The sequence below is a fragment of the Macrotis lagotis genome, chromosome 3 (genome assembly GCF_037893015.1).
Source record: "Macrotis lagotis isolate mMagLag1 chromosome 3, bilby.v1.9.chrom.fasta, whole genome shotgun sequence".
Classification (NCBI taxonomy): domain Eukaryota; kingdom Metazoa; phylum Chordata; class Mammalia; order Peramelemorphia; family Peramelidae; genus Macrotis; species Macrotis lagotis.
Genome location: NC_133660.1, coordinates 297,777,457 through 297,849,545, shown reverse-complemented (window position 1 = coordinate 297,849,545; position 72,089 = coordinate 297,777,457). Strand labels below are relative to the sequence as shown.

General features: G+C 34.5%; 3 protein-coding genes across 3 annotated transcripts; all 3 read right to left on the bottom strand.

The window, feature by feature from the left end:
• Positions 1-6,168: 6,168 nt before the first annotated feature.
• LOC141519569 (olfactory receptor 10AG1-like) lies at positions 6,169-7,098 on the bottom strand. The gene has a single exon (XM_074231775.1). It carries the CDS (start codon positions 7,096-7,098, stop codon positions 6,169-6,171), a length of 930 nt encoding a protein of 309 aa, XP_074087876.1.
• A 34,913-nt stretch (positions 7,099-42,011) lies between these two features.
• Positions 42,012-45,098, bottom strand: LOC141516887 (olfactory receptor 10AG1-like). The gene is made up of 2 exons (XM_074227845.1): positions 45,072-45,098; positions 42,012-42,941 (listed from the first exon to the last, which is right to left on the bottom strand). The coding sequence occupies exons 1-2, from the start codon at positions 45,096-45,098 to the stop codon at positions 42,012-42,014; spliced, it is 957 nt and encodes a 318-aa protein (XP_074083946.1).
• A 5,852-nt stretch (positions 45,099-50,950) lies between these two features.
• Positions 50,951-51,877, bottom strand: LOC141516886 (olfactory receptor 10AG1-like). The gene has a single exon (XM_074227844.1). The coding sequence runs from the start codon at positions 51,872-51,874 to the stop codon at positions 50,951-50,953; it is 924 nt and encodes a 307-aa protein (XP_074083945.1). The 5' UTR covers positions 51,875-51,877.
• Between the last annotated feature and the right edge of the window lie 20,212 nt (positions 51,878-72,089).

Here is a 72,089-nt window from a genome sequence, read left to right as displayed (position 1 = left end):
AGAGGGCAAGATAGAAATGGAGAGAATCCACTGATCCTCCCGAGAAAGAGATCCCAAAAAACCAACCCCCAGGAATGCTATAGCCAAGTTCCAGAACTCCCAAGTCAAAAAGAAAATATTACAAGCAGCCAGAAGGACACAGTTCAAATATTGTGGAGCTGCAGTCAGGATCACACAGGGCGTAGCAGCAGCTACAGTGGAAGCTAGTAGGGCTTGGAATACAATATACCGGAAGGCAAGAGAGCTTAGAATGCAGCCAAGAATGAACTACCCAGCAAGGCTGAATGTCCTCTTCCAGTGAAAAAGATGGACTTTCAATGAACCAGGGGAATTTCAAAGGTTCCTTTTGGAATGGCCAGAGCTGAACAGAAGGTTTGATCTTCAGATACAGGACTCAGGTGAAGCATGGAGATTGGAGGAGAGGGGGGAAATATGAGGGACTTAATGAGGCTGAACTGCATGTATAGAAAAATGATACTGATAATATTCGTATGAACCATCTCAGCTAATAGAGCAAGTAGAGGAAGCTTTTATAGTTGAAGCACAGGAGAAAGCTGAATTCGAAGATAAAATATGGTGTAAAAATGGAGTCAATAGGAAAAAAGGGAAATGGAATGGGAGAAAGAAAAAGGAGAGAGGGAATAGTCCAAGATATTTCACATAATAAGATTTTTTTTATTACAATGAGCTATTGTAATGATATGGAAGGGAGGAGGCAAGGGGGAATGAGGGAACCTTTGCTCTCATCACAGGTGGCTAGGGGAGGAAACAGCAAATATACTCAATGAGGTATAGACAACTGGAGTAAGAAGGAGCGGGGGGCGACAGTGGGAAGGGGTGGGGATGTGAATAAAGGAGGAGAGGATGGACCATGGGGGGAGAGTGGTCAGATATAACACATTTTCTTTTTTACTTCTTGCAAGGGGCTGGTATTAGAAGCCCTGTCCAGGACCCTAGGGCCAGGTGGATTCTGGGCCTAAGGGGTGGTATGGGGGCTCAGGGCTTCTTGGCCCCAGGAACAGGGATCTGTCTGCTGCGCCACTCAGCGACCCTACAGCAGAGTCAGAGTGAAAGGAGAGAGAAAATATAATACATAGTAGTGGAGAAATAAGAAAGGAGGGAGTTGTGATCAGCAATGGCAACATTGGAAAAATATGGAAGTAACTTTTGTGATGGACTTATCATAAAGAATGTGATTCACCCATGACAGACTTGATGGTATTGGAACAAAGACTGAAACACAGTTTTTGTTATTATTTGGGGGAGGGTGCAGGGCAAGTGGGGCTAGGTGGCCTGCCTGGGGCCACATAGCAGGGTGATCTTTGGGTGTCTGGGGCCGGATTCAGACCCAGGTGCTCCTGTTTCAAGGGCTAATGCTCTGTCTGCCACCCAGCCACCCCTACTATCATTACTATTTTATTTTATTTTGGGTCTTTTTTTTTCCTTCTTTTTGGTTTTTGCAGGACAGTGGGGATCGGGTGGCTTGCATGTCACATGGCTGTGTGATTATTGGGTTTACGAGGCTGGATATGGACTCGGGTGCTCGTGGCTTCAGGGCTGCTGCTTCGTTCATTGTGCCACCTGGCCATGCCTACAATTATTACTATTATTTTTTTTTAATTTTAATTTTTTTTCTCTCCCCTTTACTTTTTCACCCAAGCAAGTATATCTATATTCATGGGTGGGGGGGAGTGTTTTGTTTACTTGTAAACTAGTATATTTTATTAATGTAAAAAAAACCATTTGTACAAAATGAGAATAAAAAAAATTAAAAAAAAATCTCATCAGTAGGCTGGAAAATATGACATATTCTTCCAAAGAGATTGACAGCAGAGAATTCCCACTTCCTTTCCTTCTCTTCATTCCCCAAAATGTCCTCAGAAAGGGTTGAAGAAAGGTCACTCTCTTAATTCCCTTGTCCTTTCTAGGACTTTTGGCAAAGGAAGCTGAAATTCTGAATGCCTCAGTTTTCTGAGGCCATTGCAGAGATTGTATCGAATTCCTAACATAGAGAAAGCAAGGAGGGGATAAAGAGGGATCAAAGAGGTTGTTGGTATTCCTTCTCTGTGCTCCCAAATAAGCCCAGAAGAACACCAGCAACAAATAGGCCCCTCTCCACTCAGTTCTTGGGATGGGTCATTTACAATTTTCTATAAATTATTTTACTTATCTGCAAAAATAAAAAAGTCATCTGTGGAAAAATCAAATAAAATACTAAAAATTGAAAAAATTAATTTGTCTTTATATTGAGGTCCAAGGTACATCTGGTTCAGGGACTTGTAAGTCCCCCAAATCATTGGGTCTGTTGTTGCCAAGGCAATCACATGAGGGAAACAAAATTCAATAAATCCAGGAGTTTTTTAAGCACAAATATAGCTGGCTAATTTTTTAAGGAAATGACCTGGACAGAAAAAAGTTTCCCCACCTCTGTTCTATGCATACTATAATTCAAAATATGTACTTTCCTTAAAAAAGAAAAATACAGAAAACAAAAAGCAAACAAAGAAACAAAAGTCAAACATAACTAACAAGTAGAAATCAACTTGACGGAAACACTGTTGACACAAATTTCTATTCATCAAGTTTTAACTATGGACAACAATCCTGTCCATAGGCTAGCCTTGCCTTAATATTTCCTTTCCTAGTGTAGACTCTTTAAGTAAAACAAAGATGCCAAGGAAATGCATAGATAAGTAGATCTCAGAGAGAGGGGCCCCCCAAATGTCCTGTAATATGAAACATGAAGTTTGTCCCTTACAACTGAAATCAGAAGAAAATGAGTCCCATGAAGGTGGAACCAAAATGGCAGAAAATAGCTAGCAAGTGGTCAAAGGTCTGTTTACTATCACTCAGAAATACCATTATTCATTCCTCTAAATGTATTCTCAAGTGATAGAACTAACAATAAGAGATTGGAGAATTCTCCAATTTAAGATATACTGGAAGAACTTCAGGAAACAATTGTCTTGCTTGAATTTAGGAAGAAAACATATCAGTTCAGGTGGGGATGAGGAAGCTAACAAGAGAGTTTTAGGCACATCAAAGTTCAGCAACTGAAGTCCTTCTGATTTGAATCTGCAATCCAGTTGTATAGTCAACCAATAGTGAGGGTCCTAGCCCTAATGCAAAATACATAAATTGAACCCCAACACACCAGAGCAACTGGTGTAACTAGGCCAACAACCCCCCAGCCCAGGGAGAAAATTGGTGGTATCTGAGACCCCAGCATGGATACTCAATAAAGAGGCTCCTGTTCCCCAACACAAGAGATTTGGGACAGTGTTTCTCTGCCCTAGGAGAAGAGCTCAACTTCAAAAAACCATGAAATAGGATAGAAATTGAATAATAAAACAATTTTAAAAACCATGAATATAGGAAGCTACTAAGGAGACAAGGAAGATCAAAACACTCAGAAGAGAATACTGGAAAAAGGATGTATATGTGAAGTCTCAGAAGGCGATGTGAATTGATCTAAAGCCTAAAATGTTCTCTTTGAAGAACTCTAAAAGGATTTAAAAATTAATTAGAAAATTTGAAAAAATAATGAGAGATATGAAAAAGGGACTCAACAGCTTGATGAAAGAAACAACAAAATTGAATGAAAAAAACAAATCCTTAAAAAAGTGCAATTCATCAAATGGAGAAAAAAATCCACTGAAGAAAACAACTCCTTTTAAAATAAAATGAAAAAGGAGATACAAAAGGTAGCTGAAGAAAATAATTCCTTTAAATTATAATTGGGAAAGTAGAAACTACTGATTTGATGAGAAATCAAGAATCAGTTGAGCAAAATTTGAAAAATGGAAAAACCGAAGAAAATGTAAAAGATCTCATTGTAATAACTAAGATGGAAAATAGATGAGGAAGAAATAATTTAAGAATTATTGGATTGGGGCGGTTAGGTGGCGCAGTGGATGAAGCACTGGCCCTGGAGTCAGAAGTCCCTGGGTTCAAATCCGGGCTCAGACACTTAATAATTACCTAGCTGTGTGGCCTTGGGCAAGCCACTTAACCCCATTTGTCTTGCAAAAAAAAACCACCTAAAAATAATGAATTATTGGACTAGAGGCAGATATGTGATGTAGTGGATAGAGCACCACTCCTCAGTATGAATGACTTGAGTTCAAATTCAGTCTCAGAAACTTAATATGTAGCTGTGTGACCTGAGGCAAGTCACTTAACTCCATTGCCTTACTAAAAAACAAAAAACAAAACAAATAGTATTGACTTTAGAAATGGTTCAAAAAAATAAAGAAAAGAAAAGAAAAAAAGAGTCCGTGCATCTTTGAAGAAATTAATGAGGAACATTCCTTTGATATTTTACAGCCCAGAAAGCAAAATAATTTATAAAGAATCTGCCAGATCCTAAAAGAGATTTGAAAATGAAAGCTCCAAAGGATATTGTAGTCAAATCCCAGAACTATCAGGTCAAGGTGAAAATACTTCAGATATCTTCAGGTAAGCTAGAATGAAATAATTGAAATAGCAAGAAATCTCAATCAGGACTATAAAGGAATTATAAACTTCAGCATTAACGGATCAGAGGTGCTGGAATATGATATTCCAGAGGGCAAAGGAGCTTGTAGTACAACCAAGAATTGACTACCCAGCAAAAATAAGCACAGTCTTTTAGGGGAAAAGATTTACAATCCAAAAAATAGGTAACTTTCAAATTTTCCTGATTAAAAGATCAGAACTGAACAGAAAATTTGATCTTCAAATACAAGCCTCAAGAGATACATTAAAAAGATAAGCAGGAAAGAAAAAATAACACCATTCAATGTGATTAACTACTTCTATCTCTACATTGGAAGATGATACTCATAACTTTTGGGTATTGTATCTCTATTAGAATGAAAATACTTAGACTGAGAGTATAGTGCAAGTTAATTTTGATGTGATGATATTAAAAAAAGTAGAGCAGATAAATTAGGAAAAGAGGGAAAGGGAAAACAGAAAAGGGTTAATTAAATCACATAAAGTGGTGCAAATTACCTATTGTGTTAGAGTAAAAGAAGGAAGAGGAGGAGAATAACGAGTCTTACTCTCATTGGATTTAACTCAAAGAGGGAATAATATATATTTTCAGTTGTTACCCTAAAGGGAATTAGCAGGGGAAAGAAAAAAAAGGAAGGAGAGACTCAGAAGACAGATTGATAATGATGTTGATCAGAATTTTAAAAAGTGATGAGGGAAAGGGTTAAAGGAGAGAGAAAAGTACAAACTAGATCTAATGCTTAATTGAATTACTGGTTATTCTTTGAATCTATTCTAGACATTAAAAATTAAAATTCATTTAGACTTTATATAGCTTTTGACATCCTTTCTAATTTAGATTTTCAAGTATCATTATCTTCTTCATTTCCTTCTTCTTCTTGTACCACTTCCTTTATCTTCCTTTCTTCTTAATAAAATGGCCAAAAATCACTTCAACTGTTATCTTGAAGGAAAGCTATTTGCTTTGCTAATTAATTCCTTTTATTTGTACAGATTGGAATTCATAACTATTTTTTAACTCAAGCATTTTACAATTTTCCATAGATAATGAAGAGATAAACACTTCTAGATTTCTTATGTTTTCTGAAGTTTTAAAAACAAAAAAAATTTCAAGAAGAAATTTATAATAGATTCTTCTGATGAGTGAAAGATTAAAAGAATGAATCAATCATCAACTGAAAAAATCTGCATTTAAATTTCAAATCTGAAACCTTCATTATTGTGATTATGGAGAAATCATGGCTATACAAATATTTTGTAGGAGCAACTCCTCAAGATGAATCCTTTTTTTGACAATTATTTGTGTCTTTATTAGTTTAAAAATGATGCAATTAATTTTCTGAGGTAATTAGAATTTAAAATAATAAAATAATTTCTCAGGATTTAATAAGTACCAGAAGCATTCTTTTAATAAAGGTTTTGTTGTAGGTCGGCTTTCAGTTCACCGCACAATATTGCCTTTAGAATAACAGAGCAGAAGATTTTTAACATTTACTGACATATAAAGACTGAAAACATAATTCTTATGAAGCTACATTGTGTAAAATGTCATTGAGATTATTTTTACAAAGGAGCGATGATGATTCCAGAGATTTAGGGAGTGAAATAGTGAAAAAAATATTCCATAGTAATTATGTATGTGCAGTGAGATAAAGTAAACAAGTAAGTTCACTATACACATTTTGGTAATAATTTTCTCATTGCCATAATAAAATCCTTATTTCTTAGGCTATATATAAGAGGGTTAAACACTGGAGTCACAATGGTGTAGAAAAGAGACAACACTATTTCAGTTGCTGATGACTGACTGGATTTAGGCATTAAATAAGAAATACAAGCAGAGACAAAGTATAAAGAGACAACCATAAGGTGGGAGGAACAAGTGAAAAAGGCTTTGTATCTCCCATTCGCTGATGGCAACTTCAGAATGGTGGCAATGATTTTTGCATAGGATCCAAATATAAAAATACAAGGAAACATTGCAAATAGTCCAGCATCAATGTAAATACTGAAAACTTCTGCAGAAATGTCTCCACAGGCCAGTTTCAATAATGGTGGAATATCACAGAAGACATGCTCAAGCTTGTTGGAACCACAGAATGACAAAGAGAATATCTGATATGTGAGTCCTATCAGAATAGGGATCCCAATGGTCCAGGAGCCAATAACCAGCCAAACACACATCTTGTGATTCATGATAAGGGAGTAATAGAGTGGTTTACAAATTGCCACATAACGGTCATATGCCATCACTGTCAAAAGGAAGCATTCAGTGACTCCCAGTATAAGAATGAAGAAAAGCTGTGTAGCACAACCTAGAAAAGAAATAATTCTTTTTTGTGTCCAAAGGTCAGTTAAAATTCTGGGAAGAGTGACTGATGTGTAACAAATCTCCAAGAAGGAGAAGTTTCCAAGAAAAAAATACATGGGGGTTTGGAGACTTGGTTCTACCTTAGTTATTACTATAATGAGACCATTTCCCATCAAGATACTTAGGTAAATTATCAAGAAAATCAAAAAGAGAAACTCTTGAAGGTTTGGAAGATCAGAAAACCCAAGGAGAAAGAATTCTTTTGCAAATGTAATATTTACTTCTGTCATTTTTTTCTATTTGGGATAGATTTCACTATAGTTTGAACTCAGCTACTTCCTCAGTAAAATAAAAAAAAATAGATTGTTATTTTTTAAATGTCAACTTCATAGATTAATTTTCTAAGTTTCCTTTGATGTAACAATTGAATAGTCATGGAGAGTAAAGTTAATAGATCATTGAAACTAGAGTCAGAAAAAAGTAAATTAAAATTAGTCTCAAACACTTATTAACTGGGGGATCATGAACTATTGACTTAAAGGTTCTTGACTCTGTTTCCTCATCTGTAAAATATGCATAATAATAATATATTCCTTCCAGAATTTTAGTTAAGATAATATAAGAATACATTTGTAAAGTTCTATTGTAAAACTTCAGAAGTGGGTGACTGATTCTTGTTTTACTTCGTTTAATCTTAATTTCTTTTCCTGTGAACCATAAATTATATTGCATATAAAATTGGACATTGTGATAAAAAAAAATGCTCTGAAGAGTGTTAAAAATATGGTGACAATAAATCAGTTATAAATTAAAGAAATTTATTCAATTTACTGAAAGGTCAAATATGGAAGTTAAAACTCGGGTATTTTATCAACATAAAGAAATGACAGGACTAATTAGAAAATATCCTGATGCTGAGAAATATTAAAGGCAAAAGAAAAAGGGAATGGCAAGCAGTGAGATGAATAGAGAATATAATGGAAGGAACAAGGAAGAGACTTTTGGGAAATAGAGCTGTAAAACGTGCGATAGTCCATAGTATCACAAAAAACTCATTGTGGCTTCTCATGCATACTTTTCCTTCAATTCCAGAGTTAATCTCAGCTATTTTGATTTAAGGGGGATTTTCCAACTTTGGATATAAAATACTAAATAGGATGTAAAATCCTAACTATTAAATGACACGGTGTTAGGTGGATTGTTGATCTACAGGTCTTTGTTTCAGAGAGGACCAATCAAAACAGAAAATGGTGTCTTGAGGTATGTGTGTTTGAATTTTATTTAATGAGTTTCACAAAGTCATCAGTCTCATTCAAGTCTTGTGGCAAGAAAAAAAAATCAAGATGACTGGTAATGTCCTAGAATGATCTCTAAGTTTAACTTTTGTGCTGCTACTCAATATTGAAGTGTTCAAGGTCAAGTAAGAGGGTCAGGAGAAAGGCATTGTTTGAATCTATGTTCATGGATTCTCATGATAAGAGGACTACCATAATACTGCCAACTATTTATCCTATAAGAAAAGATTTATCTCTGGAAGTAATAAAGAAATTCAGTGTTAGTGAATATAGTCAGAGACTATATTTATAGATTTAGTCTGTCAGTACTAACTTTGTTTTTGTCTTATGTACTAAGATTTTTTCCAACCCTGCAATTGTCTTTATTTGAATTACCCATTCAACAAGTATTAATTCCTACTACAAAATAGTCACTGCTCTAGTTTGTAAAGATACAAGGAAAGCAATAATATTTTGACTAAGCTCAAAGAGTTCAGATTCTATCTAGAGGTAGCAAGCACATATAAAATGTTTTTTCATGTGCAAAACATGTACACAAATTATATACAGAAAATATGTACAAAAACTATATACATGATGTATAACATGCATACACATGCAATGCTGATGACAAAAGTTAGCTGCAGAGACATCAATGAATGTGTTCACGTAGGAATTGTTGCTTCAGGGAAGGAAAAATCTTGAAAATGGCGAATGCATTCAATCCATGGAGAGCGGGTCACGCAGAAAATCAGAGATGAGATATAAAGAATCATTAGTGATGAACAGCAAAGAGATTGATCTGATTGGGGGGGAAATAGTTGGAATCATAGGGAGAAGTATTTCAATAATCAAAAGTAATTTTCTAAATCCAATATAAAATTGAAATTTATTGCTAAAGCATAGATTTGATCAGATCTATATTTTAGAAAAATCTTTTAAACTGCTATATGGAGGTGACATTTTATTAAAAAAATGATGAGCAAAAGATAACTGCAAGACTATTGCAATAATCCAGGTGATGGGGGTGAGACTGTGAACTAGAGTGGTGGCTATGTAAATTGAGAGAAAAGTGGATGAATGCAAGAGATGTGGATATCAGAATCAGATTTAAAACAATTGAATATGTATTGAAAGAGTTCATGAGGAGGGAAAGAGTTCGCACGTCACCATTTGCCATAGGTTCTATAAGTGGAAATTAGGGCCACTATAAGAATCAATGAATTGCTTCTCTCCATGTCAAATTGTTATCCTCTTTGTGATTTGCTGCACTGTTTCTTGCTACGAATTTTCATTTCCATTGAAAAATGGCTCGTTTCTATTTGGGAAATCCTCAGGGGGAAGCACAGTATAGTAGGAAAAAACACTGAAGTTGAATTTGGGGGGGCAAGAAGCTCTTCTCTAATCTACTATGGTAAACTTGGCCAACTTAAACTCTATGATTGTCACTCTCCCCATATGTAACCATATGGGGATTGAACAATGATTCAACTAAAAATCGCATTTCTGACCATTCATGTGTTCTTTAAATTTTTGAGCCTATATAAAAAATAGATGAAGTTAAGTTAGACTGCAAGGATTTGTATGACATGCAAAAGACAATGGAACTTGCTCATATTCTGACAGATAAAAACATTTTTTGAGGAAAGATTAGAATCTAAATCTTCAGGATAACATATTCAGATCTCTATACATTCTTCCAAATTCCCTCTTCATTGTTTACTATATTTCTAATTCAATCAGTTCAAGCAGCCGACAGGCAACCAGGTTGAAATCTTTTGAAGGGCACCATTAAATCTACTGGATAGTTTCCTTTTTTAGTTTGGTTGTTTGACTTTGGTTTATTTGTTTTCTGTCTGAATGGCTAAAGAGAATAAGAAATCAAAGTCCAATGGCCTCCTATATTCACTTTGTAGACTGTGTTATGTAGTTGCTTAAACAAAGGAAAGTATACAAATGAACAACATATAAGGAAAATTCAATGTATAAAGAACCTTGTGCCAAATTCACTTAAAATGACAAATTAGGGGCTGCTAGGTGGTTCAGTGGATAGAGCATCGGCCCTGGAATCAGAAGTACCCAAGTTCAAACCTGGCCTCAGACACTTAATAACTACCTAGGTGTGTGACTTTTGGTAAGGCACTTAACCTTATTTGCCCTACTACTACTACTACTACTACTACTACTACTACTACTACTACTAATAATAATAATAATAATACTGAAAAATTGCCAGAGTCTTGAATATTTTTTATATTTTTGATGAATATATAAGAGTTCCACTTGGTCACTATGAAGTTACATAAATGCACTGTACTGGATGAAACTCTAAAATCAACCTTAAGTGAGTTAAGGATTTAATTTCCTCTACCAGGAATCTGTAAGGAGAAAGAAAGCTATGTATTTTTCCTCTGGCAAGCAGAGGATCTACTGTATTTTATTTCTGAAATGGCATCTTTATTAAGAGCTTGCTAAATCATATTTGCATTGCTTTTTTGGATCTAATTATTGCATAGGACTTTGCTAAATGTGAACATTAGCTTAAACATCTCTTAAATATCCTAGAAACCTTTCCCAGTCATATTATCTGGTCTGTTCTATGTTCAGCCCTGAAAACTATAAGGGACCACTAAGATGCTCTTGTTTTTCCATAGTTCAGAAGACAGTTCTCACGGTTTTATTAATTTTATTAACTCTAAAAGCTAATCTAAGTCACAAAAAAAACTAAAAATCTCAACAGAGAGAAATAGAAAGCATGACAGTTAATTGTATGCTTACCTTGCTCAGCTGGAATGAAATAATAATCTGCAGTTTCTTTCATTGAGGAACATTGTTTAAAGATTCATATGCATGCATAAATTATATATGCATACATTTATGTATCACTAGTATTAATATATATATATACAAACATATATGTACTGTTAATTCATATGTGGATAAATGTGCATTGTTAATCCACACATTTATTAATACACATGCATATGTGATTCCTAATATATGCAGACCTACTAATTAGAATAACATCACTCTCTCTAGCCAAGAAATAAAGGATTCTTCAAAAAATTGTCCACTGAGTACAAACTCTTTTGAGCTTATTAAGTGAAAATCATCCCTGCCCTACTATATTCTTTGGGGACAGTTCCTCTCCCATGTTACCATCTTTTCTTTTTTTTAAATAAGAGATTATGTCTTCTCTTTCCAAGTTAAGAACTACAAATATTGTAAATGAGAAAATGCAATGTATCAGAGAGTTTCCTGGGATTAGAGTCAGGAGACCATGGTTGTAATATTGACTCTACTGCTGACTAACTATTGCAAATCATTACTCAATATGAGAAGCAGGCATAAAATGGGAATTTAATTACCTGCACTCCTCAAATTCTGGAGTCGATATAAGGCAAGAGTTCTATAAAATAACAGCTGTAGCAGCAGTAATGTTGATATATATCGATTCTATATATTTAATATACTACTTTGCATTATATATATATATACATAATGGGAATTATTTGTATTTAATTACAAATGATTATAATAGTAAAAAGATATTTGTTGAGCCACTTGAATAACAATCTGGAGTATACTTTATTCCTTTTTTTTCAAAGAGGATCTCTTTGTTCAAAATATAATATGGCAACTAGGATTGTACCTTTTTCCTGTTCTCATTGCTGGGGTATTTGTATTCAGGTTGAAACAGTTTCAAGACCATTTTACAGGAATTTGAATCTTTATTCTGCTAGTGATAAGCTTTGCCTGTTAGACAAGGCACTTCTTTTCTTTTTGTCCTTAACTTACACGTAAATTTTCAAATCTCTATGTGCTCCAAATGATGGACTTGTATGATGATCACCTCAGAATTTGATAAAGAAAAGCTAGGTATACTTGGTGAAAGAATTTTGAGACTGTATGAGGCAATTATATTTAAACGGAAATATGTTGTAAGTATATTTTTATTCTAGATTTATTCAAGGACTCCACATCACTAAATTAAAAAAAATAAATTACACAAGGAAATGACTTCTTGGACACTAAAGATTAAAAAATTATAGTTCTCAATTAAAACCAAATAGTCCTGAATATAATTCTTATTACATTATGATTTGAAAAGAATACATTTATTATTACTGCCTCTTACATTTTATTTTGAGATTTCTATGACATAATTCATAGTTTTTTATCTGTTAAGAAAAAGATATATTCCTTTCTATCCCCATTCAATTTTTTTTTGTCCAGGGGTCTGTCATATCTAAGTATTATAATATTCCATTTTCCTCCTTAATGTTTTTTTCTTTTTAATTTTTTGGTTGGATTTATTGAGTTCTAGTGGAGGCAGTTAAGGTCTCCCCAGCATTATATTTTTACTCTGTTTCTTCCAATAACTCATTTACCTTCTGTAAGAATCTAAATGTTATTCCACTTGATGCCTATATATACATATATATATATATATATATATATATATATATGTATTTATGTTGATATTGCTTCATTATCTATGGTACCTTTTAGCAATATGTAGTTACTTTTCCTATCTCTTTTAATTAGACCTATTTTTGCTTTAGCCTTGTTTGATCTCAGGATTGCTATCCCTGATTGTTTTAAAAACCCCAATTGCAGCATAACTAATTCTATTTCAGGTGAAACCTTGTTACTTATAAACAACATATTGGAAGATTCTGGTTAATGAATTTTTATAACCAGCATATTGTCAGGTTCTGGTTTTTGATCCACTCTGCTATCCATTCCTTTTCATGAGGGATTTCATCCCATTCATACTCACAGTTTAGATTCCTAGCTATTTATTTCCATTCATCCTATTCTTCCTGCTTGACCTGTTTCTCCTTTCACTCTTTTCCTCACCACCAGTGTTTTACCTCCCTTGACCTCTCCTCACTTTCTTCAGTCTCTATCTTCCTTTTTTCCATTCAATCTCCTCCCCTTCTACTTCCTAGTATAGTGAGATAGATTTCAATATCCGACTCTGTATATACACATACACACATATATATATACATATATATATGCGTATGTATATATAAAATTCTCTCTGAAACAATACCAATGAGAGTAAGGTTCAAGTAATACTCATTCCCAATTTTACTATCTTCCACTCTGATTATAAAATGTCTGTTGGGAGAGGAACTCAGACAAACACCAATGTGGTGAATAAGCTGGTTCGTTTATTGTTCACAGGATACATTCTTTTATACTCTTCATTTACATAATCACTTACATAAGAATTTTCGCAAGCACTTTTATCACATGCATACCATACATTTCCTTGTGTTTGTCTTAAGTAAATATTTTGAGAACAAAACAGTGCAGAATGTACTTCCTTATCTAAGCTGTAGAGTACATCTTGTTTGTTAAGGCATGTAGCTATTTTTGCGGCTATCCTCCATAACCCTTGGCCTGAAACACACAAGACATCATATCTCCCCCTTTTCTTTTAAAGGCCTGGGAGAACATGTTTTCTAGAGATCTGACAGCACAAAAGGTTGCATGGTTTGAACAACAAAAACGTAACAAGCATTAAGCCAATTACAATTATAGGTTTTATAAGTACTAAAAGCTAAGCAGGTAATCCTAAAGATTTTAACCAATCCTTAAAGAAATCTTCATGTACTGTTATTTTATCCAGGTTTTCTTGTAATCTTTTCATTTTAGCATAGATTGAGACACTATTATCTGAAATATTGAAGCAACATAGGCCTTCAAAATCCTCACAACCATGATTATGTAATAAAATCAAGAAATCAATTGCGGCTCTATTTTGTAGTGTAGCCTTGCGAATGTTCTGTACATCCGCAATTATATCCATTAAAGCCATGGATGTAATGTTGGCCTGAGTTTTTGCACATGTGAGTTTTTTCATGGTATTATAATTAATGGCTGCCATCACCCCTGGTGTGAAAAAGGAGCTGGCTATTGCTTCCGATACTGATAGAAAATCAACATTATCATTACAGTCGGAAGCCAGAGAAATGCTCCTTGTTTTCCTAGGATTTTTGGAGAAATTAAGGTATGGTGTGGACACTAGTGCTAATGGCCTAGATAACAAGGTCCTCCTATAGGACGCCATGGGATAGAGCTGTATGCCTTGTCTTCACATATCAAGAATACTCCAGGGGGTAATGATTTCGCTCCCTCAGTTTGTATTTCAAGCAGCCCCCCTTCTGATGTTTTTGATAAATTCCAATATTGAAAATGCCCTGATATATTAGTGTATTGTTCCCACTGTGGGGAAGTCCAAGACACGTTTTTAAAATACTCTATACCTCCAAATATTAAAGCTCCTGTAGCATTATGAAGTTGTAGGGTGCTTACAAGACTACAGTTTGGGAGATGAGTGATATTCTCTTTTATTCCAGGGGGGACGCTCCACAAGAGATTTATTTCCTGTGGTTCCTGTGTAGTTGGTATATTTAAGGCCTCTACTATAGCTCTTAATCTACAACTATTCTTCAGGGATGGCCAGGTATAATTTTGCTGCTTATCGCACATGCATACACAGGAATTGTACTGCTGAGAGCTTTTACATGTTTCATTTAATGGTCCATAATACCCTTCCAGTCTTTGTTTACTGTTCCCTGGGTCCATGGGGATCCCTATGAAGCATGTTTTGAAGGGATCACCAGCTGATTTCAGGGAGATACACATATGTTGCTGTCCTGTAGCCTTAGCCAGTGTGAGCCACATATTTTCTTGTTGTTGTAGATGCTTTGGAATCAGATGAGTCACAAGAGCCATGGTGGGGCAAAGTGCAAGCACCAGCAGAAGTATCATTCTTCAGGTGAGGTTTTACCCACTTTGTAGGAAGCCACTGTGGTTTTGATGAACCTGAAACAACACAAGCATACCCTTGTCCCCAGGTTAGTAATCGATAGAAATTGCCCCACTGGCCAATCTTAGGGTCAAAAATGGAGACAGAAATGTCAACATCGGCAAAGTGTGCCGCATTTTTTGAGAAATGAAAGTAGAGGGGCTTGTTATCTGAGATGGAGTCCCTAGGGTTAAGCCAGTTTAATACATATATTGCTTTGCTCACTATGTTATGTGGTGATCCCCCATTCCCCCCTTTTCTTTTAAGAACAAGGCTAAGTATTTCTTAACATCCTGATGAGCCCTCTCAATGTCTGTCCCATGGAATTATAAGGGGTGCCTAACTTGTGCTCAATACCCCACAATTGGAAAAAATGAAATGTCCTCTTTGAGGTATAACCCGGGGCATTATCAATTTTGATACTCTGGGGAATGCCCAGGGCTGCAAAGGCTTGTAACCAGTGCTGGATAGAGTGCTTAGAGTTAATAGATGGTGCAGCTGTGGCCCATATCACCTTTGAGCAGGTGTCAAATGTCACATGTATGTGCTTCAGTCTTCCGGAAAGGTGGGAAATCAGTAACATCGGTCTGCCATATTTGGCGGGGCTCCAGTCCTCGCAAATTGGTTCCATCCTTTTGCAGGGGGGCAGTTTTACTGCAGTCAGGGCAAGAGGCAACAATCATTCTCGTCTGCATCAGGGGCAGGTCAAAGGTTTTGGCCAAGACCTTGGCTGATTGATGGAAAAAGGAATGTGAGGCAAGGGCCTGCTGATGTAAGGACTGCACAGTGGCAACAGCCGTCATAGGTTGGCCCACAGTGCGGTCAATGATATTGTTCCCTTCAGTAAATGGTCCAGGAAGGCAGGTATGGCTCCAGATGTGTGTACACCAATAAGGGTGGTTTCTGTGGTGCAAAAGTCCTTGGATTGTAAAGAGAGCTGAGGAGACCGAAGACCTTATTTGTTCCTTGAGCAGAGCATAAGGTAAGTGGGTTAGGATGCCAACAACATAGGAGGAGTCACAGACTATATTCAATGGCTGAGTGGAGAATGATTCAAATACTTGTACCACAGCCAATAGTTCCAAAAGCTGGGCAGACCCATTACCTGTATAAGTCTTAATTACCCAGTCGTGTCCTTTTTTGTAAGTGTATCCATAAGTCTGTGTCCTATGACTTGCGTCAGTGAATACAGTCACGGCTTTCTTAATGGGGTGGTCTTGAAACAGCTTTCTATTTTGGAGAGGGAGAGTAGTAGAGAAGAGAGGGTTAGCGGGGTAATGAGGAGAGACGGGCAGGTCATGCATGGCTATGGGGAAGATGGGATGTTTCAGCATAATCTCCTGTAGGAACTCTTTGTTCATGCTTTTGATATGCAAATGCATATCTATTGCCACCAGGACATGCACAAGGTGGCGGGTTTTCAAGACCAAAAGTCCCAGAAAATCAAACAAAGGTGTTGTGGTTCGGCATGGGGTAGTGGGAAAAACTCACTCCAAAATAGCGAGCGACTCCTCCTTTTGCTGTCCAATTATTATAGCCAAGGCCTCCTGTTTATGATAAACATACAGGTGGATAGGGAAGGTTCATCATAGCAATCAAGGAAAACAGAGGAGAATTGTTTCTCTATCAGGCCCAAGGCTTCCCTAGCTTCCAGGGATAGGTCACATGGTCCCATGATAGTCTTTTTACCTTGGAGCAAATTATATAGGGGTTGTAACATTTCAGTGGTTATGCCAGCAAAGATTCTCAACCACCGTATGTCACCCAAGAGGTGTTGCAAGTCATTGACAGTCTTGACATTGCTCCTAATAGAGAGCTTTTGTGGATAAATCCACTCCTCCATGACTTGTACTCCTAAATAATTCCATGGGGGTGTGTTCTGGATCTTTTCTGGGGAGATGATGAGTCCATAAGATGTCAGGGTTTCTTCAAGGTCTTGAAAAGTGGCCCCGGGCAGGGGTTGTGGGGTGCAGATCAGGATATCATCCATGTAATGATAGACTATGGCCTCCTGGTGTGTCTGTTTCCATGTCTGCAATGCAAGGTCCAGGAACCATTGACAGATTGTAGGAGAATTTTTCATTCCTTGTTGGAGCACGACCCACTCATATCATTGCATAGGTGCCCCACGATTTATGGTGGGAATAGAGAAGGCAAAGTGTTTGCAATCTTCCTCAGCTAGGGGAATTGTGAAAAAGCAGTCCTTCAAGTCAATCATGGTTAGTGCCCAGCATCATGGCAGCGTGGACAGGTTGGGCATGCCTGGTTGTAATGCCCCCATGGGCTCCATCACATTATTCACTGCTCTTAAATCCTGTAAGAGTCTCCATTTACCAGATTTCTTTAGGATGCAGAACACCGGAGTGTTCCAAGGGCTAGTAGAGGGGCATATGTGCCCCCGCTCTCAGTTGTTCCTGAACCAATTGTTATAAGGCTTCCAGCTGCTCTTTGGGAAGCGGCCACCGCTTGACCCATACAGGAGTCTCAGTCTTCCAAGTTAATTTCAGTGTGGGTCAGGAGCCAGAGATAGCAGAGGCTGCTAGAGGAAAGGGGGTGATGTAGCAAGATACGCACCCCACTGCACCAGGGTGTCCCTCCCTAGTAACCAGAGAGAGAGGTTGATAACACATACGGGCAAACAAGAGCAACATGTCCTTCCCCATCGCACCTCAATCAAATCTATAGACTGGCGGGTGGCTTGTGGGGAGGTTGTTCCTCCTATTCCTTGCACCTCAGCCACCAGGTGGGTAGGCCAATGAGATGGCCACGTATGGTCAGGTATGATGGTAGCATCAGACCCGGTGTCTAACAAGCCTGTGGATGTTATTGAGGTACCATCCTTCCCTATGAAGTTTACTTGTTGGGTAGGTTGGGCTATGGTCATTTTTTTTCTGCAAAGGCCACAGTAAGCAATGTAGTGGAGCCAAAACTGCCCGTCCTCTTGCTCTCCCTGGGGATGGTATGCAGGGGATGAAAGGAATCAATTGAGCAATCTTAGTCCCCAATTTGATGGAGACAGGGGGGGAGCAAAGACATGTAGGATTATCAAGATTTCCCCAGTATAATCAGCATCAATGCAACCAGATAGTACAAAAATTCCCATTTTTGATGCAGAAGATTGCTCTATCAATAATGCTGCAAGTCCATTACCTAAGGGACCTCTCACCCCCGTAGGTATCAACTGCACCACGGAGGAGTTTATGATGATGTCCTTGGCCACTGCCAGGTCGATTCCAGCTGATCCTCTTGTGGCCCAGCGGAGGTCTGTGAGACAGCCATCGCCCGTGGGTATGTGTTGCCCACGCCCACAGTTTTGCAGGGCTGGTCGTTTCCCTCCTGATTGAGGGGGCTGCCATCTTTATGGAACTTTGATCCACACATAGACATTTTGTGTCCAAACTTTCCACACTTGTTGCATGTGCCAGCGAACATTCCTGGACCATCACTATCTCGCGTTCCTTGTTTTTTGGGGCAGTTCCTTTGCAGATGTGCCTTTTGATTGCAGTTATAGCAGGCTCCATCATTTTGTCTATTCCCCCTTTCTTGTTGTAAAGCCACGGCGAGGGCAGCGCCATGTACTTTCGCTTTTTCTTCTTCCCAAAGAAGTCTCTCCCTTGAGCAGGCTTCTATCATCTAGACCAGCTTTGCAGAAGGTCCCAGAGGAGGGATAAATTTATTACAGTTTGCATTGGCATTTTGTACTGAAAGTTCCCTAATTATCAAAGCTTTCATTTCAGGGGGAACGTTAGGGGCAAGATCAACAGCTTCCTTTAGCAGGTCTACAAATTGCATGAATGGCTCATCTTATTTTTGAAGTACATTTGTATAAGGCAAAGAGAGGGAACCTAATTGTGGGAGTGTGGGAAAAACGCTCAGAGCACATTTTTGTGATTGTTGTAAGATTCTTTCATGTAGACGAGCCTGCATTTGAGGGTTAGCGAAGGCCCTCGTCCCATAAACATATTGAGGGTGGCTGTCTGCAAGGGGTCTCCATGTGGCAACTGTAAATTCTCAACTTGTTTCATTTCTAATCATTCCTGCCATTTTGCAAGAAATAACATATTCTGTTGGTATTAAAATGAGCTCCATCAAGGTTTTAGTGTCTGTCAGCACAAATTGTGAGTGAGTGAGGAGGGCAGAAACCTGGTTCTGTACAAGCTTGTTTTTTGATCCATACTGCAGTACAGATTTCTGTATACCAGTCACAAGCCTCCAGTCCAGAGGTTCCCATTGCCTCTGATTGCCATTCCTCACTATTACTGGATAGAACATCGGGGCAATAGACAGATCCCCTGTTAAGGTGGCGTTTTCCAATACAGCACGCCGTTGTTTGGAAAAATCATAGGAGGAATCCTTTTGAGGGGGTGGTTTCTCCTTTTCCCAAAACCATCCTTCCATCTTGTCTTGTGTGTTTCTTAATTCTTCCTTCCTATAATAGTCTAAGCCTTTACTCTCAGCCTCTGATGCTAGTCCCATTATCCTTTTTTCTTCTGTGGTCCACCTACCAAAAATACCATATTTTGATTCTAACCAGTTCTTCGTTTCTTCCATAGAAATAGTCCCTGATCTAATACCTTCCCAAGATAGCATCTTATCATTCAGGAAATAGGGATCCTGCTCAACATCTGCCACAGACTTGTAGTCTATCGGTCTCTTATGCACATTTCCCTCTGCACTTTGTTCAACCTTCTTCTTTCCTTCCAGTGCCTCAAGTCCATTTTTAACTGCCTTGGTACCCTTATCATATGCCTCCCTCCTTTCTTTCTTGGAGGAGTGCTCATCAATATGCTGCAATTCTTCTAAGATATCAGCATGTGGGTTTGTGATAGCTACCTCCTCCTCATCAGAAGGCAAAGGAATGGAGGCGGGATCTATTTCCATAAGTGTATCTAAGGCAGGAGCACTAAGTGCTGCACAAGGAGTCTTTTCCCCATAAGGGGGAGGAAGCGGGAGAGGATTAAGTCTTTTTCTGCCATAGGAGGCATATCATCTGAACTTCCTCCAATAGCTGTTCTTTCAGCATCAGTCACAGCGGAGCAGGCCCACAAAGATTCAATGTCATTATAGGGGGAATCAAGTCCTTTATCATGATGATGGGGATCAGGGGATCATCTATGGGTTTCTTATATCCCTCAAAGACTGATGACACGGCAGCCGTGACCTGAGCTTCCCCGTGGACTCTTTGCACAATTTTGCACAATGTGCCATATGGTTCTGCCAATCTTTGGGCTTCCTTGTTCCTTGTTTGGACTGATTCCCATAAGTTTTTTCCTAGCTCATCCCATTTTTCCAAGGAAAAGAGTTCTTCAGTCTTAGTAATTATGTCCCTGTCTCTTCCCCAATGGAGCACCCAGGAAATTTCTGACCTTTTGACAGGCAGTTCATATTTTTTTGATAAACCCTCTAGGGTATCGAGCACGATGTGCTCTGAGGCTGATGCAGCCATTCGCATCATGCTTCCTGACTCACCTGTCAGGGATCGCACAGAGACTCCACACCACCTCGATCCAGGATGCCTTCTCCCTCTAGACTTACATCATCACGTTGGGGTCACCAGATGTTGGGTCTGTTGGGAGAGGAACTCAGACAAACACCAATGTGGTGAATAAGCTGGTTCGTTTATTGTTCACATGTTACATTCTTTTATACTCTTCATTTACGTAATCACTTACATAAGAATTTTCACAAGCACTTTATCACATGCATACCATACATTTCCTTGCGTTTGTCTTAAGTAAATATTTTGAGAAAAAAACAGTGCAGAATTTACTTCCTTATCTAAGGTCTGGAGTACATCTTGTTTGCTCAGACATGTAGCTACTTCTTTATCTGAGCTCTGGAGTACATCCTGTTTGTTAAGGCATGTAGCTATTTTTGCTCCAATCCTCCCTAACCTTTGGCCTGAAGCACACAAGACACCACAAATGTCTTTTATACCTCATTTGACAAAATATATTCCATTCTATCTCTTCCTTCTTTCTAAATTTTCTATGTAATTTCCTTGTATTGCCTTTACACCTGTACTCTTTGCTTACTGGCCCAGGGCTTTGCTGAAGCACATGGAAGTCCGGTCACTGGAGGATGCCTGCCTGATAGTACTGGTGGTTCTTGGAGCTGGAATCTGCTAGTTCCCTTGGCTACGCTAAGGTGTGGGAAGAGTCTGGATGTTGGCATTTGTCTGCTTAACCACAGTGGAGCTCTGGATGTCTCCTGATTTGCCAAGGTGGGACGACTTGCTGCTGATTTGCTATCTCTCCTTTTCCTGACAGACCTTTCCTACAGTTCCTCCAATTTTCCTGGGCTAAAAGCTTGTTTCTCCCTGTCCTCCCTTTCCTCTTGAGGCTTCTATTACAGAATTTGCTCTGGGACTCTATTTTATGACTGTCTAGAAGTAAATATCGGAGAATTGAAGTAACTTATTACATTCTCTGACATTTTGCCTCTTAAAAAGTGGAATCACATTCACGTTATTGATGGTTATTACTGACATTTTGAAAATCTAATGATTTACCCAGTAAATAATGTCACTTTATGAATCAACTACACCCATTTTTATCATGCCAGGGACATCTAAGTCATGCAGTTATTAGAGTCTTGAGTCTAGAGTAAGCAAAACTTGTAGGGCAGCAGTGACAGGTGGGAAATCTTTTTTCCAGATTACTGAAAAACCATGGCATAAGTGTTTCTTTGTCGACTGTGCCCCAGTCCCAAGGACTTTGAATCCACAAGACTATAATCTTGAGTAAGAGGCACCTACACCAATTTGGAGGTATTGATGTCATTGTCATTCCTATTTAATCTCACATTTTGAGGGAAATTGCATTGGGAATTTAATGTTGGCTTTTTTGTTTTTTACTTTTGATGTTTGTAATCCCATCCTAGTATCTCTGGATCCACAGTTGCCCTTCAAGAACCTGGCTCACCCTCCCTGTGGTATTTCTGAAGACTATATTTTGTGTAAAAGTGATTACAATAAGTGATGACTGTTCTTGTGAAAAGAAGTGCCATTATCATGAATCACCAGACAAAAACAGATTAGATATTTCATTGGAACTTGCCTGACACAATGCAACCCCTCAGACTTGAGACAATTTGCCTCAAATTCAATCTCAAGTTTTCCTGAATTTAAAGAACTATAAAAAATCAGTATAAAATATAATGAGGGAATATATAATGTGGTAAGATTGTATTGAACTTTACACTGAGAAAACTCAGCAGATATTAAGTTGAAAAATAGGTTTACCAGCAACTGTAAAAATAAATGCTACCTCATTTCATTTGGTTTGAATGTGGGCATGCACACATATACACACACACATACAGAAAGACATACATATGTTTCTGCCTCTTTATGCCTCTTTCCAAAAGTCAATTGTTCTTTTTTACCACTTGCAAAACATGAGTTACTTAGATCTTCTATGTGCGTGATCTATGTGAGCAATAGCTCAAAATGTTCAATGTTCCCCATTCTCTGACTCAGAACTCCTCTGGTACTGAGTAAAGAGTACTGGACAGATAATTGATCAGTATAATCCTTAATCTTGCCCTTGCCCTAAAAGAATTGTTATCTTGTGAAAAGTAGCAGTTTTCAAGGGACAGTTAGGTGGTTTATAAATACAATGGAATATTATTGTTCTATAAAAGCTGATGAGCAGGCAGATTTCAGAAAAAAAGCTGTAAAGTTTTACATGAACTGTTGCTAAATGCAGTAAGGGGAATCACAACAATGTACACAGCATTGTGAAATAATTACTTAAGATAGAATTAATTCTTCTCAGCAATACAAAGTGTTTTGATGGAAAAATACCGCCTATATTAACAGAAAGAACTATGGAGTACGAATGCAGATTAAAGCATACTATTTTTCACTTTTAAAATTCATCTTTTTTGTATTTTTTTTCTTTCTCAGAGTTTTCCCCTTTTATTTTTCCTTCTTTTACAGTATAACATTGGAAATTACAGTAGCACTATGGAAATATTCATGAAATTTAATAATCTTATTCTATGTACATAAATCATTTAATCTTTCTCCCATTCATCATCTTCCCTGGGCTTCCCAAGATAATTACTTTAAATTTTCATTTTATATATTTTAAGTAGCTACATGAAGTCAATTCTATTTTTGCTCATTTTTAAATAACATCTCTGAATGTGATTACACTATTACACATCATTTATCTCAACAATGGGTATTGAATGATGGTAATAGTCTAATAATAATTAATCCAATAAAGAATGTGACATTTGTGATATTTCTTATACCATCTAATAAAAGATGAGTAGAAAGTTTGAAAACAGGAAAAAATTAAGGTGAGGTAAATTGAGTTCTCACAATTTTTGACCACAAAGATCTGAAGGTGCTGGAAAATTTTCTTCTCTTACATACATGATTTTAAAGTTATATTAAAGCTGTATAAAAGTTCAAAATGTTTAAAATGCTCTTAATTAAAAAAAACTTTTTGCATTTAATAGCATTCATTTTGATTTGCCTTTTAAAAATGCAGTACTCATTCTTTATAACAATTCTTCAAAGAAACATATCTAGAAATTATAAATATTTGAAAGTACATATAGAAAACTGAAATATGTGCCTTACTTTAGCCTTCTGGGATACTTGCATTCACATTCTTTGATTTTTTCTACCTTCAGTGAAGCATTTGAAAAAGTTGAATCATTATTAAAGAAGATAATTATGGCTTACAATGTTCTCTACACAGATACCAGTGGGAAATTATGTAATTGTACATTAGGGTATCAGAAAGGAGAATGTTCTTTGGGATTTATTACTTAAAGCAGAAATTGAAAAGAAGCCCAGTCTATTCTTGCCAATATCTTTATTGATAGTATTTCATCTCCAGTCCAAGGATCACATACCACTGATCCCTCTAGACCTCCCTGTTCAAAGTTCTCTTAACTTTCAAATTAATGAGCAAAGTCAGACTACTTAATAAGTCCTCTTGGGCATTTCTTTCAAAAGAAAAGTGTGCATTATAAATCTACTACTACAAACACTGAGATAAAATGGGCAGTTTACACTGAATATGTGAAACAGGAAAAATGACATTATGAAGAATCTCATCTTAATGGTGATGTAACTGGACAAAACAGAGTTGAGTACCGAAGTCCAAGTTTAGTCTTTTCCCTGGTGATTCCTATTTGCATCTTGTAAATAGAATATCAACAGTTATTCCACAATTCCTTTCATCTCACTACAATAGGTATGGGGGAAAGACATTTATTAAATACTTACAATGTGCTAGAAACAGTACGAAACTTTATTTCATTTGTTCTTAATGACTATCATGTATTAAGTTGCTGCTATTATCATTACTTTACAGTTGAACTGAGGTAGACAAAGGTTAAGGGACTTGCCTAATATCACATAATTACAGTGTCTGAGATCAGACTTGAACGAAGGATTTCATAACTGCAGACTCAGAATTCTGTTCACTCTACAACTTTGATGTCTCTAAAATATAACAGGGACAATAGAGTTAAATCCCCATCAATGCATTGACAGAACATATTAATAATATTGTGCCATTGCTTCCAAATGCCTTAGACTGCTTTGACCGAACTTAACAGCCCACTTTCTTCTGTGATAAAGTTTGGCCATCAATCTGCCATTAGAAAGTGAATGTCACAAGCACTTATAGACAACCAGGGCTTAGTAAATTGTTCTTAACATTAACTTACTGAAATCCTTGGATGACCCTCAGAATTTATTAGTCAAACTAATGCAGAATGCAGAATAAAATGCAAAATAAAAGATCCCTGAATGGTGGGGAAGTGTAGTGTGACAAAATATAGTGCTATACTGGGAGTCATAAAGATGTTAAGATGTTTGTTAAAACACTCACTGGTGTCATCATCCAGGGTTAATTAATATCCTTCTCTAAACATCCATTACTTCATCTATAAATTTTAGATGGAATTATCATTCACCTCCCAGAATAGTAATAACAATCAAAGGATATATACATAAAAATGGAAAAATTTTATTAATTCATTAGTATTAGGGCTATGCCCCAACTAATCAAGTGATATTTAGGGTGAATAATTAGTGCTAAGTGTGAATGAACTAAGGCTCTGGGGATGTATCCATTATATTTGCATTGTTCAATATGCCCAGAAAGATTTACAAAATATCTCTACTCCTTGGCCACTGATCTCAAAGCAACAATTGTTTATTTAGTATCCCCCTCGTTCCAAGCACTGTGTCAAGCCTGGAGAATTCAAAGATCAGCAAAAATAGTTTTTACCCTTGAAGAAGCTCACATTCTGTTGAAGGAAGTAATGTATAAAATTATATATATACATATATATATATATAAATACACATATATATGATGCATATAAACATATAATAAGTACAATTAAATTAATATAGTTATTATTATGTTTTGAATATTGTGATATGTGCTTCACAAGTATTAACCTTTACAGCAAGGTTATTATTATCATTGATAGATAAATATACTTAACCAGAGATTAAGTGACTTGCTCAAAGAATTTCTCATTCCAGATATGAAGGTATTTTTTCAGGAATCCAGGTTTAGCACTCTATCCACTGCACAACTTTGCTGTTTTAGAAATAATCACAGAGCAAAGGAGCAAGGATCAGGGGAATTGGGGGAAATCTTGCAAAAAATGTTGGGTTTGATATGAAAATTTGAGGAAATGAGGAAGCAGAGATGAGGTTGTAGAGCATTTCTAAACTAAATAGTCTCCAGCCTGAAGGTAGATCATTTGAAAAAAAAATACTTGTTGGAGACAATGTATGATAGCTCCATTAATGCCTCATATCATGATATGAATCTAAAGGTGTGCAGACTATAATGAACTTTATTCCTCTACCTTTTTTGTAATTCTAGAATTCTTCTCCAATATTCTCAACTTCTTTTATAAAACCCATCCAACTTGTTATTTCTTCATGCAATGTGGCATAGGAGAAAGAGTATGAAACTGAGGAGTCACTGGATCTGAGTTCAAATTCACTCTCTTATGTATAATCTGTGTGTAAATAAATTTAATCCTTATGTCCCACAAGATTCCCTAAAATATCAAAATTGGACAAGTTCTCTTCCAGAAATTTATCTTACACTAATATCATCCACATTTTCTATCACTACGTATTTTTTTCATGGTTTTAAACTGATAACCAACAGTATCATACAAAACAGCAACAACAAAAACAGCAATAACAAATGCTTAATTTCATCCTAGAAACTTTAACCTTGTTCTTTCCCTATGATTTCATAATCATGAATCATCAAAAGAAATGCTGCTTGATTATTGCTCAACAAGATAATTGGACTTTAAAATTTAATCATTTTAGACAATATTAATAGAGATAATGTCTATGGGACCATGAATTTGTAATAGCTTTGTCTTCTAATCTATACAAAAATATTCTGAAACTGGAAATTCTATTCTGTTATTAATATTATTCTATTTTAAGGAAATAGATTTATATACTCAAGAGTATCCATAAGAAAGCATCCTGGATGATAAGAGGACAAGAAAAGATATTATATGAGCTCTGGTTAAATGATAAACAGTCCACACTAGAGAAACAAAGGTAGCTGGGTGGGAAATAGTCATTTCCAAATATCTGAAGCATTATCACATTATAAAGGGATCAAATGATGCTTTACTCTAAAATAGGATCACAAGAAGAAATATATATTCCAAAGAATTGAATATATAAAGAAATTACAAATCTAATATCTGTAGCTATGTATTCCTAGAATATACTCCTTAGAAAGTAAGCATATTCTCCATAGCTAGTGATCCTACCTCTATGATTGTAAAACTTCTTGTCACATTCTTTGGTGAAGAGATTTTTTTCAGGTTTATGCTGATTTTAGGTATGGGAAAGTATATGCTTTCTAAAATATCCTCATATTTCAAGTTTATCTGATTTTATGAAACATGATGTTCTTGCCATTTTATAAATGTTTGTCCTGAGTTTCCAATGAAGTATTAAACTTTTTTGCAAGAAAGTGACACATGCAATGCTGGTCTTTTATTTTTCTATATGAATATGATTCAAGCCAAGGCTGTTTGCAAATGATTCTCTTCTCTTTTTAAATTTTGAATACTTGAGACAATCATAGATTTCAGAAAAGTCAAAGAGATGAGAGATCACCTGGATCTCAAACATATTCTACATGTCAGAGAAATTCAGATTGCAACATATTGTAAATATTTTATGTTTACCTTTATCAGGTGAGAAAATAAATTAATCACATTTGTCAAGACTGCTGAATCAAAAAATCAAAATGAATAGGTACATGTGCTTATTATAATAACCTCTTCAACATGACATGACTCTTAATAATGTTGACTTCTGTCCATAGATCTGACTCTCCTTTTTTTCCATTTTTTTTGAAAATTTAATAAAATGGTTTCCCTGGTTCAATATAAAAACAAGTTTTTCACATTTATTTTTTTTTAAAACTTTGAGTTCCAAATTCTCTCCCTTCTTTCCATCTTCTCACCCTCCCCTACCATTGAGATAGCAAATAATTTGATATAGGTTAAAAATGTACAGTCATACAAAACATTTCCATTATATTTATGTTATGAAAGAAAATATAACTCCTCCAAAAAAACTTACAGAAAAAAACTAACAAAAATATTCTTCAATCTGTATTAAAATAGTAACAGCTCTCTTTCTGGGAATAAATAGAATTCTTAGTCATAAGTCTTTCAGAGTTGTTTTGGATTACAGCAATGATGAGAAAAGCTAAGTCATTCACAGTTGATTATCCTACAACACTATGACTGTTACTTTGAACACAATATATTTCATATTTCAATTGTTCTTGTAAGACTTTCCACATTTTACTGAGAATTGCTAATTATTTTTAATAGCAGAATAACATTCTATAATCACAAATCACAATCTCTTCAATCATTCCCCCATTGAAGGATATCACCTCAATTTCCAATCCTTGCCTCAGAAAATAGTTGTTATAAATATACTTATACATCTAGGTACTCTCCTTTCCCATTTTTTTTATCTCTTCTGGAATGCGTACCTAGTAGTGCCATTGTGAGTCAAAAGGTATGTATAGTTTTATAGCCCTTTGAGCTTAGGTCCGCAGTGCTTCCAATACTGCATTAATTTCTCATTTTCCCCTCTATTTGTCATTTTCCATTTCTGTTCTATGATGAGAGGATAGAAGCTTAGAATTGTTCTAATTTGCATTTCTCCTATCAATAGTGAGTCAGAATTTTTCTTTTAAAAATGGTCATTGACAGCTTTGATAAAATCATTCAAAAACTCTTCATATCTTTTGATCATTTATCAATTGAGGAATGACATTTCCTTTTGGGCATTTAAAATATTTCATTTCAAAAACAAACAGAAATGTTGCTAACTTCATATACCACATAATTTTTTGAACAGCATCTTTATTTTTTTCATCCATATGCATATTTTTAAATTAAAAATGTCTTTTCATCCTCACTTCCCACCCTCCCTCCCTTCAGCAATGAACAGTCAGGTTAGCATTGTACAAAGATTTTTTTTATAAATGTACTTACAGAGTAATCATTTTCAGTGTAAAGAATTAGAATCAAGGGAAAGATATGGAGAGAAAAATTTTATAAAATGTTCAGATTCTGAAGGGATTTTTTTCCTTCGTTTTTCTTCCTCTGGATAGGGATAACATTGTCCATAGCTGGTCTAAAACTGTTGTCCTAGCTCTCTGACCTGCTGAAAGGAGCTGCTTTTTCTCACAATGTTGTTAATGTATTCAACATTCTCTTGGCTCTGCTCCTAACATTTACTTATTTATATTTTTGATTTAGTTCTCTAGGTTTGAGAAATGATGACTTTGTCAGAGAAACTTGATACAAGGCTTCCCTACAATTATTACTGTTAACCATATCTCTTCCTCTTATTCCCCTAAAGCCTTTTAATCTATTGTTTCTCTTTTCATTCTATCCCTCCTCAAAAATGTTTTGCAACTTACTACCTATCCTCTCCACAATCTTCCCTCCCTACCATCATCTACCCCCTTTCTCCCAGTCCATTCCCTTCCCACTTTCCTATGGGCTAAGATAGATTTATATACCCATTTGAGTGTGTATTTTCAGTTTTGATGAGTAAGGCTCACTCATTCCCCCCTCACTTCTCCCCTTTTCCTCTGCCCTACAAAAACTTTTTCTTCTCTTCTATGTGGAGTAATTCATTTCACTCTTTGTCCCTTTTTTCCTTTCTCCCAGTACATTCCTCTCTCAAACCTTAAATCCATTTTTAAGTAAATTATCCCTTCATATTCAACTCCCATCTGTTCCTTGTCTATATATGTTCCTTTTAACTGCACTAATAAATTAGAAAGTCCATGTAGTTATGAGTATCACCATCTCATGCAGGAATATAAGCAGTTCAAAATCATCAAGTTCCTTATGATTTCCCTTTCCTGTTTGCCTTTTTAAGCTTCACTCGAGTCTCCTATTTGAAAATCAAATATTCTGTTCAGCTCGGGTCTTTTCAGCAGTTAATTTTGAAAGACCCCTATTTTGTGTGATCTACATTTATTCTAAAAGAGAATGCTCATTCTTGGTTATGATCCAAGCTCTTTTGCCTTTCCTATTCATCTCATATTCTAAGTCCTATGATTCTTTAATATAAACATGGCTAAATCTTGTTTTATCCTGACTGTTGCTCCACAATTCTTTCTGGTAGCTTGCAAAATTTTCTCTTTATCTGAGAGTTATGAGAGTTATGAAATTTGCTTATAATTCAAAATCCCTTTCGAGTTCTTCAATGTCCTGAGATCAATTCACATTTTTTCTTGGAGACTTTGAATGCAGGAACTTGGACTTTGCTATCTTCTTATGATTGTCTGTTTTGATCTTCCTTTACAAAATAGGAACTGTCTATGGTGATTTTTTTTTTCTTTTGTTGTTTGCTCATTTCCCCAGCCTATGACTTGAATTCAACTCTTTGCAAAAGTAGGATTCTGCTTCCAAGGTCCCAAGTTTTTGTTGTCTTTAGTATATTTTTGTAGATACTTTCAAAAATATTCTAAGGACATGCAGATACTTTCAAAGATATTCTAAGGACCTGAAAATTTCCAAGGTGGTATGATCTACAGAGAGCTTTTTTTTACTCTCCTGGCCTGTGCTTTGGTCTGTGGGTGAACATAAGCTCTCTTTTTTTCCTGCAACTATGAGAAGGGCCCCACTCCCCTGTCATAGTAAGCTCTGGTGAACTGGTGATCCTCCTAGATCTGGAACTTTGGCCCGTGATTGTGACTTAGGCGTGAATAGGGGGAAATCAATAGAGGCGGTCTTCAGTGATAGCAAAGAGACCCCTGTAATCTCCTTCTGACTCCTTTACCTTCTTTGGGCTGATTTCTCTGGAAGAAGTTGTCATTTCTTCTAATTCAGTGGCTCCCACAAACTGCTACTGCTCCTCAAGAGCAAGGTGACACCGTGGATGGAGCACTGGCTCTGGAGTCTGAGAACCTGAGATCAAATCTGTCCTCAGGCATTTAATGATTACTTAACTGTGTGACCTTGGACAAGTCACTTAACTCCATTGCATGGCAAAAAAGCAAAAACAAACAAAAAAAGAACAGGACCTGCCCTGAAGAAGTCTATACTTCTTTGTGATCCTATCTCACCCTATTGTAATAGACCTTTCCTACTGATCTTCCCAGATCTCAGCCTAGAAAATTGCTACATTTCTTATTTTTTGTCAGTTTTGCTAGTCTAGAATTAATTTATAACCATTATTTAAAAGTATTTGGAGGTATAGACAGGGCACAGGAAGGAGTGGCATATAATGATATAATATAGTGAAAAGATGGAGTCAATGGATGATAATGGCTAGTATTAGGAGGAATAGAAACGAGAGGAAGAAGGGGCTAAGATATTTCACATGAGTCAAGAAAAAGCTTTTTCAGTGGAGTGGAATGGGAGGAAGGCAAGCGGGGAGGTGAGTTCTCATCAAAAATGGCTCAGAGAGGAAATAACATACACACTTAATAGGGTATAGAAATCTATCTTACCCTAGAAAAAAATGAAAAGAAAAGTATGGAATTAGGGGGAATGGAGGGAAGAGAATGAGAAATAAGTGATAGAAAATAGGGAAGATTGTGGAAGAGGGTACTCAGATACATAACACTTTTGAACAGGGACAGGGTAAAAGGAGAGAGAGAATAGAATAAATAGTGGGAAGGAATAGAGTTAGTAATAGCAACAGTGGGAAAATTACTGAAGCAAGTTCTTTGGTGGACTCATGATAAAGAAGGCCACTCATCCCAAAGACTGAGCCATTGGGAATCTGAACACAAACTGAAGTCTATTTTTTCTCTCTCAATATTCTTGAGATTTCTCAGTTTTGGGAGGGAGAGGAGGGAGGTTTGTGTTTACTGTCACAACAAGATTGTTTTAATAATATAAACCAAAAAAAAGCAAAAATAAAATAAGTGACAGCTATAGGAGTTTTAGATCTCTCTCTTTGAGATGTCTTTTTGGATGTCTCTTCGAGACAACTTGGAACATCATAAAGAAAGGTCTGTTGCATTTGGGTGATAATAGAACACAGACCAGCACAAGCCAAACCAATACAGATCTTGTCACAGAAAACCAGGATCTGCCTTTGGAGCCACTGAATCTACATCAGCAGCAGCTGTTTCTGAAGCTTTCAATGCATAGATGACAATGGGATCAAACAACTGGTCAAAAGGAGATTATAGGGATCACTTTTCTTGCAGAACTCTGTGCTTTGCCTATACTCATATGGTTCAGGCCCCAGGTCTAAGAGGAGCCCTCCCTTAATGGATCTTGCTGACAGTGAAGAACAGGGACCCTTTTCACAATTCAATGTCAGAAAGGAGTGCATGTGGTCACCCACAGACCAGAACCCAGCCCAGAAAAGTAGTAAAAACCTCTTATTAAATCATAACACCTTGGAAGAACTGAAAATTTAGAAATGCCTAAAAGAATCTCTGTAAACAACTGCCAAAATATTCATGAAGTTTGGGACAGTGTGCTCTCCCATCAGGGAGCAGAGTCCCATCTTAGCAGAGTTAAAAATCAAATAATAGGTTGGGAATATGAGCAAACAACAGAATAAAATAAATTTAAATACTAAAAGTTACTATGGCAACAAGGAAGATCAAAACACACACTCAGAAAAAGATAAGAGTCAAAGTTGATCTATTCAGAGTCTCTAAGAAAAATATGAATTGCTCTCAGGACATGGAAGAACTGAAAAAGAATTTTGAAAATCAAGAAAGGGAGGTATAGTAAAAATTGGGAGGAGAACTGAGAGCAATGCAATAAAATCATAGGAAAAGTATCAACAGTTTGGTAAAGGAGAGACAAAATCTAGAAACGAAATGACATCTTAAAAACCACACTTGATCAAATGGTAAAAGAGGTACAAAAAGTCAATGAGGAAAAGAATTGATTAAATAGAAAACAAGATGCAAAGGGTCACCTGAATAAAAGAATTCCTTAAAAATCAGATTTGAGCTAATGGAACAAAATGACTTTATGAGGACACAAGAAAGAATGAAACAAAGGCAAAAAACTGAAAAAAAAGTAGAGTGAAATTTCTCATTGGAATAGCAGCTTATCTGAAAAATAGATCCAAGAAAGATAATTTAAAAAGCCATAATGCAAAAAAAACCCCAAAACAACAAAAACTTATTTTTCAACAGCACTGATATTCAAGAATGAGAGAGAAAAACACAAATGGAAAGGGTTTACTGATCATAATGGTTCTGAAAGAGATTCCAGGAACATTATAGCCAAATTCTAGAGCCCTCAGGTTAGGGAGAAAATTTTGTGAGCAGTCAGAAAGAAAGAGTTCAAGTATAGAAACACGGGATAATACCAAATAAATTAATTAATTGATAATTAGCAGCTTTGTTATTAAAAGATCAGGAGGCTTGGTATCTGATACTCTGGAAGGAAACAAAGCTAGGATTATAACGAAGGATCAACCAACAAGGAAAACTGAGCATGCTCTTTCAGGGAAAAAAGATGAACTTCCGATGAAGTAAGGGACTTTCAAGCTTTCCTAATGAATGGAAAAATTTGGCTTTCATATGCAAGATTCTTGAGAAACATATAAAAGGAAACAGGGAAGAGAAATCATAAGCAATACTAATTGTGAAAAATGTTTTGAAGCAAATTTCTCTTATGAAGTTCTCATTTCTGAAACACACACACATATATATATATATAGTAATGAGTCAATTTTTTTAAAATAAGAACCATTCTCTAATTGATAAATGACCAAGATAAATGAAAGTTTTGAATAAAGTAATAAAAGCCATCTATTATCATATAAAAATGCTTTATTTTGGGGGAAAATGCAAATTAAGAGAATCCTGATGTATTTCCACATACTATTAGTTTGGCTAATTTGACTGAAAAGGACAGGGATAAATATTAGAGAGGATGTGGGGAAAAAATGAGACTATTCTATTCTATTTATCTATTCTATAAAACAATTCGGAGCTATGTTTAGAGGATTATACATACACTTTCTCCTAGCAATACCCCTAGTCTGTATTCCAAAAGAGATGAAAAACAAAAATAAAAAGAATTTATTTATACAAGCATAATAAGATACCTTTTCTAGTGGCAATGCATTGGAAATTTAGGGGATATCCATCCATTAAGGAATGGCTAAACAAATTGTAGCATGTTATGATGGAATGCTAGTCTACTATAAGGAATGTTGAGCAGGATGCTCTTAGTAAAAGCAAGACTTTCCTCAGCTGATGAAACGTGAAAATAACAACAAAGTAAGAGCAATATTGTCAACTGCCAACTCTTCTCATCAATACAATGAGCCCAAGACAAAATTGAAGGAGTTATGATGAAAAATGCCACCCATCTTCAGAGAAAGAACTGATGGTAGATGAATACAGATTGAAGCATATTTTCTTTTTACTTAATTTTACTTGTTTTTCTTTTTATTTTTTTGGTCTATATTTCTTTCACAACATGACTACTATGGAAGTATTTTGAATGTCACGCAAATATAACCTATACCGAATAACTTGTTTTCTTAATTATGGGGATGTGCAGAGGGAGGAACACAATTTGGAAGACAAAAACTTAAAATATGAATATTAAAATTATTTTTACATGTGACTGAGGAAAATGAAATACTAACTCCATTTACAAAAGGAATTGCAAAAAAATGGCATCTCTTTACTAATTGTTTATTTAAAGATTGACCTTAATTATATAGAAGTGTGATATTTTTGCATTTTGGAAGTCATTTTTATTATAATTGTTTAATGAAAATATATTTTTCAGCAACAATATTTCTTCTACTTTGAGCAAACTTTGTTTAGAGCACCAATTTTTATTCTTTATCTATACACTGAAGTTTTCCTTGTAACAGTATAAAACATTAAAGAAAATAGAAAGAACATAGCCACAATCTATGTTTGTATAATATATAATCATAACAAAATGTCTTAACTGAGAAATTTATGTTTCTTCATAGAACTAATAAAGAAAGATTGCAAATGCAGGCTCAATCATTTGACACTTACCACCTGTATGACCCTTGGCAAGTCACCTAATCCCTATTTCCTCACATTAGGACCATTTCCAGTCATCCTGATTGATATATGGCCCCTGGATGCAGTTGGCTATAGATTAGAAAGTGAGTCTTGTGACTTTGCACAATTTTATCCCCTCATTCAAATGCAATTCATTTGTATGTCATGACATCAACTCTATGGTCTTCTCTAGGAATGAAGAGCAAGCAATGACAACAACAGCAATACAGCAATGGGACTACAAATAAGATAAACTTGGCAGTTAGCTATAATCTATAAAGAAGACAATGAGTCAAGTACTACTCGATAAGGAACTTGGAGGACTAGAATGATATTGGTATTCTCAATAGGAATATTAAAAGGGTGAAAAGAAAGAAGTCTTGAGGGAAACAAAACTTACTTTTCCTCCAAAATTCATAAATATGATTATCTATTGGAAATATGGGGTTATGAAATTATAGGTATTAGGATTAAAATAATCATGAAATGATCAAAGTAATAAATACATATTCTCTCTCTCTTCTTCTACATATACACAGGCATACAGATGTATATGCACCCTGTACCCATAAGAAAATTTGAATAACCAATTAAAAATATAATAATAGCTATTATATCTGTTTAATATGCCATTGATTTTTTGGGTTTTTTAATTTTATTTTTTATTTATTTTAATCCATTTGCACAATTATATTTTAAACTTACAAAATTTACTTCCGCACTCCCTTCCCATCCCCTCAAAGGGGAACAGTTAGGTTATTATTGTACACACATGTTTTTATAAACATTTATAGATTAATTATTTTCGGTAGGAGGAATAAGGATTAAGGGAAAGAAATACATAAGACCTAATTTTTAAAACGAATTCATCAGATTCTGAAGGGTTTTTTGGGTTCTGTTTTGTTTTTCTTCTTGTGGATGATATAACATAATCCATAGTTGGTCTAATACAGTTCCCCTAACTTGGTAAACTACTGAGTTGAGCTGCTTCCGTTAAGGTTCTTTCCTTAAGTCATTGCATGCTTCTCTAAAGTCTGACCTCTTATGGTATCTCAGAACAATAATATTCCATACTATTCATGTACCATAACTTATTTAGCTATTCCCAAATTGATGAGCAAACCCTCAATTTCCCATTCTTCGCCACTACAAAAAGAGCTGCTATGAATATTTTGGATCATGTAAGACTTTACTTTTTTATAATTTCTTCTAGATATAGACCTATAATTGGAATTGCTAGGTTCAAAGGGTATGAACAATTTATTGTTCTTTGGGCATAACTCCATATTGCTCTCTAGAATGGTTGGATCTGTTCACTACTCCACCAGTGACGCATCAATGTCCCAATCATCCCACAAGCTCTCCAACATCCTTTTTCTCATCTTGGTCAGTAAGTAGGTGTGAGGTGATCTCATTGTTATTTAAATTTGCATTTCTTTAATCAATAATGATTTGAAGTATTTTCGTATATGATTGTATATATTTTTAATTTCTTCATTTGTCTGTTCATATTCTTTGACCATTTATCAATTGGGCAATGACCTGTAATCTTATAAATCTGATGTGATTCTCTATATATTTAGAAATGAGACATTTATCAGAACTCCTGGTTGTGAAGATTGCTTTCCAGCTTTCTGTTTTTCTTCTAATTTTGGCAGCATTGATTAGTGTGAAAACTTTTTAATTTACTTTAGTTAAAATCATTCATATTTCACTTTATGATGTGCTCTAATTCTTATTTGGTCATAAATTTGTCCCCTTTCCACAGATCTGATTGATCAGAGTATTTCTTGGTCTATTAAAGTATCTGTGATGTTGTTCTTTCTGTCTAAAGCCTGTATCCATTTTGACCTTATTTTGGTGCAGGGTTTGAGATATGAGTCTATACCTATTTTTTGCCATATTATTTTCCAGTTTTCCAAGCAATTTTTGTCAAATAGTGAGTTCTTATACCAGAAGCTGATGTCAAATAGTAGAATACTCTGGTTTCTTTTGAACCTATACTAAAATCCACTGATCCATGACTTTTCTTACCCAGAACCGGGTAATTTTTATTACTGCTGTTTTATGGTTATAGTTTTATATCTGGTAGAGTTAGGCCAACTTTTCATTTTTTCATCTGTTCCCTTGCTATCTTACCTTTTTTGTTGCTACAGATGAATGTTTTTTACCATTTTTTATAGCTAGATAAAGTAGTAATTTGGTTTTTTAATTGGTATGACACTGGATAAGTAATTTAATTTGGGTAGAATTGCCATTTTTATTATAGTAGCTTGATTTAGCCATGAGCATTTGACATTTTTTCCAATTATTTAGCTCTGATGTTATTTGGGTGAGAAATGCTATATAATTGTGTTCATACAGTTTCTGAGTTTATCTTGGTTGGTAGATTTCCAAGTATTTAATGTTTTCTATAGCTATTTTAAAATGGAATTTCTCTCTTTCTCTTGGGATTTGTTGTTCACATATTGAAATGCTTATTTTTGTGGGTTTATTTTATATCCTGGTACTTTGCTGAATTTGTTGATTGTTTCAAGGAGTTTTTAGATGATATTATTGGGTTCTCTAAGTATAGCATCATGTCATCTGCAAAGAGTGAAAGCTTTGCTTCCTTATTGCCAATTCTGATTCCTTCAATTTCTTTTTCTTCTCTTATTGCTAAAGCTATCATTTCTAATACTATATTGAATAGTATGGGGGATAATGGGCATCCTTGTTTTACCTATGATTTGATTGGAATTGCTCCGAGTTTATTCTCATTACTTGTAATATTTATTGATGATCTTACATAGCTACTTTTTATTATTTTAAGGAAAATTACATCCATTCCTAAACTTTCTAGTATTTTTAGTAAAAATGGATGTTGTCTTTTATCAAAGACTTTTTCAGCATCTATTGAGATTATCATATGATTTCTATTGTCTTTTTCTATTGATATGTTTAATTACATTGAGTATTTTCCTAATGTTGAAGCAATCCTGCATACCTGGTATAAGTCCTACCTGATCATGTGCATTATCCTAGAAATAACTTGCTGTAGACTCATTGCTAAAATTTTATTTAAGATTTTGCATCAATATTCTTTAGAGAGAGTGGGCTGTAATTTTCTTCTGTTTTATTTCTTCTTGGTTTAGGAATCAGCAATCATGTTGGTGTCAAAAAAGGAATTTGGGCATAACTCCTTCCTCTCCTACTTTTTTTTAAATAATGTAGAATAGGAATTAATTGTTCCTTAGTTTACTTGTAAATCCATCTGGACCTGTAGACTTTTCCTCAGGGAGTTTATTGAAAGTTTCTTTAATTTCCTTTTTCTGAAATGGAGTTAAGTGACTTATTTCCTCTTCTGTTAATCTGGGAAGTTGGTGTTTTTGTAAATATTCATCCATTTCACTCAGGTTATCCAAATTATTGGCATACAGTTCAGCAAAGTATCACTGATTTATCTCTTTTATTTCCTCCTCATTGGTGATTAGTTCACCCTTTCACTTTGATACTGGTAATTCGATTATCTTCCTTTTTTTAAATCAGATTAACCAAAGATTTGTATGTTTTATTGGCTTTTTCATAAAATCAAATGTCATTTTTATTTATGAGATCAATGGTTTTCTTGCTTTCTTTCTAGCTTTTTTAGTTATATACTGAACTCATTGATCTTATCTTTCTCTTTTTTTATTCATATAGGCATTTGGAAATATAAAGCTTCCCCTCATAATTGCCTAGCCTACCTCCAAATAAATTTTGATTTGGTGTCTCATTATTTTCATTTTCTCGGATATAAGTTTTGATTATCTCTATTATTTTCAGTTTGATCCACCCATTATTTAAGATAAAGTTATTTAATTAGTTCTTGATTTATCTTTATGACCATTTATTACATGTAATTTTTATTGCATCATGGTCTGAGAAGGGTGTATTTATCTTTTCTAACTCTCTGCACATGATTATAAGTGTTTTATGCCCTAGTACATGGTCAGTTTTGATATAGGTGCCATGTATTGCTGAGAAAATGTATATTCTGGGGGCGGCTAGGTGGCGTAGTGGATAAAGCACTGGCCCTGGAGTCAGGAGTACCTGGGTTCAAATCTGGTCTCAGACACTTAATAATTACCTGGCTGTGTGACCTTGGGCAAGTCACTTAACCCCATTTGCCTTGGAAAAAAAAAGAAAGAAAGAAAATGTATATTCTTTTCTATCCCCATTAAGTTTTCTCCAGAGATCTATCATATCTAAGTTTTATAAGATTTCATTCATTTTCTTTATTTTGTGGTTAGAGTTATCTAATTCTGAGATAGGGAGATTGAAGTCTCTCTTTATTAAAAGTATGCTATGTCTCTTTGTAATTCACTCAGCTTTTCCTCAAGGAATTTGGATGCTATACCAGTAGGTGTATGCATGTTTAGTAATTATATAGCTTCATTACCAATGGTGACTTTTAAGAAGATGTAGCTCCTTGGATTAGATCAACACTTCACACCCTATACTAAGACAAGATCAAAATGGATATAGGATTTAGATATAAAAAACAATATTATAAGCAAACCAGAAAAGGAGTAGTATGCCTGTCAGATCTATGGAAAGGGAAGCAGCTTATGACATCATTACACCCAAGGACAACAAAAATGTGCATACCCTTTGATCCAGCGATAACATTACTGGGTCTATAACCTGAAAGGACTATGAAAAAAAAGAGTTAAAAACATCACTTGTACAAAAATGTTCAAAGCAGCCTGTCTGTGGTGACAAAGAATTGGAAATTAAGTCAATGTCCTTCAATTTGGGAATGGCTTAACAAATTGTGGTATATTAATGTCATGGAATGCTATTGTTCTATTAGAAATCAGGAGGGATGGGAATTCAGGGAAGCATGGAAGGATTTGCATGAACTGATGCTGAGCAAGATGAGCAGAACCCAAAAAAACATTGCACAGCCTAACCACAACATGAGGGTGAAGATCAACCTTCATGGACTTGCTCATTTCATCAGTGCAACAACAGGAACAATTTGAGGATATCTGCAGTGGAGAATACCATCTATATCCAGAGAAAGAATTGTGGAGTTTGAGCAAGGATCAAAGACTATTATCTTCAAATTTAGAAAAACAAAACAAAACATTATCGTTTTGCTATCTTATACTTTATTTTTCTTTCTTAAGAATAATATCTCTCTCATCACATTCAACATAGATCAAAATATACCATGGAAACAATGTAAAGACTAACAAACTGCCTTCTGTGGGGGGTGGGGGGAGGAAAGCAAGAATAATAGGGAGAAAAATTGTAAAACTCAAAATAATTAAAATCTTTCTTTGAATAAGAAAGATATAGTTTCCTTCCTTACCCCTTTTAATGAGATTGACTTTTACTTCTTTCTTTGAGATTAGAATTGCTATCCCTGATTTTTTTTAACTTCAGCTGAAGGATAATATATTTTACTCCAATCTTTTACCTTTGCCCTCTGTGTATCTCTCTACTTCAAATATGTTTCTTGTAAACATATTGTAGGATTCTATTTTTTAATCCATTCTGCTATCCACTTCCATTTTTATTGAACTGTTCATCTCATTCACATTTACAATTCATAATACTAATTCTGTATTTCCTCCAGTCTATCTTTCTCCATTTATATTTATGTCTTTCCTTTTCTTTCATTCCTCTTCCCTAAAATTTTAATACCTTTCCCCTTTGACTTTTCTTTTAAAAATTTAACTTTTAGTTTATTTTCATTTATACCTTTGTCTTCCATTTTATCAGTGCCTTATTCCTTTCCCCATCCCTCACCTTCCCTGTAGATTAGGGTAGATTTTTAAACCCAAGTGGGAATGTATTTTATTCCCTCTCTGATCTAAATGTATTGAATAGCATTTACTCAGCATTCATATTCTACCTTCTTTCCCTCTAAAATTGTGCCTCTTCCCTTGGTGTAATTCATTGTTCTAGTACTCTTAATTAGGTATCATCAATCACAGTTTGATTATTTGATTGCTTGATAAACTCATATTGTTATCAAAATATCACAGATTGTTTGCTTGATTGCTGGATAAGCAGCATTGTCTCAAATTAAATCAAATTATGATTATAATCATTTTACCTTGCCCCCCTTTTCAAGTATCTTTCAAGTTCGCAAAATCTTCCTCATGAACCAAAGTATCATCCAAAGTCATCATTTCTTGAACCGTTTGTACCTCTCCCGCCTTCTCACCCCTTGCCTCCCCGCCAGACACTTATTAAGTGAAACAAGGCCTATTTTCTCGCCCACTTTACACCACCTCACCACCCAGGATACTTAACCCTTTGTTAAGTGAAGCATGGGTTAAGTAAAACCCTGATATAATTAACTGCAAGAATCTTAAAGGGCTCTAAGTACTGGGAGCCTCTAGAGGTCTCATCTGAGAATTTTATAAATGATTGTACATTACAGAGACTGACTCAGAAACACCCACCTTCTGAAGGCCTCATTAGATGAAGTGCTAAGCATAGCAAAATTAAAGTGGGTCAAAGAATTATGAGACATTTAAGGTCATAGTTAACAGCCCTTCTTTTCTTTAGGGCTTTTTATCTCAAACATAGTGATGTCATCTTGGACTTCTTTAATGGACAGATAATAACTAACTAGACCTATATCCTTTAAGTCCATTCTCTTCAATGATCTCTTTAATTATCCTAAGAAGTGAAGTTCTAAAGAATTAGAAGTGTTAAATTTCCCCTTTTAGGGTTGCATACAGTTTTGTACAAAGTTGTGTTGATGGTCTTGACCAACATTTGTTTTGTGTTATTTTTTCCTTCCCCTTTTCATTTACTTTTTTGTGCACCTCTTGAGTAGTATGATTGAATTCTCTGTTCAGTTCTGTTCTTTGTATAACAAAATTCTGGAGGTCCTCTCATTGAATATCAATTATATATTTATAGATACATATTTTATATGTATATATATATTCATATATAAAATGGTTGCCTATTTATCCCTATTCTGAAATCAATATAAATAAGAAATATTTCAGAGAGGAGGGAATGAACATTTATACAGAGCATACTACACATAGTTATAAGAGATGTTTAATTTATTTCATTAATCCTCACAAGAATCTGTGAGGCACAGTCATTTTCCTCATTTTTCCAGATAAAGCAAAAAGAGATTAAATGACTTATCCAAGTTTACACAATTCATAAATGTCTATGGTCATGCTTGAAATCAAATCTTTCTGTCTCAAGGAATCAAAACTCTACCACATTATCTAACTGTGTGTGTGTGTGTGTGTGTGTGTGTATGTGTGTGAAATTTTAGAGATTTGTAGCTCTATAATACACTCATATATTCATTAATGTATATATAGATCTATATACATGTGCTGTATATATTCATATATGTATATAAATCTCTTACAAACATTATTGTTCTTTCTCTGTTGATATAATTATTAATGTTTTAGTGGCATCATTAACTTTTCAAAGAAAGTTGAAGCTCCAGAGAGGAGAATTTTATAACAACCATAGATTAAATGGACAAAACTCACTGCTGTCATGCTTTGCTATTTGCTAGATGACATAAGTCACTTAGGCAATAATTTCCTCATTGCCATGATGACATCCTTGTTCCTCAGACTGTATATTAGGGGATTAAACAATGGGGTCAAAGTGGTATAGAAAAGAGAGAGCACTTTATCTGTTTCTCCTGATTCTTTGGACTTGGGGAGCAAATATGTGATGATAGCAGACCCAAAGAATAAGCCCACAACTATGAGGTGAGAGGAGCATGTAGAGAAGGCTTTGGATCTCCCTGTAGCGGATGGAAGCTTCATGATAGTGGTGATTATTTTAACATAGGAAACAAGTATCAATAGAAAAGGAAACATCCCGAACAGCACAGCATTGGCATAGACTGGAAATTCATTGAGAAGACTGTTCCCGCATTTCAGTTTCACTAAGGGCGGTGCATCACAGAAAACATGATTGATCTTGTTAGACCCACAGAATGGAAGAGAGAAAATCTCATAGGTCAGCCCTGCCTGGACCGGTATTGCACCAATCCAGGAGCCAATCACCAACCGGGCACACATTTGATGGTTCATGATTAAAGGATAGTATAGTGGCCGGCAAATGGCCACATAACGGTCATAAGCCATCACGGCCAGGAGGAAGCACTCAGTACCCCCAAGAATAAGAAAGAAACCAAGTTGGATAGCACAGGTTGAAAGAGAAATAGTTCTCATTTGTGTCCAAAGATCTGCCAACATCCTAGGGAGAGTCACAGATGTATAACAGATTTCCAAAAAGGAAAAATTTCCAAGGAAATAATACATGGGGGTTTGAAGAGTAGAATCTGACTTGGTTATTAAAAGGATGAGTCCATTTCCTGTCAGAATACTAATATAGATGATAACAAAAATCCCAAATAAGAGCCCTTGGAGATCTGGAACATCAGAAAACCCCAGGAGAATGAATTCCTTTATATCAGTGAGATTTTTTCCTGCCATTTTTTTCTGTAGCTTCCAAATGAAGAGATAATGAATTGAGCATGTGAATCAGGTGCTTACTTTGGGCTCACTTTTGTCCTCTGTAATAAATAAGTTTACATTAAATGAAAGGTTCTTTGCAACTGTTTAATACTTTTTTAAATATTTAAGGACTCTTTAATCGAAAATTTTTCAAATATTATTCAAAATTAGTCCTACTATTCAATAATTTATAATAAACATAATAAAGATGTTAATGAACATAATACTAAATTATAAAATGATTGACTGAATTCACCTATGCAATAATTCTCAGAAAATTGTATAATATTATAGCAGCATAACAATCTTTTCACATTTTTTAAATCTGAATTCTAAGATACAAAGATGAAATTCATACAATGATAATAAAAATCATAGAAATCAAAATAAAATAAAATTATAGTATTGAAAATTGTCCCAAGTATCTTTACACTTTAAATCCATTAACTGAAATGAGAACATCATCATGAACCCCGCATTAGTAAGTTCATTATTTTCATTATTCTCCCAATGAAAAATATTAAAGTACCTTCATCAAATCTAAAGGAAAATTAACTTGCATCTTCATAATTTTATTCAGTTAGTTATTGCACCTGTGCAATGGATGAACAAATAGTAAAAGATATGATTGTCACTTATCTCAGAAAATTGCTACATCTGATTCATTGAAATAGTTGGAATAATAATCAATAATGTCCACAATATAAATAGTGCAACTTTTCATATCTTAACAGTTACATTCTTTTGGTTAACAGTGTAATCCACCACAATTTCAGTATAGCAATTAAGAAACAACTTGCCTGTTCCTGCCAGAGCTAGGATTAAGACACAATAAAAAATGAAATATATACATATATGTGAGCCTTTTTTATATGAATGCAAATATACAACATATTTGCTTATATATTGCATATATATGTGTATATTTTCAGATAGTAAAAATAAGAGAAATAAAACATAGATGTGCTATATGCACACATATACAAATGCAGGTTTATATATTGTTTAATCATATATATGGGTGTGTGTGTGTATATTAGACCACCTAACTAGATCCTAAGTTATTTGGAATACTCTATCTACATATTCACATACATACTCAAAAAATAAGATTTAATCTTTGAATATAAAATTTTAATACAAAGTGCTTCCCCCAATAGATCTCAAATAAACAGAAAATAGATTTTAATGCCCTGAAAATTTAAATTAATTTATGAAAAAACCCTATGGTGGAGATATCCTCATATTCTCACATTTTATATACCAAAGTCTCTTATTCATTAAAAAAGCAATACTTTTTAGAAGATCTATACATAGCTCACACTCAGGCCCCTTCTCACTCATTGTTTCTAAGATTACATAATTTTGGGAAATTCAGATTGCTTTGACTTCTGCACAAACAAACCAAAGAAATCTAATATGGAAAACAATAGGTGAAATATATTCACTCTTTGACACTTTTATCTTCATTATAGAGTATGAGAATCACTGCTAATAAAATAGGAAAATGTCTTATCCCTGATACATTGGGGAGGGAATCTGGGGCTCACAGAGGTCAAAATCAACCAATTTCTAATCTGCAAGTTAAGTTTTCTTCCCATTTCGCAATAGTGCTTCCCTTTAGTCGGAAAAGTTTCCATTCTATGATTTTTTTTTGTAATTCAGAATTTTAAAATGCTGATCAGTTCTTAGCACATTGAGTGGCATAGCAGATATTTAATAAATGCTTAGTATTTGAGTGATAGAATGGGAAGATTTAAGACACAAATAAAAGCAATAAAACTTTTTTTCCCCCAAAACGATTGTTTTACCTTTTTCTATCACGTTTTAGATTCTGCTATCAATCACGTTTTAGATTCTGCTATCAATCACGTTTTAGATTCTGCTATGTTGTTTCTGTAATATTTTTTCAAGCCCGATTTCCTCTTATTCAAATTATGTCTCTCCAGAAAGGTTCCACTGAAAGGTCCCTGCTCTCCGTGTAGTTTTCTCTGGCCATCAGAAGTCAATAAAACTTGCCTTCTCAGAATTTCTACAATGTTTAATTTGCATTACAATCTACTGCAATTCATTTGTAGCATACGTATCCTAGACCACTTATTACGTTCTGACCACTTTGAAAATGCTTCCTACACATTGCATATAATTGATCATTTATAAACAATTTTTTAAAATTATAAAGGGATTAGATTAAGAATGTTTTACAGTGTCAGAGTCATTAGGAAAACTTTCTAATCCAAAGCAATTCTTTCACTGTTTGAGGTCTAAAAATCTATTTGATTGCTTTAGTCAGTACTCATAATCCAAATAAACTAACAAAAGTTCCAGAGGTTAACACTTACCCAGTCTTAAAGAAAGTAAAATAAAATACTTAGTTTTAAGGTCAAAACTTATGGTAGCATATTTGACAGTTTTTCCCACTTCACCAAATAGTCAATCGATGGATTCTTCTGCAAATAATTAATTTTTGCTATCTTTCCCCCCCAAAAAAAGCTAAAAGTGGACCTTTGAAAGGAGGCATTCACTAATTAGGTTCTGAGGGATAGAAAAGAAAAATAGTTTAGAAAAAGCCCATTGAAATAAGTAGAGGTGAATTTCCCTTAAAAGATACAGTGGCACATCAAGGAGTAGAAAGAGATCTTAGGAAGGCTTAGAAAATGGCGAGAATGAATAATATAAGCAATTAAAAAAAACAACAAAAATATTACATATATTCTAATCCACTTTTTTTATAAAGCATATTAATTTATTTTTTTCAAGAAAGCTTTTATTTATTGAGTTTTACAATTTCTCCCCTACCACCCCCACAGAAGGCAATCTGTTAGTCTTTACATTGTTTCCATGGTATATATGGTATACATTGATCTAAATTGAATGTGATGAGAGAGAAATCATATCCTTAAGGAAGAAAAATAAAATATAAGAGATAGAAAAATTACATTAAAAGATGTTTGTTTTTTTCTTAAGTTAAAGGTAATAGTCTTTGGTTAAAGCCCATTCATTTAATTTGATTCTAAATTCTAATGAATAATGAATTAAATTTAAAATCGAATTACAATCAAAATTCAAAGGATCAGTGACACTGGAAGATACTACAAGAATTAAAGTAGCTTTCCCAAGATCATTAGAGTCTTTGTTAATGAATATTATGAAATTGAATAAAACCAACCATGCTGTTAATGTGGAAAATTTCAATTTCCCCCTAACAATACTTTAAAATATTGTTAATGTTAAATGTACTAAGAAGTTTTTTTAAATGTATTTTTTCTCCTTCCCTCTCTTCCTTTTTTAACTTTTTCTTTTTTTCCTTCCCTGTTATTTCTTTCACCTTTCTCTATTGCTTCTTCCCCACTCCCAACTTTTTATATTTGCAGTAATTGTGCATTTTTAACATAACTCCCATAAATCCAGTCAGAGCTTCTTACTCATCTAAGGACACAGATAAGAAAACATGGAGAGTGAATATTGATTAAATTTTTCCAAAGAATGTTACATAAAAGGAAACTCATAACACAAAGTTTTAGATTTTCTAGGAACAATCTAAAACTGAAGATTAGAGTGGTCATAATAATATGGTCATCTAATAGATTGGCAGTATCACGAAAAGAAGTTTGGGAGAAATAAAATTGGTTCTTTATTTTTACAGGAGATTGTATAATTAGAAAAAGAAATTCTTTTATTTCTCTGATAAATACAGTCTTTCTTCATTATTTTTAAATGTGATAATTTCCATCATGCCAAGCAAGACAAGAATGATTTAAACATTCTCAGGTTACAGACATCTCATTCCTTATGATTTCCTTTTTAACTCCTAATAAGATTAAGTGTAATTTTAGTATGAACATTAACACAATGACATTTATATTCTTAAGAAATTATATTTTTTCAAATTCATTTTTATCATTGATATTTGATTATATATATATATATATATATATATATATATATATATATATTCCATTGTGACAAGGGTTTTTTCTTCCTTTTTCTTTTTTTCCCCTTCTTTCTCCCACTTTAGGCAAATTCTCTTAAATGCTCATGCTTCTGGTTCTTTTGCTAAATTTTTAACTCTAAGTATTCTAGTTTCTAAATGTCATAATTGTGCAGATCACATAGGTAGAACTATGTTTCACAAAGGACCTAGAGCTTTGACAAAAAAAGAACCCAAACGTACCTTTCTTAATATGGCATCAAATAATAATAATACTCCACTTGTTCCTTTGAAGACCAAAGAGGAACTAATATACACTGACGAAGATATACAGTTAGCGAAGTATATTCTATTTCATCATTAAATTCTCTATCCCACCTGTGAAGCGGCTTTTTATTTTTTCTAAATTTGATCTTTTATTTCAAGTCACAAGACTTAAGTAGAAAAGATTTCTCGTTGCCTGCGATCTTCAGGGAAAGATTTCTCACCAAATTTGTTACCTTTTAATGAGAATTCCAATCTTTTAATTTCAAGTCCAGCATGATTATCATTAACAAGGTGACACCCTGGAGAACATCCTGGAATTAGAGTTAGGAGACCAACATACCAGACCAGTTTGTTTTAATTACTGATTATAAAATTAGTAGAAACTGGTTACACATAATTAAACCCCAATTTCTTCATCTACAACATAGTGATAATGGATAAGATGACTTCTGAAGTCCATTATAATTGTTGATCTATGGGCATAAAATTGTATGATAATCTCTGAATTATTGAATCATTGAAAGAAAATAACTCCTTTAACATGAATTTTCCTAAAAATGTAAGGTACCTAATTCAGTCATATATTTGTGCAAATTATCATGTTTGATTATTTAGAAAAATCAAACAAGGACATGTTTAACCAAATTTTTGCCCTCATTTATAGAAGCTCTTTGGGTATTACCATAACTAGGTGTGATATTTGCCTTTGAACATTATTGGTTGCATAAATGATTCTGTAATCTAGTAGAAAAGAAAGAAGTCATGTTAGAACAGTTGTTTAATTTTTACATACACATGTTTATATGTGTGTGTATGTGTATATATATATATATATATTTCTTACCCATTTACAAATGAAAAATAAAGGACAAGAAAAATTGCAATTAAAGTATAAAAATCAAATAAAATAAATTATTTTATCTACTGTGTAACTTATATTTGTTCATTGTGTGGTTTGATATAAAAAAGAAATCAATGAAAACAAAGTCTCTCCCTCTCCCTCTCCCTCCTCTCTCTCATCCTTGGATTTATCTTTCTCTCTCCAGGTGAGCTATACTGGAATCTCAGGTTGTTGTGAACTCTATAAATCAAATTTTCAAATGTTCTGAGGTGTCTTTATATCATGAATTTTGGAAGAATAGGTGCTTACAGTTCTACTTCAGGGTTTTTACAAAACTCCAAATCTTGATGAATGATTTTACATGTGATTTTGTTTTAATTTTGTTAATTTTTGTTTAATTTGCATATATATGTACCATTATATATTTATATATATATGTATATACACTTATATGTCTATCTACACTGACTCAATCTTTTCATTACTATATTTTCATCCATGATGATGATGAAATTCAACTCTTTTAAAAAGTATCATTCAACTCTTCAGATTCTAAACCTTTAGCAGGCTTTAGCATTGTCAGAGATAAGAAATTTTAAAAATTGTATTTCTTCAAAAAGAAATTTCAGGTTACGATAGTTATCCATGATTACTTCTGAGCATCATTAGTCAGTATATTATTCAACAATCATGTGTCTTAAATGTTTAATAAGAATGATTCAGGAAAACAACATACCTCTTTATTAATACTTGTCATACACATGTTCCATTTAGATTTTTGTATTTCTAATGACATGTTTCATGAAATAAATCTTGAAATTTAAAGCATATTTTAATATAGTGCAAAAGATTATTAAGGCTAGACTTTTTTATGGATAGTCATCTATGGGTCTTAAGTGGAACAATTTGAAGACTTTTCTAAATGGAATTCAGGATGATATGATGACTGTTAGGGTTGATATTGATAAGTGCTAATACTAACTCAAAGATTATCCTTCAATATGATTTATGAATATATAAAGGAGTTAAATTATCATTTTATGGCATTGGTCCCGAGCAAAATCCTAAAAATGAAAGAAATTAAAATAATTTTTTTTAGTTTTTTTTGCAAGGCAATGGGGGTAAGTGGCTTGCCCAAGGCCACACAGCTAGGTAATTATTATGTGTCTGAGACCAGATTTGAACCCACGTAACTCCTGACTCCAGCACCAGTGCTTTATCCACTGTGCCACCTAGCCTCCCCAAGAAAGAATTTTATTGTCAGTTCTGCAATGGGGAGAGCTGCAGAATGTTACAATTCCTTCTCAAGTGTGAGTCAACAAAAAATATGATCTTGGTAGACAGCAAATAAGACTTTGATGGAATCAAGCATTCCATACAACAATCTTTAGCTCCTTCAATGTGTCCAAAAGACATACCTCTACTTCTCGGTTAAATATTACATAGCCACATAAAGCTCAATTTGGACATTTTTAAAAAATAATAATGTATTTCCAATAAAGGGCAAAAAGTATTTGTGATCATTTATAAAAATAAGTGATAATGCCCAAGGCATCTACCCTTAAAAATAATAATGTATTTCCAATAAAAGGCAAAAAAGTATTTGTGATCATTTATAAAAATAAGTGATAATGCCCAAGGCATCTACGCTTAAAATAAAGAATAGTTCATGATAGACTCAATGTCCACAGACAGAACTGCCACTCTAGCTACTGCTCACTGAAGTATTAAAGAGCAAAAATGGATGTCTGAATATCTTATTTTATTAATTCATTATAATGTTTAAAGATGACATAACTCTTTCTTGCATACTTTGAAGATTTAATAAGAATTTGACACCAATAGAGCCTTTCCTGAATTTTCTGATGCAGCTTATAAACATAGGAAACCCCAGTCACTCTTTTCTTCCTCCATCATTTGGGAGAACAATATCTACTTATTACATATCTAGCTGGCAGAATGAATAACCAGTGTTATAGTGTTCATTATACCAATATTATTCATTCATTTAGTCAGTACAGAAGGTATGTATTTAGTTTCATAAAGAACACTGAATTCTTAGTAAAGTAACAGAATAAACACAGTGAAGAGAAAGGAAAATCATATTGCCATGAACCTTTAAATTTTTATTATGGGTTGCATATGAAAATTTTTGTTTTTTACTAGTGTCTTTGGAGTTTAATTTTGAATATAGAGATAAGGGAAATGTAAAATTCAGACAGAGCAGGATCTTGGCCTTTATGATACAGAGAACAAATATTAGAAAAAACAATTATTTTTAAAAAAATTGACAAATTTTCATAAATGGCAATTAATAGGAACCAAAGCTCTATTCTGAAAAAAGCATTTTTCCCCTTATGAGAAACAATATATACCTTAAGAAAAAAAAACCAATGAATTTGAAGTAAGGTAAAATAAATAATGTAGAATACCTTTGGAGTAGACATCAGCAGACAGGTGCTATCAGAACCAAGAATTAAAGGAGGACAGAGATGCTAAGATACATAATTAATAATAGAACACATTCCCATCAGGGTCACATTTTAGGAGAAGAAAAACTGTTTGAGTAAAGTCCTGAAACTGGAGATTTCATGCAAAAGTATGGGAAATTCTTTTTTTCTTTAGATAGTACATCCCGATACTTCAGTTTTACATTATATAAATATCTTTGGACATTTTCTGAAATGTTGAAATAATTGTATTAATTCAAATAAATTTAGACTAATGGGTTTATTTTGGATCATTATTTAATATTGACTAAATTTATTCCTTGGTGGAGCATAAATTTAATATCAGGTTAGAAAGAAAAAGTTTATTATTAAAATTTGATATTACTGTTTATAAATAAAGATATGTTAGGGATAAGGAAATAGACTTTAAGGAAATTTCTCTAGACACTGAAACTGTGGGATAAAAGAATGTGAAAACTAGATTCTATTTTTTCTATTATGGAATTCATTTAGATAAGATTTTCTTCAATCCAACAATGACATCCTTATTCCTTAGACCATATATTAAAGGGTTAAACATTGGAGTCACAATTGTGTAGAAAAGTGAGAGTATTTTGTCTAATCCTGGATAGTATGTGGACTTGCGTCTTAAATATGTTATGCTAGCAGACCCAAAGAATAAGATCACAACAATGAGATGAGATGAGCATGTGGAAAAAGCTTTGCATCGCCCCACGCCAACTGGAAAATTTAGGATAGTGGAGATGATATTGATGTAGGACCAAATTATTAAAAGAAAAGGTACCATACCAAACAGCAGAGTTACAATAAAGGCATATATTTCATTTAGAGAGGTGTCTCCACAGGTCAGTTTCAGTAATGGAATTACGTCACAGAAAACATGATTGAGTTTGTTAGAACCACAGAAGGGCATAGAGAAAATCTGGTATGTCTGCCCTATCTGCACTGGGATCCCACATAGCCAGGCCCCAACCACCAGCTGTATACAAAGCTTTTGGTTCATTATGACAGGATAGTGGAGAGGCTTACAAATGGCCACATAGCGGTCATATGCCATCACAACCAAGAGGAAGCACTCAGTAGCTCCAAGAATAAGAAAAAAACAAAGCTGTACAGCACAGGCCATGAAAGATATATTTCTGTTCTGGGACCAAAGGTTAGTCAACAGTCTGGGAAGAACAACTGATGTATAACAGATTTCTAAAAAGGAAAAATTTCCTAGGAAAAAATACATGGGTGTATGGAGAACTGGATCAGTCTTGATTATTACAATGATGAGGCCATTTCCTATCAGAATACTCATATAGATAATCATGAAAATCCCAAACAGAAGTCCTTGGAGATTGGGTAGATCATAAAATCCCTGGATAACAAATTCTTCCACAAAAGTGAAATTTCTTTCTTCCATCTTCTTTGTTTTTTTCCCCTCTGTTTCTTTTCTTTTCTTTTCTTTTCCTTTTTTTTTTTTTTTGAAAATGTGAATTCAGATAGGGTTAGTTACTTCACTGGTCTTGAATTTAAAGCCATTTTCTGAAAAAGGTATTTTGAATAAACTTTCAGTTTAGTTTGATTTCTAAAATCTGTTCTAGAGTCTAATACATTTTCAATTAGCAAATTCAATGAACATTTATTTTATTACTATATTATGCATTTCAATAAAAAGTATTATAAAATGTCTATGAACAGTGCATAGGAATTTCAATATTGTTATTGTATTTTAGATGTTTTAAGACACATTGCAGCTCCTGAAATTTTTAAGTCAACACCTTGCAATATTTTAAATGAAGATAATTGAGAAATAATACTATATAGCCAAAAGTGTGTGTGTTTGTGTGTATATGTGTGTGTGTGTGTGTGTGTGTGTGCACAGATATACAGATACATACACAGTTCATTACATCAGTTTTTTCAACTGCAATTAAAACTCTCAAGGATTTACTTATTGCTCATGGGAATGGAAAAACACAAATGAATTTACTTTAGCTAGTAGTCATGGTTTAGGTTCCACCATGCACATTTCACTTTCAATCTTTTCCCCCTTGATTAATATAATCAAGTCTTCTTTCCATCAATCAGAAAACTACAATATTTTTAAATAAACTAAAGGGCAGGTATAGCTAGGTGGTACTGTAGACACAGCAACAGCCCCGCAGTGAAATGGACTGGAGTTCAAATCTAGCCTTAGATGCTTAATAACTACCTTAATTTTAATATATTTTATTTTCCTGATATTAAATCATCTGACGATCTGTAATGGACAAGAATTTGAATCTTGTGTTGCATGGGATATTGGAATGGCAATTTGTGAACATAACTGAAATTTTTTGTGTCACTTCGAAGTGTAATAATGAAATTTTAACATCACTATATATTAGGCTTTTCATATAAAAATAATGGGAAAAATCACTTAAACATTTTTATATAAGACTAATGAGGAAAACACCACTTAATATAGCTGATTCTGCTCAAATGAGATACAGAAAAAATATTTTAAAGCATAAATATATCTCAAATACATATTTAATTCCTAACTGATATTTTATATTAATTCTTAAGGCTGAGGCATCATTTTCTCTTCTGTAAGTTTGTTTTAAAAGATCTGAGATCGGGGCAGCTAGGTGGTGCAGTGCATAAAGCACCGGCCCTGGAGTCAGGAGTACCTGGGTTCAAATCTGGTCTCAGACACTTAATTAACTAGTTGCATGGCCTTGGGCAGGCCACTTAACCCCATTTACCTTGTAAAAAAAAAAAACCCTAAAAAAAAAAAAAAGACAGATCTTTTCCAAAGACGACAAATTCCCTAAGGTACTTCCTAGCACCAATGTTTCATTGTCTAACCTTCTGATATGCTCTAAAAATCAAGGAAATATTTGTTGAATTAAGGTAGAAAAAATTCCTTAATGCAAAGTAGAAAGTAGCAATTTGAAAAGGAGGGCACTGGTACTCTTCTTTCCCTATCAAAGCTTTTTAATATTTTTGTGATCCTTTGTCCAAATTAGAGTTAGTAATTATGATGAAATCAAGTTGCTTATGATGTATAGATAACAGAATTTTTTTCAACAATGAAAATATTAAATGCTGGGCTAAATCACTGACACATCAAAGCATTTCTTTTCTGGAAACATTGGGTTGTACTCAACATTCCCATTTCTGTCTCTTATGATAAATATTTTTTCATATCTCAAGTTTTTAACCATTGATGCCCTTTTTCAGAGAAATAAGATTAAAGAGAACTTTTTATTTTTAGTTTTGAAATAGATACATTTGTTCTAAACTCTACCGTTGAATTTCTGAAGACTGCTTTCCCTCATAAGTAAGCCCCGAAAACGTTAGGTAGATATAGATTTGAATTGTTGACAAAAATGCATAAAATCACCAGGGAAAATGCAGGTGTGCTCTTGAATGAGAAAAGTTACATGTTTGAGTAAGGAAACTGTGTTTCCACAAGAATTACTCATTGACCCTTTATGTCCTAAACTATTATTTATAATGCTTTCTATAACATATGATTACTATGAATTTTTATAATTGATCACAAATCCATTATATCACTAAAAAACTTTCTACTTTTCTAAGTCTTCTCCTCGACAAGAACCTGTTAAGTGATAATGATTCAAATTTGAATACTCCAAAATGTCATCTAATAATTTAGGACTTTGAGGACCAGAAATTTCCTCATCAGAATATTATAAAATTTTGCCATTCTCTTTGATGAATATCAATTACTTAATATGAATACAGATATTGATAATTTCAGGGAGAGAGGAAAAAATGCTGGTCATAAATTCCAGTTAGAAAAATGCAGAAAAAATAAGTTAAGCTTACCTTTCTCTTACACAGCATTAAATGATACTCATTTGTTTTTCTTCAATCAGCATTTCAAATTACATACATATTATGCAATAATAATTATTTGTATTTTTATAGGGCTTTAAAATTAGCTTACTAAAGCATTTGAAATACATAATTTCATTTAATCTTCCCAATGACCAAATGAGATAAATTTAGAAGTTATTATGATTTCCCTTTTGTAGAGAAATGAAATAGTAGCTTACATGATTATTCACAATTTCATTCTTAATAGTACAACATGAACTGAAAGTGAAATTTCTCCTTATTCCTTTTTCACAAGTCATTCTCCCTTTTGTACTTCTTTCAATTAAGCTTTAACAACTCAATCTCACCCCAAATATGCCAGATAGATGACTCTCCCTTCTAAAAATTATTGTTTTCAAAGGAATTAGGAAATAATATTTTATAGGTAGAATTTCTATGTTCTTCCCCTCTATTGGGACATCTACTCTCCCAAGCCACTATTCCATGTTTAATTAATGACCAAGTCTTCTGAATATAAGTCCAGGACTCTAAATATTGTTAATGAGGAATTGTATCATAATTAGAAGTCTTGGGGTTTAGGTAAGTTGCATCATCACTATCCTGAGTACTATTGCTTTCTAATTGCTCCATATTTTTAAAAATATTTTGTTTGCCAACAATATCTTTGTTTCTACCTATAATTTTTGTGAGATTTTGAGTTTTTTAATTTTTCCCCCTTCCCCCCTTAGAGGGCAATCTGATAGTCTTTGCATTATTTCCATGCTATGCATTGACCAAAATTGAATGAGTTGAGGAAAAAAAATATCCTTGAGGAAAAATGTTAGAGATAGCAAAATTATATAGTACATGAGACAACTTTTTTCCTTCTTTGGATACCGATGTATTCTCCATCACAAATACCCTAAAATGAGCAAGTCTATTAAGGTTGATCATCATCCCCAAGCTGCTATTAGTGTACAACGTTCTTCAGGTTCTACTCATCTTGCTCAGCATCAATTCATGCAAATCTTCCCAAGTTTCTCTGAAATCCCATCCCTCCTGATTTCTAATAGAACAGTAGTGTTCTATGACATACATATACCACAATTAGTTTAACCATTCCCTAATTGATGCTCATCCCTTCGATTTCCTAATTGTTTCATATTTAATAAATAACTTCATCTATAGCCATCTCATTTTCCTCATCAAATTGAGAATGTTTCTTGCTTAATTTTGGCTAAAGGTTTGTGGTAAAATCACTACTTTGTGAACATAAAAAGTCATCAATTTTAATCCAAATTTATGAGAATATTCAATGTGTAACATCAGTTCTTTGGAAGAGAATACTCAATTCTCTTTTACCAATATTTTTCTCCCCCCCCACTTTCTCTATATAACTTCTTCTTTGAAAAGAATCTGGATACAATATTACAATAAGTTATTAAGAAAAATTGATGTGAGGCAAACTATGCGGGGCACTGGGCAAGTTACTTAACCCTGATTGCTTCTTGCTCTGAAGTTCTAGGATAAGATGGATAAAGAAGAAATAGAGAACATCCACTGATTATCATGTGAAATCGATCCTACGAAGAAAACTTATAGGAACGACATAGTCAAATTCCCAATAACAGAAAGTATTTCAAGTAACAATAACATTAATAAAATATTGCAGAAATCAGCCAAGATTACACAGGATCTAACATTTACACTATAAGACTGTGTAAGTAGTTAGTATACTATATTTCAAAAAAGCAAAATGAATTGGTACTTGCATACAATAATTATTTATTATTAATTTTGCTTTTACTTTGGTAGTCCTTCTTAACTTTAGGTTGACACAATCTTATGTTAGTTTTTTGGTCCTTTATGATCCTAGATATTTAAAAAAAGTAATTATGTTATTTCATTTTTATATCATCATAATTATGCCAATATGTCCTCTAAAACTTTGATAGGCATGTCATCTATGCCTACATCTAAATGGGCAGCTAGTTGGCACAACTGATAGAGCACTGGCCTAGGACTCAGGAGGACAGGAGTTCAGATCAAATCTGGCATCAGACAACTGACACTCACTGTGTGAACTTGGACAAGTCCCTTGACCCCGATTGTCTCTCCTCCAAGGTACCTCCACCAGTCAGCCTGTTTCATATCTGGACATTGGATCCAGATAATTCTGGAAGAGAACGTATGGCTGATGACTTCACACAGTACCCCCTCACTCAAATCCAATTCTTGAGCTTGTCATGATACTTGAGAACAAAGGACAAACATAATAAATATCATCACATCTAAATCATTGATTAAATATGGAAAATTAAATTTGTCTCAGGTATGAATGAAAATCTCACCCTAATTTTTACATCAGGTGATCCTATTATAGCTTCAAAAATAACATCCTGAGCCTGATACCCAGTCAACCTATTGTTGATGCTATTTGGCGTAACCAGATAAGGATAGGAATTTGGGGACCACTGAAAGAGAAGAGAATTCGAGTACTCTCTGGGATGTTAACACTGCTCAGGATTTTATCAAATTATTACAAAGTAAGCAATTAAAAAAAAACTTTTCCTCCTTGAGAAGCAGCAGTCACTTTAGGACAAAGAGTAAGAGACAAAAGACTAGGCCCTCCCTCCCCTTACCTGACTGAAACCAAGTTGATGGTTGAAGGTTGGGGGGCTGGGGATGAGGAAACAGGATACAAATTTTAAATTAAACAATCAAACAATAGGAGTCAATTTACTTCTCAGAGCAGAGTCCTTTCCCCCTTTAACAAGATTTTAATAGCATTAAGATTACAGAACACCTTTCTGATTATAATTTCTCTATATCATTCCCCCCCCTCAAAATTATTGGGAACCCAGATTCTTATGATATTTCAGAGAGGATATGGAGAAGAATGCATTGCTGTGAGAATTCCACTGAGGCAGAATCCAGAGGGTACTGACTATCAGTATTATTATGGCTGACTGGGCTGCAGAGGCCAGTCTTGGAGATATACAGGTGGTAACCTAAAGAAATGAGACTCGGGGAAAAAGGATTAAGCAAGTCAAAAACAGAGAGATTTCAACAGAGAATGCTATTTAACAGAGAAAGCTAGTTAAATAAAAGTGCAATAATTAAGAAAAAAGCTAGAATATCTATAAAGAGCAAGAATTATGCTTTATGATCCTAAGCTAGCATCAGAATAGTTTTCATAAGAACATGGAGTCCAAGAAAACAGATTAATTAATGGATGCCATATTGTACCCAAAATTTCAAGAATGTACCAAATAAACATTTTGAAACTGCACGTGCCCAATAAGTAAAAACTATCCATCTTAACTTTAGCCATGTTTAGAATGAACAAAAACTCCAGTTGAAGAATGGATCTCTCCTCTAAAGCAGTTAAAAAAAATAAACCAATAGGAATTAACCTGGTACAAGCAGTCATACTGATATTTCTTTTCCATATCACATCCTATGTTAAAAAAAAAAAAGAATACCAAGACTAAATACTTGCCAATTAAAGATATGGAAGATAAGAGTTCCACTGGATCACCCTTCTCCTTAATTATGGTACAGCTTGCATGATTATAGCAATTTGCTATAAAAGAACAGAGAGGGATACAAATACATATTCTCTTATATATTAAATGTTCTTTACAGGCAGAGGTTCCAGATGATCCTTTTCAATGAGCCAAGTTTCATATTTTCTACGTTAGTACTTCCTTTAAGAGAATTCTAACTCAATTGAGATTGAGATCATTCTCACTCACACTCACTCCAACTACCATATTAAAGTCAAACCTTCACTTAATGTCTTTCTATTTTCACATCCTTGATGTCAGATTGATCAATTATCAGTGTATTGAAATATAGCAAATACCTATAATCAGAGCTTCAGGTGTTTTGAACACTAAGGAAATAAAGAATTATGCCAGACTGTAATTTGGGAATAAGAGATCCAGGGGGGGAAAATCATAATTCAAGTATTGCAAGGTGTGAGGAATGAAGGGCATTGTGGGTCTTCACAGGGGGTGGAGGGGGGCCCCTTTGAAATCCATTACAAAGGAGGGATGGCCCCAGTCAATCACAAAGCTGGGAGAGTTCTGCTAATCTCATTCCAAAAATGACAAACTAGATTAGAAGAAACTAGTCCTTAACTGGTCAAGAGAAACCTCGTCTTGACCTTCTCCTTTGCACATGCTCAGAGAGATCTATCTGTTCTTGCTCATTAGTAAACTGAGCAGGGTGGGGAAATATATAGGAACCAATGTATCAATTAGATTTGTGACCCCAGCCTTTGACTGGCATGAATGGGGCAGGAACAAAAGTCTTTCGATAATGTATAAAGGAGTTTGTATGTTGGAATTTCCAGGCCCCTTTCTCCCACCATGACAAAGGTGTGCTCTTTTGTTAAAACATCCTAATAAAAACCATTTTAATAACTCTAGACTAAATATTCTGGAGCCATTTATAACACAGGGTGTAACTATGGAGAGTGTTGTAAATCAAATAAACAGAATTTGAGGTGTTAAAAATGCAATAATCCCAATTCTCATTTAAAACTGATTTTTGCATATAAGCAATGAGCTAATTTAGTTATTAACTATGTTTAAAATAATCAACTATCTCCTTTGGCTAGGAGATTGCCTATCATCTCCAGACTTCTTACATAACAATTTGCAAGAGATTGCCATAGAAAAATCTCAGATTATCACTATTGTTTTATCTTTCTCATATTACCTAGCCACTTTTACCTCAAAGTAAACAACTATAGTTTGGGGATTTATATATGCATCCCCATATATATATATATATATATATATATATATATATATATATATATATATATATATATTTATATATATATATATATCCAAAATAGTACCCATTTACACATTAGTTAGAAACTTTCTACATAACTTTGTTTAACAACTTCTTAAAAATCTCAAATTATTACTTTCAGCATTCTTTAGAACCATTAGAACATCTTAGGTGACTTTAAATTTCCAACTCACGTTATTAATTTCAATGTAATAAAACAATAGTAAGACAGAGTTAGGAATTCAAGCCAATTAACACATGAATTATGTCCACTATTATATATTATTTAATAATATTTAAAATTCTAGTGGTGGTCTTGGTTTTGATATTTCCCTTTCATTATCCTTCCAAAATAATCAGGTGTTAATTGAAGACTTTAATACTATTACAATAATCAAATAGTTTATATGTTCTTAAGATATAACCAAATAATTATAAATTTGCAAAACTATATCACAATTCTGATACTTTTTTCCCATCTTACTTACAGACCCCCAGACACATCAGCAGAAAACATCCCAGAATCAGGGTATACTTTCCAGTTTCCTGTTTCTTTGCCTCCAATTTACATGCTGGAAGAACTCTACAATTTTGACTTCTTTAAAATTAAACATGTAATAATTAACTTAAATTGAATATAACATAATGATGCTAACATCTCATTTCCTTAGAACAAAATGAAACAATGAAGAGGTTTTCATTAACTTAAGGCAGTTATCATAACTCAATATCTTTCAAATTTGTTTCCTTTGCTTATTTACCTATAATCCCAAATTTACTTTTCTATTTTTAAAAGAAAATGAGAATCCCCAAAGATTCAACCTTATTCATATTATTTTCAAAATCCCAATTAACTTTTATTTATGCCATGGATGCTAGGCAATGCTGCTTTTACAGCAAACAAAATTCCAAATTGATAAATTTTCTTATTTTCAAATAACATGTTAAGTAGATTTTACTTCAGTCTTTATATATGTGTGCGTGTATTGTCTTGCATAAACATGAAATGAGACAAAGTTTAGAAGCTTTCTTCTTTCACCAACAAAAGGCCTTGTGAGATTGTGACAATGTATTATGAATGTTAATTTAACATCAAAACAAATCAGATTACAGAATTTAGTACTGTATTTCTCTTTTCCAATAGAAATCAGCAAATACTCATAATGATATAGTGATATCTTCTAAGTAACACATAAATTCCAAAATTTGCTACAGAACTTCCAAATACTTTGAACTCACAGGTGACAAAATTAGTCTCCAATTTAGTATTTTTCTTTTTTTAAAACACAAGGTGGGGACTTTTCTTTCCAAAAAAGTCTCCCAGCCCCCTTTTCACAGAGGAGTCTTAGCTATAGAAATGTGGATTCCAGGATCAACTCAAGGAAATTAGACCAAAGTTCCTGCCCCACCTCACTCTCTCCAGGAGCAGGGCACTCCTCAGAAACACCTTTATCAATCATGGGTGAGGGCAGGATGTCCACATTTTCCAAATCTAAATACTTAAAGTCTCAATTAATTAACATAGGTTGAATCCAGCTGTCAATCAGTATTAGGCTAAGAAAAACAGTTCACAGGTGAGAAAATTCATCATAAAGTTTGAGACACACATTTTCAAATGCAGCCCATGGATGGGTTCAGCCTCTTGCTATTCTTCCTCCCGCCCCTGCCCCTGCCCCTGCCCCTTTCTTCTAAGCCTAGTGACTAAACAGCTAGGCACAGCTCATGTACAGATTGTGCCCAATTTGTTTATTGTCTAATTTACATCAAATTTACTAACTTGATTCAAAGGGTAGCTAGCTTGTCTTGGCAATTCCTAATTGAAGTCAAGTGGTATTAAAATTCCCTAATAAGGAGGTTGGCTCAAATCTTATTAATTACTTAATTTGAAAGTAGCCTTTTTAAAATAAATGATATTCCTTTTTGGGGTGATTTGGATTTAATTCATGTATCAGGAACTATTTCAGATTTGAATTACACACCCAGAAAGGAGTTTTAGACAGACACAGAAAATTTCTTTTGAACAAAGGTTACTCATTTACCAAAGTGAGATTTTTAGACACCCTGGTCAGCACCAAAATCTCAAGTATGGAAACATTTTCTCCCGTCTCTCCAGGCAAGTGGAGAGGTGTGAAAATGCCTCATTGATTTTTTAAATACACATATACACACAAACACATACACATATGTATATCAATAATTTTTGAATCATACCAATTAAGACCAGTCAAAAAATAATTTTTAGAATCAATTAGAATTTATTGAGGAATGTCATATGTATAGTATAATATTTAAACAGCCAATCAATAGTTAAAATTCCTTAATATAATTGAATGCATTCTTAAATTACCTTATAAAGATCAAATGCAGTTACTGTATTACAGAGACCTTAGTTTTTAAACACAGGCTTCTTGGACATAAGGATTAAGGACTTTCTTCTCTCTCCCCCTTCCTGCAAGTCCTCCCAAGAGGGTGGGGCTGCAGAGAGGGAGAGAGAGAGAGAATATTTCAAAGAAAAAGAGAGAAAGCACAGGTTGAGCCATATGAGTTTACCATCGAGGAGGGGGGGCAGAGAAAATCGATAGCTGGCCAATCCCCTTCTTAAAAAACCAAACAAGCTTTTTAGTGAAAAAATCCCCCCAGCACACCCCTGGATTACCCCAAGGACAAATTTGCACTACTCAAAAGCTTCAAGAAGCTAATTTCAACCAGCACACATATCTTCCTAGCATATGTCATATGTCTAGAAACACAAAAACCACTAAATACAACAGGGGAGCAGCGTGGGGGGGTAGCACAAGTCAGCAACAGGAGTGACATCTCCTACCAACTCACACACAGCTCACTCAGAGTCTCACTTTTGAACCTCTTAGCCATTCCTTGCAAATTCCCAGGAGTTAGGGAAAAGCCTAATAATGGGGAGGGTTTTCCTGAGACTTCAATTTAGTCAGGTCTGGAAAAGTTAGCTTAGTTCAGAGTTTGCCTCACCTCAGAGATGTCCGAGTAGATCCAGAGAGATTCAGTGTGGTTCTTTCCTAAGGTCACCAAAATGTTGTTGATGGGACTTGGGATCCCCTGAAAGATGGAAGAATTTGAGCACTCTCTGAGATGTTAAGACTGCTCTGGATTTTATAACAAATTATTACAAAGTAAACAGGTTAAACTTTCCTTTCCCTCCTGAAAGAGGGAGGGAGAGATAAGGAACAGTTAAGCAGAGATGACTGGGCCCATACTGGAGGACCAGCCCAGGTTTTATAGCTTTGCCCCTAATCTGGGCACTGAGGACAAAAAGGAAATACCCCCACCTTACTTGACTGAAACCAGGTGGATGATTGAAAGGTGGTGGATGAAGATGAGGACACAGGATACAAATTTTAAATTAAACAATGAAACAATAGGAGTCAATTTACATCTCAAGAGCACAGAATCCTTGAACAAGATTTTAACTGCTTTAAGATTACAGAACTCCTTTCTGATTATAATTTCTCTACATTCATAATTCTCTACATCTAGCCCACTCTGGAAGTGGGATAAAACTCTTACAAAGGAGAAAGGAGTGGTTGAAATTGATGCCTACAAACCTGAAGCATATCAATACTCTTCTAATCTTTCATTTAAGCTTGGAATGATGAACCTTTTTTTCCTGTCAAAGGCCATTTGGATATTTATAATATAATTTACAAGATTTATACTTTCCAAAATTTAATTCATGCCTAAAAAGCTCCTAGATTTAGTAATTTCAAGTCCTGCCTATTGTTGTTCTGGTCACACCACACCTATAGGGTCCAGGTGAGAGGGTCCTTGATACTGATTTTAAGCAGCAAATAACAGCAGATGCACAGCAACCAACTACAACAGTAGCTGAATACAAGGAATCACATAGTCCCTGCCCTCAAGAAATTTAAGTTCACTTATAGGGAAGTGACATAGTACATGAATAATTAAATAATAAATATGCAGTGAAGCTGTGTGTGTCTGTGTGTCACATAAATGCATTCAGAAGAAGATGATGTCACAGCAGATTGGGATAGTCAGGAAAGAATGGAGGATTAGAAAGACAAGGATTGATGGGGGATGAGAATTTGTATCAGGGGAGATGGTATCCTTATCTATTTCAAATGCTATAACTATGATTATCTTTTTGCAAAGGTTTGTGTTGGGAGCCAGGGTCTCTAAGCTGTTTGACACAGTCCCAGCAAGAAGACTGAAGGCAGTCACACTGCCTGATGGAACAACATTTCCTTCTTCAATATATATATATATATATGGATTCCATGTATACCCATATTTATAGGTCTATTATTGATTGCAAAACTTACTCATCCTAATAGTGGAATGACTATAAAGGAAGGATTTCAGAGAAATTCCTTGAATAAAACAGATTGTGAACTCTGTCCAAATTTAACAGGACTGCCTCTCCCTGTGACATACAAAAGGCTTCAGCCTTATGAAATCTTCGGAAGATACAGCACTGGGAGTTCCAGGGAGATGTCAGAATATATACAGGGAACCCAGATACAAGATGGGTCAGATACAATTCCAGGGAAATTAACAGTTTTGCCCTCCCCCTTATCATACACAGGAATATATGATAAAGATGGCAAGAGAAAAGTTAGTATAGGTGACCAATATGTGAACTCTAACAGCCTTAGTTTATTGGCAAAGAATAAAAAGTCATAGAAACCATAGCATCTACCAACAAGGGCTGAAAGGAAAATTGGTTATTGAAGGAGTCAACAGACAGGTGGACAAATATAAGTACCCTCACTATAGGTTGTCAAGGGAGCATATCGAAAAACATTACATATGTGGCACAAAAACATAAAAGCATTCCATTAAACAAATTATATCAAAGATTATTATCAGGAAAGTTCTGCTTAATTAATAACTTTACTATGCAGCAGCAAACTAAGCAACAGGCATGTTGAGGTCATCACGGTCTGAGCAGGGACAAGAAAATTTACTACATGATTGAGAATCACACTTGTAAACACTACATGATCAACCTTGTAACCATATGAACTATATGATTAATGATGAAAATTGTACACTTTTGTAATCAAGAAAATGATTTTAGTTTGCTTGTTTGATATGATTCTGAAACTATAAAAATAAATCCAAGCAGCTGACAGTCAGTCAACCTGCTCCTGCCTATACCCCCTTGTTGACTCAACTCATTTCGCCGACTCTCTCCCTCCTGTCAGGTTCCAAGGGCCCCATGGAGGCTGGACCCCTGCAGGTTTGTATAACAAACACTGTAATACTGGATAATCACGTATTCTGTGAAAGGGCATATCATGTTGTCTTTGGATGACTGATAAAAACAGTAGTGAGGGTGGCCAGGTGGCAAAGTGGTTTGAGTAAAGGCCCTGTAGTCAGGAGTACCTGAGTTCAAATCCAGCCTCAGACATTTAATAATTACCTAGCTGGGTGGTCTTGGCCAAGCCACTTAACCTCATTGCCTTGCAAAAACCTAAAAAATAAAATAAGATAAAATAAAAACAGAAGTGATATAATGTTAGTGCCTTTTCAGGAAAAACCTGTGAACCATCCTTCCATTAGATATAACTTCTTTCTGTCTTTTAGTTTGTTTTTTTAATTGAGGCTCTGTGTATGTTTGTGTGTGTGTGTGTGTGTGTGTGTGTGTGTGTGTGTGTGTGTGTGTGTGTGTATGAATTGTGTTATCCTTTAGTTCCTCCAGTATTTCTTATTGGTCTTTGGGTGAACATTTTCTATTTAGAGAACAACAGCTATGCTAAAGTTTGTTAAAAAAAAATAACGGGGGTGGAGGGTAAAAACTAGGTGATTGTCAGTATAAGCTGTCCCCTTGTACTTATCATCCCCACTGCCAAACTTAGAGAAATTTAAAGGACAATAGGCATTATCTTTGTTTCCTGAGTTGCCTTAATCAAAGAATTCATGACCAAGTAGTCAGTTAATGAGGTCATCAATAAAATTTATGATGAACTTTTTATGTAATGTTCACTATGAGAAACAAAGAAAAGCAAAAAAAGATAAACATTAGACTTAAGGGACCAATATTCCAAGAAGGGACCAGTATTCAGATAATGAAATCCTTGCTTGATTCCACTGACCTTGGAAAGCAGACTCAGCATGGTTTGTATTGTACTATAATTGTACTATATTGTATTGTACTATATTGCACTATAATTGTATTGTACTATAATTCTTTTCTGCATGGTGGCAGCTGCCAGAGTTTTCTCACTATTTACATTGCCATCAGAAATCCAGGGTCACTTTTACATGACAATGACTCAGCAAAGGAGGAGCCTCTAATGGGGTGGTTTTAGCCTTTCCAACACATATGCCTTGACTAGCCCACCAAAAGAGAATCAGATTGAAAGTCAGGCCCTCAGGCTGTGACCTAAAGCAGAAAAATAGAGGAAGAAGGAAGATCCCATTAACAATGCAGACTTAAAAATATTTACAAAATTTGTCTCTCAGTGATCTCAACACTCCCTGTACCCAAGGCTCTCTGCAACAATCAGATCTAAACAACTGGGAAAATGGCAATTGCTCATGGGTAGGTTGAGTAATATAATAAAAATGACAATTTTACCCAAATTAAATTACTTGAGTGCTATACTAATCGAGCTACTAAATATTTATTTTTATCAAAATAGAAAAAATAGTAACAAAATTCATCTTGAGCAACAAAAAGTAATGAATATCTAGGGAACTGTGAGGAATATCTGGGTGTTTGGGTTCCACAAGAATGTGAAGGGAGGATTGTTGGTTTACATTACAAGGACCTGACTCTGCTGGTATTGTTGCCTTATGGGCAGGTTAGTCTCAATCTGATTACAAATTTAAGATTAGGTGGGTATGCCCCAACTTTCTAAAGTGGATCTTGACCTTTGCAGCATGCTCAAGGAGATCAAGCTGTCATTTCTCATCAGTATAATGAGTAGGGCAGGGCAAATGCATAGGAACTAATGTATCAATTGGATTTGTGACCCCAGCCTATGGTTGTTATGAAGAAGCAGGCAAAAAGCCATTCAAACTGCATAAAAGAGCTTCGGTTTTGGGATATCCCTGCCCTTCTCTCCCACCATGACAGAGGTGTGCCATTTTGCTAAGATATTTTAATAGGGGCGGCTAGGTGGCACAGTGGATAGAGCACAGACCCTGGAGCCAGGAGTACCTGGGTTCAAATCCGGTCTCAGACACTTAATAATTACCTAGCTGTGTGGCCTTGGGCAAGCCACTTAACCCCATTTGCCTTGCAAAAACATAAAAAAAAAGATATCTTAATAAAAAATCATTTTAATCACTCTGGACTAAGTATTCAGCCATTTATAACAGGAACTGATGAAAAAAAAATGTAACGGAAAGTGACCTAGCTCTACCAGATCTCCAACTATACTAGAAAATGGTGGACATCAAAACTGCCTGGCACTGGTTAAGAAATAAAATAATGGATCAGTGGATTGGGATAAATTCAAAAGAAACAGTAAATGACCTCAGTAAACTACTGTTTGACAAACTCAAAGACATTAGCTTCTGGGACAAGAACAACCTATTTGATGAAAATTATTGGAAAAACTGGAAGATAGTATGGCAAAAGTTAGGCATAGATCCACATCTCATACCCTATACCAAAATAAGCTCAAAATGGGTACAAGATTTAGAGAGAATGTATGACCCCATAGATAAACTAATAGACCAAGAAATACTTCATCTCTCAGATCTATGGAAAGGGGAGAAATTTATGACCAAGCAAGAAAAAGAGTACATTATCAAAAGCAAAATGAATGATTTTGACTAATTAAATTTAAAAATTTGTGCACTAATAAAATCAATGCTGCCAAAATTAGATGGGAAACAGAAAGTTGGGAAACAATTTTCAAAAACTATTTTCAAACAACAAGTTAGGTTTTCTGATAAAGGTCTCATTTCTAAATATATAGAGAATTGCATCTTATTTGTAAGGTTACAAGTCATTCCCAAATCGATAAATGGTCAAAGGATATGAACATATAGTGTTCAAAGGAAGACATTAAAACATATATAATTCTATACAAGTGCTATAAATCATTATTTTTTATATTGAAAAAGTAATTATTTATTATGACAAAAATAAACTGTTGACTGATAACACATTAATAGTACACAATATTGGACTGTGATTGCAAAGAAGCTAGAACCTGTTTGAAAAAAGATGGGACACACCAGAGCAAACAGCATCCCTTTAGTTGGGTAAGTAGTCATAGAAACAATTCACTAAAGCACTCCAAATCATTATTGATTAGAGAAATGCAAATTACAATAACTATGAGATTCTGCCTCATACCTATCAGATTGGCTAAATTGACAAAAAAAAGGAAAATGATTAATGTTGGAAAGACTGTGGGAGGATTGGGACATTGATACATTGCTGGTGGAGTTATGAATGTATCCAAAAATTCTAGGGAGCAATATGGGAACTATGCACAAAGAGCAATAGAACTGATCATAACCTTTGACCCAGAAATTCCAACAGTAGGTCTATATCTAGAAGTAATCATAAAAAATGGGAAAAGTCCCACATGTTCCAAAATATTCATAGTAGCTCTTTGTATTGTGGCAAAGAATTGGAAATTGAAGGAATGCCTATCAATTGGGGAATGGCTAAACAAGTCATGGGATATAAATATTATGGAATACTATTGTTCTATAAGAAACCATACATGATTAAAGACTAGCAAGGCTTGGAATGAATTACAGGAACTGTTGCTGAGCAAAGGGAGCAGATTAAAGAGAACATTCTATATATTAACAACATTGTGAGGTGATCAACCTTGATGGATGCAGCTCCTCTCAGCAGTTCAGAGACCTAGGACAATCCTGATAGATTGGCTATGGACAAAGCTTTCCCCATCCAGAGGAAGAAAAACAAAACAAAACAAAAGTTTAAAAAAATCCTTCAGAATCTGATGTACACTACAGTCACTTTTTTAAGGGGGGGGCGATTTGCAAGGCAATAGGGTCAAGTGACTTGCCCAAATTCACACAGTTAAGTAATTATTAAATGTCTGAGGTCAGACTTGAGCTGAAGTCCTCCTGACTCTGGGGTGGATGTTCTATCCACTGCAACACCTAGCTGCCGCTAAATTCACTTTAAAAAAAAATTATTATTTATTTATTTTCATCCATGCGCACATGAATAATTTTAAGTTACAAAATTTCCTTCCACCCTCTCTTCTTACTCCCCTTCCCTCAGTGGCAAATAGATTAACATTGTACATACATATTTTTGATAAACATGTTTAAAGATTAGTATTTTCAAAATGAGGAATTAGGATTAAGGGAAAGATACATATATATATATATATATATATATAAATATATATATATATATATATATATGGCAATTTTTATGAAGTGTTCATCAGATTCTGAAGTGTTGGGTATTTTTGTTTTGTTTTGTTTTGTTTTGTTTGTCTTCCTCTGGATGGGGATAACATTGTCCATAGCTGATCTATTACAGTTGTCCTACCTCTCAGAACTGCTGAGAAGTGCTGCTTCCATCAAGGTAGATCATTTCACAATGATGTTGCTAATGTGCAAATTATTCTCTTGGTTCTTACTCCTTTCACTGAGCATCAGATCCTGTAAGTCATTCCATGCTTCTTTAGAGTTTGACCATTTATGGTTTCTTAGGGAACAATAATATTCCATAGTATTCCCCTACTATAACTTGTTTAGTCATTCCTCAGTGGATGGGCATCCCCTCACTTTCCAATTCTCTGCCACTACAAGAAGAGCTGCTATGAATATTTTGGAACACCTATATTCACTTTTTTTTGGGGAGGGGGGATTACAAGGCAATGGAGTTAGGTGACTTGTCCAAGGTCACACAGCTAGGCAATGATGATAGAGCTTCATTACCTAGGGTGCCTTTTAAGAAGATGTAGTTTCCTTCCTTATCCCTTTTAATGAGATCTATTTTTGCTTTTGCTTTATCTGAGATCAGGATGGCTACCTCTGATTTTATTTTTTTACTTTAGCTGAACCATAGTATTTTTTTTTTGCTCCATCCTTTTACCTTTACTCTGTTTGTACATCTTGGCACCAAATGTGTTTCTTGTAAACAAAACATTATAGGATTCTGGTTTTAATCCATTCTTCTGTCTGCTTTCATTTTATGGCACAGTTCATCCCATTCACATTTAAAGTTAAGATTACTAACTCTGTATTTCCCTTCATACTATCTTTCACCTTTAATTTTTTTCCTTTCCTTTCCTCTTATTCCTCCTCACCAAAGTTTTACTCCTTCCCCCCTTAACTTTTCTTTTCAAATTTAACTTTCAGTTCATTTTCAATTATATCTTTGCTTTCCCTTTGTATCTGTCCCTTCTTCCCTTATCTTTCCCTTCCCCTAACTACCCCCCCCACTTCCCTGTAGAGAAGGATAGGTTTTTAAACTCAAGTAGGAATGTGCCATATTGCTTTTTCTGGGTCAAATCTATTGAGTAGAATTTGCCCAGTGTTCACACCCACCCTTCTTTCTCTCTAAAATTATAAATCTTTGTACCTATCCACCTCTACTTCTTCCTTTGAAGATCATAGAGGATCTTATAAATATTGACTTAAAAATATACAATAAAATAACTGTATATTACATTTGATCATGAATTCCTCTATCCTACCTGTGAAACAATAAACAGGTACGTATTTTTCAAATATGTTGTTTTATTTAGAGTCACAAGGCTTCTTTAAGTAGAAAACAATTCATGTTTTTGGTGACCTTCAGGGAAAGTGCTCTCATCTATTTGTCACCTTTTAATGACAATCCCAGTCTTAGTTCCAATATGATGAATACCATTACCAAGGTGATACCCAGTAGAGAGCCCTGAAATTAGAGTTTGGATACCAAAGTACCAGACCAGGTTGTGGCAATTATTGATAGTAAAATTAGAAGAAAGTGGTTACACATAACTAAGCCCCAATTTCTTTATCTACAACATAGTGATAATGGAAGAGATGAATTCTGAAGTCCCTTCTAATTATTGATCTATGATCATAAGATTTTAGGATTACTTGTGATACTAGAACTCACTGAGTCATTGGGTTAATATAAGCAAAGAGCTCTTTTAATGGGCAATTTTCCTAAAAAGGTGAGGTACCTAATTGAGTTATATATTTGCAAATTCACATTCGATTATTTAGGAAAACAAACAAGGATATTTTTAACCAAACATTTTGCCCTTATTTATAGAAGCTCATTGTGTATTGCATAAACAGGCAGAATATTTTTCATTGAAATTTATAGGATGCACAAATGATTCTGTATTCTGGTGGAGAAGAAGAAAGTCAGGATAGAACAGTTGTTTAATTCAATTAATTTACACACACACATACACACACACACACAAACAAACACATACACAAAATTATCTTTTCCACCAATTCACAAATTTAAAAGTAAAGGACAAAAAAAAAGAAAGAAATGAAATTGAAATGTAAGAGTCAATCTTTGTATCTACTTTGTGACTTATATTTGTGCATTATGTGGCTTAACATAAAAAAATCAAAGAAAACAGTAAATAACACTAAAAAACTAAAAATTTTGGCACCTGATCTCATCACTTCCTAACACATAAAAGGAAGAACAAATGGAAACAGTTTAAGATTTTATGCTATTGGACTCAAAGATCACTGTAGGTAACCACTGAATCCATGAAATGAAAAGATTTGTGATCTTTTGTTTACTTTTCTTTTTTGTTTTGGCAAGGCAAATGGGGTTAAGTGACTTGCTCAAGGTCACACAGCTAGCTAATTATTAAATGTCCAAGGCTGGATTTGAACTCAAGTCCTCCTGACTCCGGGGCCAGTGCTCTATCCACTGTGCAACCTAGCCATTCAGATATATGATCCTTTGATGGAAAGCTATGACAAATCTCGACCACATACTGAAAACAGAGAAATTTTCTTGGTAGCAAAGGTCCTTTAAGTCAAACATATCTTTTATTTTTGTTTCCTCATGAGAATTGCACCATAAGGAAATTTGAGTTGTGTATTTGTAAGTTCTGAATTTTATCTATGAGGCTTCAATGAGTTAGTAATTATTAAATTCATTAACTATTTTCTTTTCTTTTAGATCCCTAAAAAGATTTAGTTTATAATTAATTGGAATACAGTGTCCAGTTGCCGTTTCCATTACTATAATAATATGTAAACACTAATAATATGTATACTTTTCCTAGACTTCATTTTCAGTTGATTTAAAAATACTATATTTATTTTTTCTAATTATTTGATTTTGCTTTTAATATTTTTTCTTTTTAATGGACAATTTATTTTAATCATCCCATTCTTAATTTTAGAATATTCAGTTATTTTATCTAGGACTACAGTTTTGCTACCAGTTTTTCCTAGCTAATGCAGTCTTGTTTCTCAATCCATTTCTATTAGATAATCATATGATAACTTTCTTTTTTTAATCCCTGAGTATCTTTTTAGATATCTTATGGCATAGCTCTGTTGTTTGTTTTTTACCTACTGCATATACATCAGTTATATCATAGCATTTGGCTATTTCCTTGATTTGCTCATCTAAGCAGACTCAACAGCAGGATGGTGGGGTATGCTTGAGTCAAGTTTTATTCCTGAATCCTTTGAAGATGTAAAGTTTTTCACTTGTACTGAAGATGTTTGCCAGAAGAAGATTGTTTCTTCTAGTCTTCTAGGGACTTTAGAGCTCTTCTAGGTCTGGTCTCTATCTATCCCTTTTTCCTTTGGAAAATCAGTTGCTCCTCTGTTGCTAAGTACCTTCCATCAGTCCCTGGGATCATCTCAAGTTTGTCTTGGTCTATGATCTTTCCCTAGCCTTGTGTTTATGTCTCTTGCTCTAAGTGGGCCATTCTGGAATCTCATGTTTTCAAATGTTCTGAGCTGACATTGTATCATGGTTTTTCAAATCTCCAACTTACTTTTGTGTATTCTGAGTCTTGATGGAAGAGTCTACATGTGATTTTTTTTATAATTTTGTTTACTTC

Coding starts and splice junctions, on each gene's coding strand:
- LOC141519569 (XM_074231775.1), bottom strand. CDS start 7,098: ATGACAGAAGTAAATATTACATTTGCAAAAGAATTCTTTCTCCTTGGG.
- LOC141516887 (XM_074227845.1), bottom strand. CDS start 45,098: ATGCAATGTGTAGGAAGCATTTTCAAA. Junction 42,942..45,071: donor GTGTAGGAAGCATTTTCAAA/GTGGTCAGAACG, acceptor TGGAAGCTACAG/AAAAAAATGGCAGGAAAAAA.
- LOC141516886 (XM_074227844.1), bottom strand. CDS start 51,874: ATGGAAGAAAGAAATTTCACTTTTGTGGAAGAATTTGTTATCCAGGGA.